Below are 72,089 nucleotides of genomic sequence, written 5' to 3' on the forward strand. Positions count from 1 at the left end.
AGGGACCAATCAGATTGCGACACGTGGCGCGATAATCACATGTAATTGGAAAAAAAAATTCAAAAAATTGTTTTTTTTCGAAAAAAAATTTCAAAAATTTTGTTTTCGAAATTTTTTTTTTCAATCACATGTGATTAAATTTGACATGCAGTAAATCACATGTGATTGGGCATGCCAATCACATGTGATTGTAAAACCCAATCACATGTGATTATTGCATGCCAAATCCAATCACATGTGATTGAAAAATAAAATTCAGTAAAATGACGAATAATGACGAATTTCACTAAATTTGTGCTATCAAACACCAAGTTTTGGATCAAAACTTGATCAAATCACCGAATTAACGTCTAAAATTTTGAAGATATGATCACGAAACGCTAACAAACTTGATCAAATCACCGAATTAAAGTATGTTTCCAGTTGAAAATTTTTTAAAAAAATTGTAATTTTTTTAATCACATTTGATTTTATTTGATATGCAGAATCACATGTGATTGAGTTCCACAATCACATGTGATTGGGTTTTACAATCACATGTGATTGGATTTGACATGCTAAATAAAAAAAAAAAATTCATAAAAAAAAAATTTCGAAAATATTTTTTTTTTAAATTTAAAAAAAAAATTTTAAAATTTTTTTAAAATTTTTTTCCAATCACATGTGATTGTCGCGCCACATGTCGCGCTCTGATTGGACCATTGAATTTCAAGCAAATTTTTGGTTTCAAATGAATACAACTCTATGCACATATGTATATATTTCTAAAAAGTAATCAATCAACTACAGTGACGTTCAATCACCAATTTTTATTCTTAACTCATTTTACGTTTATATGTATATTATATTATATATATATATATATATATATATATATATATATATATATATATATATATATATATATATATATATATATATATATATATATATATATATATATATATATAGCAGTGAAGAAAAATCACAATTCAAGTACAGTGAAATCCAACGAATTAATCAATTAGGCACAGTAATCACATAATTTAAATTGCAAAGAGATGATGAACAATGTCATCCCATGTTCCACTTTCAATTCAATTATGCATATGAACGTTTAATTTTATTTTTTAATATTGAGCTAGTGGGTTAGTTAATGTAGTGGAGAATCAAGTTGTCTTACAATATATATAGCAAAAGAATAATATAATACATTTAACTTTTAAGAAAGAAACGTGTGTAATGAATGAAGACAATAAGTAGCCTAAGAATTTATAAAAACTCATTTTCGAATCGTCGTTTATCTTAAAATTATATAAGTTTGAATTAAACTTCTCTAATATCAATCGGGACGTCAAACTAGTATTACAATCATTTAATATTTATTTTTAATTTTTAATATACTTATTTATAATAGAGATATATTTTAAATAATAATTATTATAATATCCTATTTTTATTTTATTAAATTTTTAATAATACAACATATAATACTTCAAATTATATTTCGAATTATTATTTATATATCTATATACACACATATCTATTTACAATTAATTGTTCGTGAATCATCGGGAACATTCGAAGGTCAATTGAATCCATGTAAACAGTTCAAAAATTTTAAGACTCAACTTTATAAACTTTGCTTATCGTGTCGAGATCATATAAAGATTAAGTTTAAATTTGATCGAAAATTTCCGGGTCGTCACACATAAGCAGGTTTATCGTCAATAAGAAACGTACCCGTAACAAGCTCCGGGTCTTCCTGCGCTTCTGCCGCGTTTATGTTGAAAACTCTCCCACGGTTTTACCCATTATTATTTTCCCAATTTGGGCACGTAGTTTTGTAGTGGCCCGTCTTCCCGCATCCGAAACAAGTAACGTGGGCATTATTTGTTTCTCTAATTCTGTTATTCATCAGTCCGTAGACCTCACACTTTTTCGCACTATGACCATTTCTTTTACACTTGGTACAAAATGTCGAACAGAATCCTGAGTGATTCTCTTCACATCTTAAACATTTATTGTTCTGATTGTTGTTGCCAATGTTGTTATTGAGGTTGTTGTTGGGATTGTTATTGTTGTTGAAACGGTTGTTGTTGGAACGATTGTTGTAGTTGTTGTTGTTGTTGTTGTTGTTGTTGGGATAGTTTTTGTTGCGGTTATTGCCGCGAAAAAAATTGCATTTTTTTTTGTGATTTTGGGGTTGGTTGTTGATATGATAGTTACTGTTGTTGTATTCGTGACCCTTATCACTGGTTTCCTCCCACTTTCTTTTGAGTTGTTTCGTGTTGACCTCATCGACCGCTTGCTTTTTCATTCTCCCTTCGATCTGGTTTACGAGCTTGTGAGCCATTCGACTTGCCTTTTGTATGGAGGCAGGTTCGTTTGAACTCACATCTTCCTGGATCCTTTCTGGTAACCCTTTTACAAACGCGTCAATCTTTTCTTCTTCATCTTCAAACGCTTTTGGACACAATAGGCACAATTCTGTGAATCTTCGTTCGTACGTAGTAACGTCGAAATATCGCGTTTGTAATCCTCTAAGCTCCGCCTTGAGCTTATTGACCTCATTCCTGGGACAGTACTTCTCATTTATCAAGTGCTTGAATGCTGACCACAGTAGTGCGTAAGCAACATCTTGTCCCACCTGCTCAAGATAGGTGTTCCACCATGTTAACGCAACACCAGTGAAGGTGTGCATAGCGTACTTCACCTTGTCTTCCTCAACACACTTACTTATAGCAAACACCGATTCGACCTTTTCAGTCCACCGTTTTAATCCGATTGGACCCTCGGTTCCATCGAATTCCAACGGTTTGCAGGCAGTGAATTCTTTGTAGGAACATCCGACACAATTTCTTGTGGCGTTTGTTCCATTACTAGTTACAGAGTTATTATTGTTATTATGCATCGCAGCCTGTACTGCGGCTATGTTTGCAGTAAGAAAGGTGCGGAACTCTTCTTCGTTCATACTCATGGTATGTCGAGTAGTTGGTGCCATTTCCTTCAAATATAGTCAAAAGAAACGAGTTAATCATATAGAATATCAAGAGTAGTTAATAGTATTTCGTAGCATAATATGAACTTATTTATAAAAGCTCTTTCTTCATATTAGCGTTTTATAATTTTTAATTCGGGTAGTACCTACCCGTTAAGTTCATACTTAGTAGCTAATATACCAATTCAACTACTACAATTCTATATGAAAAACTAATCATAAAAAAATATCATATTCAAACTTTTATACAATAACTTGAAAACTTACAATACCGCTATTTTACATATAACATGAAATATAGCACATAAAAACTTTGATACAAAGTAGTTGCGAAGATAATTCTAGTTAATACGCAAGGCGTTTGTAGTGACCAGAACTTTTCCGAACCTTTCTATGATTATATGTTTAATGAAAACTATATTTGCATGATTAAATGTTTCCAACATGTTAAGCAATCAAACTTGTTAAGACTTGGTTAATTGAAACGGAAATTAAGTAAATGTTTGATCACCCAGTTTGACCGATGATTCAAGAACGCTATAAGTTGTATATGACATGATGATACATATATGGATAAATATATATGTTTAACATGATATAATGATAATCAAGTATCTCATTAAATATAGTAACAATGAGTTATATACATAAAAATGAGACTATTGACGTAAGAAACTCGAAACGATATATATAACGGTTATCATTATAACCACGTCTTATTAAATACATGTGAATCACATTAAGATATTGTTACACTATAATTAACATGATAAAATGATAAATAAATATATCATTAAGGGTGTTAACAATGAACTACATAAGTAAAAACAAGACTACTAATTTAAAGATTTCGAAACGAGACATATACGTAACAATTATCGTTGTAACGAGATTTTAAAGTATATATATCATATTAAGATATATTCATATATCATGTTAACATGATAATATAACAATTTAACATCTCATATGATATAAGAAACAATGGATTAACAACATTAAATGAGATCGTTAACTTAAAGGTTTCAAAACAACACTTACATGTAACGACTATCAATGGCTAAACGAATTAATTAAAATGTATATACATGTAATATATTTAAATGTATTTGATCACTTTTTAAAGACTTCAAGACATATATCAAAGTACTTCCAGTTAAAAAAAATACTTACAATTACATTCTCATTCATTTTCATCAACAATTCTACTCGTATGCACCCGTATTCGTACTCGTAGAATACGTAGCTTCTAGATGTATGTACTATTGCTATATACACTCCAATGATCAGCTCTTAGCAGCCTTAATGAGTCACCTAAACATGTGGGAACCATCATTTGGCAACTAGTATGAAATATCTAACAAAAATACAAAGTAATGGAGGCTATATGACAAAGGGTTAATCACGTTTTCACTCACTCACCATAACACTTCCATTTTTCAATTTTTATGAATCAAATTACTCTCTCAAGTGTTCTTCATTTATTCTAAGTGTTCTTCATCTTTTTCTTCATAATCTAGCTCAATCTAGTTCATAAATCCTAAACTAGATCAACATACAAAACAACAACTCTAGAAAACACCAAGAACACTTTCAAGTTTGCTAGCTCACTTCCAATCTTGTAAGGTGATCATCCAACCTCAATAAATCTTTATTGTTTACAGCAGGATATCATTCTAATTCAAGGTAATACTCATATTCAAACTTTGGTTCAATTTCTATAACTATAACAATCTTATTTCAAGTGATGATCTTACTTGAACTTGTTTTCGTGTCATGATTCTGCTTCAAGAACTTTCAAGCCATCCAAGGATCCTTTGAAGCTAGATCCATTTTTCCCATTTCCAGTAGGTTTTTCCAGAAAACTTGAGGTAGTAATGATGTTCTTAACATCATTCGATTCATACATAAAAAGCTGTCTTAGTCGACGTTGTAAACTTGTAATCACTAGAACATAGTTTAGTTAATTCTAAACTTGTTCGCAAACAAAGTTAATCCTTCTAACTACACTTTTAAAATCAACTAAACACATGTTCTATATCTATATGATATGCTAACTTAATGATTTAAAACCCGAAACACGATAAACACCATAAAACCGGATTTACGCCGTCGTAGTACAACCGGGGGCTGTTTTTGTTTGGATAATTAAAAACTATGAAAAACTTTAATTTAAAAGCTATACTTCTGAGAAAATGATATTTCTTATGAACATGAAACCATATACAAAAATCATGGTTAAACTCAAAGTGAAAGTATGTTTTTCAAAACAGTCATCAAGATGTCGTTCTTTCAACGGAAATGACTATGTACTATGACGACTTGTAACTTGTATTTCTGACTATAATCTAATACTTTTTCTGTTTAGTTTCATAAGTTAAGTTCAATACGAAACCGTGTCCGCTTAAATCACTCAAAACGGATTAGAAACGAAGAAATGACGAGTAAAACAAAATTGGTAAAAACTACTCATTTTAGCTACGTGAAAATTGGTAACAAATCTATTCCAACCATAACTTAATCAACTTATATTGTATATTATGTAATCTTGAAATACCATAGACACGTATACAATGTTTCGACCTATCATGTCGACACATCTATATATATTGCGGAACAACCATAGACACTCTATATGTGAATGTTTGAGTTAGCTATACAGGGTTGAGGTTGATTCCAAAATATATATAGTTTGAGTTGTGATCAATACTGAGATATATATACACTGGGTCGTGGATTGATTCAAGATATATATTAAGTTATTCATGTACGATAAATTATGGAACTTCTAACGTTGGACTGCTAACTGGACAACTAAAAATCATCAACACGTAATAAAGAAAATATTGTGAATATATTTTGATCATATTTTGATATATGTATATAATGTTATAGGTTCGTGAATCAACCCGTGGCCAAGTCTAAATTCTCGACGAAGTGATAATTTGTGAAAGTGAGCTATAGTCCCACTTTTAAAATCTAATATTTTTGGGATGAGAATACATGCAGTTTTATAAATGCTTTACAAAATAGACACAAGTAATCGAAACTACGTTCTATGGTTGAATGTTCGAATTTAGATATGTCCCTTATAGTCTGGTAATCTAAGAATTAGTAAACCGATCTACTAATTGATGCGAATCCTAAAGATAGATCTATGGACTTGGACAAGTCCCATCCAAAGTACCGGATGTTTTAGTACTTCGATTTTAATCATGTCCGAGGTTGTCCCGGAATGATGGGGATATTCTATATGCATCTTGTTAATGTCGGTTACCAGGTGTTTACCATATGAATGATTTTATCTCTGCAGTTTGTGAATGCCTGATTTGAGATGGTTGTTATGAAAAATGAAATCTTGTGGTCTATTATTATTATGATTTGATAAATGTAGAAATTAAACCTATAACTCACCAACATTTTTGTTGATGTTTAAAGCATGTTTATTCTCAGGTGATTATTAAGAGCTTCCGCTGTCGCATACTTAAATAAGGACAAGATTTGGAGTCCATGCTTGTTTGATATTGTGTAAAAACTGCATTCAAGAAACTTATTTCAATGTAACATAGTTGTATTGTAAACCATTATGTAATGGTCGTGTGTAAACAGGATATTTTAGATTATCATTATTTGATAATCTACGTAAAGCTTTTTAAACCTTTATTGATGAAATAAAGGTTATGGTTTGTTTTAAAAATGAATGCAGTCTTTGAAAAACGTCTCATATAGAGGTCAAAACCTCGCAACGAAATCAAGTAATATGGAACGTTTTTAATCAATAAGAACAGGACATTTCAGTTGGTATCAGAGCGTTGGTCTTAGAGAACCAGAATTTTGCATTAGTGTGTCTTATCGAGTTTGTTAGGATGTATTAGTGAGTCTGGACTTCGACCATGTTTACTTGAAAAATGATTGCTTAACAAATTTTGTTGGAAACTATATATTTTTAACATGTGAATATTATGTGATATATTAATCTCTTAACGTGTTTGATATTATGTGATAGATGTCTACCTCAAGTACAAGTCCGATTGACTCACCTAATAATAATGAAGATTCAAATGTAATTTGGAATGATTCGTGGACTGATTCACAAGTTCCCAAAGAGGAACCGGAAGAAGAATCGGAACTGGAAGAAGAATCGGAACCGGAAGAGGAGGAACCGGAGGAGGAGGAACCGGAAGAAGAAATAGAACCGGTGGGGGAAATAATAAAACAGTTAAGTAAAAGAAAATCCTCAACCAACCGACCAAGGTTAATTATGGTCAATGGTGTTTCTGCCAAGGAAGCAAAATATTGGGAGGATTACCAATTCTCCGATGAATCGGATCTCGACGAGGATTCCGATGATGTTATAGAAATTACCCCAACTGAATTTAAAAAGGCAAAAGAAAATAATAAGGGAAAGGGCATAAAAATAGAGAAATCTAATTTCAACCCCGATGAACTTTATATGTATCGTCAACCCCCGAATTCCTTAAGTTGTAACAATGACCCGGGAACCTCTAAACCACCAGGTTTTTCTAAATCATTGTGGAAAACAACAGCTCGTATTAGGGGAACATCATATATCCCTAAAAACTTAGCATAAAGAACCAAGTTCGAAGAAGAAGAAACGAGTGAGTCGGAATAAGATAGTTGTACTCGTGCGGTGTAATATATGTAATATAGTGTACTTATGCTTTACGATATATGTAAAAATTGCTTGTATTAATAAGTATCTTTTATGAATCTAACTCTTGTCTATTTTACAGTATAAAAACACAAAATGGATAGACAACCCAATATTTTAGAAGACTTACCCGGAGACATGATTGATGAAATCTTGTCTAGAGTCGGTCAGAATTCCTCGGCACAGCTATTTATGGCAAAATCAGTTTGTAAGACATTCGAAGAACGTTCCAAGAATGCCTTGGTTTATAAAAGGCTTTCATTTAAAAGATGGGGGATATCACATTGGGAAATCCATAAGTTACGATGTGTTTACTTTGACGCATATATTGCGGGGAACCCAAATGCTATTTTACGCAACGGGTTAAGAAATTATTTTGACTCAATATATCCGAATATAGGACTTTGTGATTTATAAAAAGCTGCTAACATGCAACATAAAGAAGCATGTTATACTTACGGGTTATTAATGTTCGCTTCTCACCAAAGTGAGAAAAAGAACATCGGACTACAACTATTAAACAAAACGTTCCCACAAGTGACGGAGTCGGTAATTGGGGTAAGAAATGAGGTTTTTAGGTTATTACGAGACTGTTGGTCATTACGTAACCTTCATCCTTTTGACGAGATTACAACACGTTGTTTTACTATCGGTCACAATGGTTATGTTCCACAAGACCAAGGATGGGAAGTGGTATTAGTAAAACCAGAATGCATGACTTGTTTCTGGACGTATGAATTACGTGTCTTTATTGCCTTTACTGAACGCCTTGCGTATTAACTAGAATTATCTTAGCAACTACTTTGTATCAAAGTTTTTATGTGCTATATTTCATGCTATATGTAAAATAGCGGTATTGTAAGTTTGTAAGTTGTTGTATAAAAGTTTGAATATGAAATATATTTTTTTTAGTTTTTCATATAGAATTGTAGTAGTTGAAATGGTATATTAGCTACCAAGTATGAGCTTAACGGGTAGGTACTACCCGAATTAAAAATTATAAAATGCTAATATGAAGAAAGAGCTTTTATAAATAAGTTCATATTATGCTACGAAATACTATTACCTACTCTTGATATTCTATATGATTAGCTCGTTTCTTTTGGCTATTTTTGAAGGAAATGGCACCAACTACTCGACATACCGTGAGTATGAACGAAGAGGAGTTTCATACCTTTCTTGCTGCAAACATAGCCGCAGTACAGGCCGCGATGCATAATAACAACAATAACTCTGAAACTAGCAATGGAACAAACTCCACAAGAACTCGTGTCGGATGTTCCTACAAAGAATTCACTGCCTGCAAACCGCTGAAATTCGATGGAACCGAGGGTCCAATCGGAATAAAACGATGGATTGAAAAGGTCGAATCGGTATTTGCTATAAGTAAGTGTACTGAAGAAGACAAGGTGAAATACGCTACGCATACCTTCACAGGTGCTGCGTTAACATGGTGGAACACCTACGTCGAGCAGGTGGGACAAGATGCTGCTTACGCACTACCGTGGTCAGCATTCAAGCACTTAGTAAACGAGAAATACCGTCCCAGGAATGAGGTTAATAAACTCAAGGCGGAGCTTAGAGGGTTACAAACGCAAGGTTTCGACATTACCACATACGAACGAAGATTTACAGAATTGTGCTTATTGTGTCCAAGAGCATTCGAGGATGAGGAAGAAAAGATCGACGCGTTTGTAAAAGGGTTACTAGAAAGAATCCAGGAAGATGTGAGTTCAAACGAACCTGCCTCCATACAAAAGGCAAGTCGAATGACTCACAAGCTCGTAAACCAGATCGAAGGGAGAATGAAAAAGAAAGCGGCCGAAGAGGTCAACACGAAACAACTCAAGAGAAAGTGGGAAGAAACCAGTGACAAGGGTCACGAATACAATAACTATCGTATCAACAACTAACCCCAAAATTACAACAACAAGCGCACCTTTTTTCACAGTAACCGCAACAAAAACCATCCCAACAACAACTACAACAATCGTTCCAACAACAACCGTTTCAACAACAATAAAAATCCCAACAACAACCTCAATAACAATAATGGCAACAACAATCAGAACAATAAATGTCTAAGATGTGAAGAGAATCACTCAGGGTTCTGCATGACATTTTGCACCAAGTGTAAAAGAAATGGTCATGGCGCGGCAAAGTGTGAGGTCTACGGACTAAAGTTTCACAAGACTAATGGAACAAATAGTGTTGGAACAAATAATGCCAACGTTGTTTGTTATAAATGTGGAAAACCGGGCCACATGATTAGAAATTGCCAAAACCAAGGAAATACTAATGGGCAAAGCCGTGGAAGAGTCTTCAACATCAACGCAGCAGAAGCACAGGAAGACCCAGAGCTTGTTACGGGTACGTTTCTTATTGACGATAAACCTGCTTATGTTTTATTTGATTCGGGTGCGGATAAAAGCAATATGAGTAGAGATTTTTGTGCTAAACTAAGCGGTCCATTGATGCCTATGAATAATAAATTTTTACTCGAATTAGCAAACGGTAACTTAATGTCAGCAGATAAAATATGTCAGGATCGTGAAATTAAACTGGTTGGTGAAACGTTTAAGATAAATTTGATACCGGTAGTGTTAGGGAGTTTTGTTGTGATAATCGGCATGGATTGGATGAAAAAGGAGAGAGCAGAGGTCGTGTGTTACGAAAATGCGATTCGCATTGTACGAGAAGAAGGAAAACCTTTAATGGTGTACGGAGAAAAGAGCAACGCAAAGTTAAATCTTATTAGTAACCTGAAGGCGCAAAAACTAATAAGAAAAGGTTGCTATGCCATTCTAGCACATGTCGAGAACGTGCAAACCGAAGAAAAGAACATCAATGATGTTCCCGTCATAAAAGAATTTCCCGACGTATTTCCAAAAGAATTACCGGGAGTACGCCCCACATCGATCCATTGAATTTCAAATAGATCTTGTACCAGGAGCAGCACCCATAGCTCGTGCTCCATACAGACTCGCACACATCGAAATGAAGGAACTCCAAAGTCAATTACAAGAACTTTTGGAGCGTGGTTTCATTCAACCAAGCACATCACCATGGGGAGCACCGGTATTGTTTGTCAAAAAGAAGGATGGTTCGTTCAGATTGTGCATCGACTACAGAGAATTGAACAAACTTACCATCAAGAACCGTTACCCACTACCGAGAATCGACGACTTATTTGATCAACTACAAGGCTCGTCGGTTTATTCAAAGATTGATTTATGTTTTGGATATCATCAAATTGAGGTGAAGAAGGACGATATTCCGAAGACTACTTTCAGAACACGTAATGGTCATTACGAGTTTATGGTCATGCTGTTTGGTTTAACTAATGCACCAGCTGTGTTCATGGACCTCATGAACCGAGTGTGTGGACCATACCTTGACAAGTTTGTCATTGTTTTCATTTATGACATACTTATTTACTCAAAGAATGATCAAGAGAACGAAGAACATTTGAGAAAAGTGTTGGAGTTATTGAGGAAGGAAAAATTGTACGCTAAGTTTTCAAAGTGTGCATTTTGGTTGGAAGAAGTTCAATTCCTCGGTCACATAGTGAACAAAGAAGGTATTAAGGTGGATCCGGCAAAGATTGAAACTATTGAAAAGTGGGAAACCCCGAAAACTCCGAAGCATATACGCCAATTTTTAGGATTGGCCGGTTACTACAGAAGATTCATCCAAGATTTTTCCAGAATAGCAAAACCCTTAACTGCATTAACGCATAAAGGGAAGAAATTTGAATGGAAGGATGAACAAGAGAAAGCATTTCATTTGTTAAATAAAAAGCTAACTACGGCACATATATTGTTATTGCCGGAAGGGAATGATAATTTTGTGATATATTGTGACGCCTCAAAGCAAGGTCTTGGTTGTGTTTTAATGCAACGAACAAAGGTAATTGCTTATGCATCAAGACAATTGAAGATTCACGAGCAAAATTATACGACGCATGATTTGGAATTAGGCGCGGTTGTTTTTGCACTAAAGGCTTGGAGGCACTACTTATATGGGGTCAAAAGTATTATATATACCGATCACAAAAGTCTCCAACATATATTTAATCAGAAACAACTGAACATGAGACAACGTAGGTGGATTGAGCTATTGAATGATTACGATTTTGAGCTTCGATATCACCCGGGGAAGGCGAATGTGGTAGCCGACGCTCTGAGTAGAAAGGACAGAGAACCTATACGGGTAAAAGCTATGAATATAATTATTCGTACTAACCTTACTACTCAAATAAAGGAGGCGCAACAGGGGGTTATAAAAGAAGGGAATTTAAAGAATGAAATACCCAAAGGATCGGAGAAACACATTATTATTCGAGAAGACGGAACTCGGTATAGAGATGAAAGAATTTGGGTACCAAAGTTTGGAGATGTGAGAGAAATGGTACTTAAGGAGGCACATAAAACAAGATATTCAATACATCCCGGAGCGGGAAAGATGTACAAGGACCTCAAGAAACATTTCTGGTGGCCGGGTATGAAAGCCGATATTGCAAGATATGTAGGAGAATGTTTGACGTGTTCTAAGGTCAAAGCTGAACATCAGAAACCATCAGGTCTACTTCAACAACCCGAAATCTTGGAATGGAAATGGGAAAACATTACCATGGATTTCATTACTAAATTGCCAAGGACTGCAAGTGGTTATGATACAATTTGGGTAATAGTCGATCGTCTCACCAAATCAGTGCATTTTCTACCAATGAGAGAAGATGACAAAATGGAGAAGTTGGCGAGATTATACTTGAAAGAAGTCGTCTCCAGACATGGAATACCCGTCTCTATTATCTCTGATAGGGATGGCATATTTGTTTCAAGGTTCTGGCAAACGTTGCAACAAGCATTAGGGACTCGTCTAGACATGAGTACCGCTTATCATCCACAAACTGATGGGCAGAGTGAAAGAACGATACAAACGCTTGAAGACATGCTACGAGCATGTGTTATTGATTTTGGAAACAGTTGGGATCGACATCTACCATTAGCAGAGTTTTCCTACAACAACAGTTACCATTCGAGTATTGAGATGTCGCCGTTTGAAGCACTTTATGGTAGAAAGTGCAGGTCTCCGATTTGTTAGAATGAAGTGGGGGATAGACAAATTACGGGTCCAGAAATTATTCAAGAAACTACCGGGAAAATCATTCAAATTCAACAACGATTGAAAACCGCCCAAAGTCGACAAAAGAGTTACGCGGATCTTAAAAGAAAAGATATAGAATTTGAAATTGGAGAAATGGTTGCACCTTGGAAAGGCGTTGTTCGATTTGGTAAACAGGGGAAACTAAATCCAAGGTACATTGAGCCATTCAAGATTATTGATCGTGTCGGACCAGTAGCTTATCGACTTGAGTTACCTCAACAACTCTCGACTATACATAACACTTTCCACGTCTCGAATTGGAAGAAATGTTTTGCTAAAGAAGATCTCACTATTCTGTTGGACGAAATCAAAATCAACGAAAAACTTCAATTCAGTGAAGAACCCGTCGAAATAATGGATAGTGAGGTTAAAAGACTCAAGCAAAATAAAATAAAAATTGTTAAGGTTCGATGGAATGCTCATAGAGGACCCGAGTTCACCTAGGAACATGAAGATCAGATGAGAAAGAAATACTCGCACTTATTTCCAGAAGATGAGCCAACACCGTCAATCGCTTAAAATTTCGGGACGAAATTTATTTAACGGGTAGGTACTGTAGTGACCCAAACTTTTCCGAACCTTTCTATGATTATATGTTTAATGAAAACTATATTTGCATGATTAAATGTTTACAACATGTTAAGCAATCAAACTTGTTAAGACTTGGTTAACTGAAACGGAAATTAGGTAAATGTTTGATCACCCAGTTTGACCGATGATTCACGAACGCTATAAGTTGTATATGACATGATGATACATATATGGATAAATATATATGTTTAAGATGATATAATGATAATCAATTATCTCATTAAATATTAAATATAGTAACAATGAGTTATATACATAAAAATGAGACTATTGACGTAAGAAACTCGAAACGATATATATAACGATTATCATTATAACCACGTCTTATTAAATACATGTGAATCACATTAAGATATTGATACACTATAATTAACATGATAAAATGATAAATAAATATATCATTAAGGGTGTTAACAATGAACTACATAAGTAAAAACAAGACTACTAATTTAAAGATTTCGAAACGAGACATATACGTAACAATTATCGTTGTAACGAGATTTTAAAGTATATATATCATATTAAGATATATTCATATATCATGTTAACATGATAATATAACAATTTAACATCTCATTTGATATAAGAAACAATGGATTAACAACATTAAATGAGATCGTTAACTTAAAGGTTTCAAAACAACACTTACATGTAACGACTATCGATGGCTAAACGAATTAATTAAAATGTATATACATGTAATATATTTAAATGTATTTGATCACTTTTTAAAGACTTCAAGACATATATCAAAGTACTTCCAGTTAACAAAAATACTTACAATTACATTCTCATTCATTTTCATCAACAATTCTACTCGTATGCACCCGTATTCGTACTCGTAGAATACGTAGCTTCTAGATATATGTACTATTGGTATATACACTCCAATGATCAGCTCTTAGCAGCCTTAATGAGTCACCTAAACATGTGGAAACCATCATTTGGCAACTAGTATGAAATATCTAACAAAAATACAAAGTAATGGAGGCTATATGACAAAGGGTTAATCACATTTTCACTCACTCACTCACCATAACACTTCCATTTTTCAATTTTTATGAATCAAATTACTCTCTCTCAAGTGTTCTTCATTTGTTCTAAGTGTTCTTCATCTTTTTCTTCATAATCTAGCTCAATCTAGTTCATAAATCCTAAACTAGATCAACATACAAAACAACAACTCTAGAAAACACCAAGAACACTTTCAAGTTTGCTAGCTCACTTCCAATCTTGTAAGGTGATCATCCAACCTCAAGAAATCTTTGTTTTTTACAGTAGGATATCATTCTAATTCAAGGTAATACTCATATTCAAACTTTGATTCAATTTCTATAACTATAACAATCTTATTTCAAGTGATGATCTTACTTGAACTTGTTTTCGTGTCATGATTCTGCTTCAAGAACTTTCAAGCCATCCAAGGATCCTTTGAAGCTAGATCCATTTTTCTCATTTCCAGTAGGTTTATCCAGAAAACTTGAGGTAGTAATGATGTTCTTAACATCATTCGATTCATACATAAAAAGCTGTCTTATTCGACGTTGTAAACTTGTAATCACTAGAACATAGTTTAGTTAATTCTAAACTTGTTCGCAAATAAAGTTAATCCTTCTAACTACACTTTTAAAATCAACTAAACACATGTTCTATATCTATATGATATGCTAACTTAATGATTTATAATCCGGAAACACGATAAACACCATAAAACCGGATTTACGACGTCGTATTACAACCGGGGGCTGTTTTGGTTTGGATAATTAAAAACTATGAAAAACTTAAATTTAAAAGCTATACTTTTGGGAAAATGATCTTTCTTATGAACATGAAACCATATCCAAAAATCATGGTTAAACTCAAAGTGAAAGTATGTTTTTCAAAACAGTCATCAAGATGTCGTTCTTTCAACGGAAATGACTATCTCTTTCAAAATCAACTTTTAACTTGTATTTCCGACTATAATCTAATACTTTTTATGTTTAGTTTCATAAATTTAAGTTCAATACGAAACCGTGGCCGCTTAAATCACTCAAAACGGATTAGAAACGAAGAAATGGCGAGTAAAACAAAATTGGTAAAAACTACTCATTTTAGCTACGTGAAAATTGGTAACAAATCTATTCCAACCATAACTTAATCAACTTATATTTTATATTATGTAATCTTGAGATACCATAGACACGTATACAATGTTTCGACCTATCATGTCGACACATCTATATATATTGCGGACAACCATAGACACTCTATATGTGAATGTTGGAGTTAGCTATACATGGTTGAGGTTGATTCCAAAATATATATAGTTTGAGTTGTGATCAATACTGAGATATGTATACACTGGGTCGTAGATTGACTCAAGATATATATTAAGTTATTCATGTACGACAAATTATGGAACTTCTAACGTTGGACCGCTAACTGGATAACTAAAAATCATCAACACGTAATAAAGAAAATATTGTGAATATATTTCGATCATATTTTGATATATGTATATATTGTTATAGGTTCATGAATCAACCCGTGGCCAAGTCTAAATTCTCGACGAAGTGATAATTTGTGAAAGTGAGTTATAGTCCCACTTTTAATATCTAATATTTTTGGGATGAGAATACATGCAGTTTTATAAATGCTTTACAAAATAGACACACGTAATCGAAACTACGCTCTATGGTTGAATGTTCGAATTTGGATATGCCCCTTATAGTCTGATAATCTAAGAATTAGTAAACCGATCTACTAATTGACGCGAATCCTAAAGATAGATCTATGGACTTTGACAAGTCCCATCCAAAGTACCGGATGTTTTAGTACTTCGATTTTAATCATGTCCGAGGTAGTCCCGGAATGATGGGGATATTCTATATGCATCTTATTAATGTCGGTTACCAGGTGTTCACCATATGAATGATTTTATCTCTGCAGTTTGCGAATGCCTGATTTGAGATGGTTGTTATGAAAAATGAAATCTTGTGGTCTATTGTTATTATGATTTGATAAATGTAGAAATTAAACCTATAACTCACCAACATTTTTGTTGATGTTTAAAGCATGTTTATTCTCGGGTGATTATTAAGAGCTTCCGCTATCGCATACTTAAACAAGGACAAGATTTGGAGTCCATGCTTGTTTGATATTGTGTAAAAACTGTATTCAAGAAACTTATTTCAATGTAACATATTTGTATTGTAAACCATTATGTAATGGTCGTATGTAAACAGGATATTTTAGATTATCATTATTTAATAATCTACGTAAAGCTTTTTAAACCTTTATTGATGAAATAAAGGTTATGGTTTGTTTTAAAAATGAATGCAATCTTTGAAAAATGTCTCATATAGAGGTCAAAGCCTAGCAACGAAATCAATTAATATGGAACGTTTTTAATCAATAAGAAAAGGACATTTCAGCGTTCAGCAAAGGCATTAAAGACACGTAATTCATACGTCCAGAAACAAGTCATGCATTCTGGTTTAACTAAAACTACTTCCCATCCTTGGTCTTGTGGAACATATCCGTTGTGACCGATAGTAAGACAACGTGTTGTAACGTCGTCCAAAGGACGAAGGTTACGTAATGACCAACAGTCTCGTAATAACCTAAAAACCTCGTTTCTTACTCCAATTACCGAATCCGTCACTTGTGGGAATGTTTTGTTTAATAATTGTAACCCGATGTTCTTTTTCTCACCTTGGTGAGAAGCGAACATCACTAGCCCGTAAGCATAACATGCTTCTTTATGTTGTATGTTAGCCGCTTTTTCTAAATCACGAAGTCCTATGTTCGGATACGTTGAGTCAAAATATTTTCTTAACCCGTTGCGTAAAATAGCATTTGGGTTTCCCGCATTATATGCGTCAACATAAACACGGCTTAACTTATGGACTTCCCAATGTGATATCCCCCATCTTTCAAACGAAAGCCTTTTATAAACCAAGGCATTCTTGGAACGTTCTTCGAATGTTCTACAAACTGATTTTGTCATAAATAGTTGTGCCGAGGAATTCTGACCGACTCTAGACAAGATTTCATCAATCATGTCTCCGGGTAGGTCTTCTAAAATATTTGGTTGTCTATCCATTTTGTGTTTTTATACTGTAAAAATAGACGAGAGTTAGATTCATAAAAGATACTTATTAAACAATACAAGCAATTTTTACATATATCATAAGCACACTATATTACATATATTACACCGCGCGATTACAACTTTCTTACTCCGACTCACTCGTTTCTTCTTCTTCGAACTTGGTTCGTTTTGCTAAGTTTCAAGGGATATATGATGTTCCCCTAATACGAGCTGTCGTTTTCCACAATGGTTTAGAAAAACCTGGTGGTTTAGAGGTTCCCGGGTCATTGTTAAAACTTAAGGAATTCGGGGGTTGACGATACATATAAAGTTCATCGGGGTTGGGATTAGATTTCTATATTTTTATGCCCTTTCCCTTATTATTCTCTTTTGCCTTTTTAAATTCAGTTGGGGTAATTTCTATAACATCATCGGAATCCTCATCGGGATCCGATTCATCAGAAAATTGGTAATCTTCCCAATATTTTGCTTTCTTGGCGGAAACACCATTGACCATAATTAACCTTGGTCGGTTGGTTGAGGATTTTATTTTACTTAACTGTTTTATTATTTCCCCCACCGGTTCTATTTCTTCTTCCGGTTCCTCCTCCTCCGGTTCCTCCTCTTCCGGTTCTGATTCTTCTTCCGGTTCCGATTCTTCTTCTTCTTCTAGTTCCTCTTCGGGAACTTGTGAATCAGTCCATGAATCATTCCAAATTACATTTGACTCTTCATTATTATTAGGTGAGTCAATGGGACTTGTACTAGAGGTAGACATGTAGCGACCCGACAAAATCGTCATTGACGGCGCCGCTAACTTAGGTCCCGTTACGTGGTCGTAGTCCCTATATGAGACTCGTTTGACCAAAATTACGTCGCATTCATTTGAAAAGTACAAGACTTGCAAAGTTCAGTTTACCAAACGGATTGACAACAAGTTTAAGTTTACAAAAGTAGTAATGTAAAAATGAAATAACTTGCGACATAATTAGTTGAAAATCACAGTTGCTATAAATAGCGTAAGTATGTAAACAATATGTTTGAATCCAAAGGTGCTATCACTAGCGTATGTATGTATGTATCTTGACTCCAAGCAAGTATGAGTGAACGCAGAAGCATATATCAAATAGCCAAGTATGAACCTGAGAAACATATAGAAAACTGTCAACGAAAAACGTTGGTGAAATCATAGGTGTATTAATAAAAGTTATATTTTGAACCACAAGATTTAGTATTTCAATAAAATTGATCATCCAAAAGTTGCATTCCGAAAGTTTGTTCGCGAGCATCCAATTATCAAGACTTAACGTTTCCTTCCATAGAACCCCATCACAATAGTGTTAGAACATACACTGTTTCTCAAAAATATATTTCATCCGTAGACGGTAGCGAACCGTCCGTAATGAGGGTTTGTCAAACCCGTATGGCCACACAATATAAGTTCTCACTTACACCCTGCAAGTGTAACTAATGATAATCGAATTGAGGATTTTTGTTCTAACTCGCTGTGGAATGTTTGTTTCATCGTACTTGTGTTCAAAGTATAAAAGTAAGTGGTACAAAATGTAACAAAGTATATGTTTCTCATCCCACAATTTAAAAGCATAAAAAGTTGTTGAAAAGGTGGGACTATGATCTCACCTAGAGTGCACGAGTATAAATGTACTTCACAAAGTAAACGTGTGCATGAAAGTTGCTTAGCCTTGACCTAAACAAGTAAGTTATATCAATTGACCGGTTACGACACAAGGTCGGGCGAAATGTGTTCAATTAGTCCTATGGCTCGTTATGACTCGATTAAATATAGCATGTGAATCAATTTGTCAAGTTTCATGCAAGATACAAGTATAGAAACAAGTTAGGAAGATTGCACAATCATTTGGTTAAGTTTGACAAAAAGTCGAACTTCGGTCGGTCAAAGTCAACGAAAAGTCAACACGTTCGGGTCGGGTCCCGAACTATTTTTCTGAGGTTTTTAATCATATATGAGCATGTTGGTCAAGTTTCATGTTAATCGGAGGTGCGTAGCATAGTTAGAATTAAACGAAAAATGACAATTTTGGACAGCCCCTGATAGTTCATCTGGACGGCGTCCAAAATGGCTGGACGGCGTCCAGTATTGAAGGCCTGGACGGCGTCCAAAAGGCTGGACGGCGTCCAAGTATGAAGGGCTGGACAGCGTCCAAGAATCTGGACGGTCCAGATCTGTATCCAGGCCCTGTTTTGCTGCAACAAAGAAATGCACGAACCAAAACTCAAACAATCCCAATTTATGACCCGCAAACAATCAAAACATGTATCCCATATCATCGGGAAGGTATTTTGACAAAGGATACAACTAACCACATATCATCAATCGAGTTTATCATTTACAACAACAAAAACCTCATCAAGAGATCGTTAAATGTTCATAATCAAAGTCTCAAGTTCGCAAAATGCATTTCATGATTCGGGAATCCAATTTATACATATGATATGCCGTTTTGAAGGTAACGAAACATACAATACAACTAAACACTTACTAACAATGTTTCATGGCATTCAAATCATCAAAAGTCCATTTTAAGAGCTATCAAACCCTAGCCAAGAATCACAAAATCAATAATCATGTTAGTGATGTTTTTCCAAATCAACCTACACACCAAATTGAAGCTAGTGATACTAGTAACACAATTAAAACATGAACTTTAATAATTTAACAACATTAACTCGTCCAAAATCAAAGATTAAGCACACCCATTTCAATTGTTCATACTAGTTACTCAAAACAACAAATCGAGCAAGTAAATCATATATTCATGCTAGACACGAGCCATAGACACTAACTAACACCATTTCCAATCAAAAACACGAATTTAGAGAAATCTAGAGTTTTAGAAATGTTACCCAAACGAGATGAAGTTGGTATCAAATTGTAGAGGATGAAGAGAGGATTCCAAATACGTAATTTGTTTTGATGTTGGCCTCCTAGATCGAATTTAGATGATGAATGATTAAATTGGGTAAATGTGTGTGTGTTCTTGCTAGAGAGAAAGAGAGAGAGATGGAGAAGATTGAATGGTGGTGATTGGGGTGGACTAGTTGACCTAGTCAACTAGTTTGCCCCGTGTCAATTTTAGTCCCTCGAGTTTAGAAGCTGGTGCAGGATTTTACCGAACGAATATTTTGAAAACGTTCGAGTAAACGAGTGATGTTATAATTAAATAACGGAAATATTATGAATGTTAGTCAATGGAAACTACGAATTTAGATAAAGGAAGATATTATCTAAAAAAAAAGACGGTCGTTAAAATAATTTAACGGAAAAATGCGGGATGTTACATTACCTACACCTTAAAAGAAATTTCGTCCCGAAATTTAGTTGAAAGTAGTAGTCGTTGTTCCTTCATCGAGATCGTGCGTTGCCCATTCTACGGATAAGTGAAAGTACTTCATCGGGCATTTCAACGAACTTTGACAGTCGGGGTTTTACGTTGTATCAGAGTTTGGTTTCATGATTCAAAATTTCAACCGGTTCTCCTAGGAAGTGAAGTTTGTCATCGATAGGAAGTTCATCAAAAGGATAACAAGTTCTTGTTCCGCAAGACACGTCTTTAAGTTTGATACGTAGGATGTTGGACGAGCGAAGAATCAAATGAATCGAAAAATATAAACGGCTAGCAACGGGTCCAAAACGCCCCAAGATTTCAAAAGGATCAAAGTATCGCAAATTTAGCTTTCTACGTTTCCCGTAACGGATTACACGTTTTCAAGGTGCGACTTTTAACGTTACATGGTTACCCACTTGGAATTTGAAATGTTTACGTCTAACATCGGTGTAGCACTTTTGGCGACTACGGGACGTATTGAGCCTTTCTTGGATTTGAATAATTTTTCGGTTGTTTCATGAATGAGTTCGGGTCCGGTGGTTTGCCTGTCACCTACTTCGGTTCAACGATTAAGAAAATGACAATTGCGGCTATATGAGTTTTCGGAAGGTGTGGCGTTAATACTCGAATGAAGATTATTGTAGTACTAGAATTCGGCTAAAGGCAAATACTTTTCTCAAGTGAATTTGAAGTTGATAACGCAAATTCGTATTACGGTCTTCAAGGTTGAATTCTACATGTGCTTTGTTCGTCGGTTTGTGGATGATACGCGGTACTCATGTCTAAACGTGGCCCGAGACTTTTGTAAGGCACTCCTAAATCTAGAAGTGAAACGAGGATCTCGATCCGAAACGAGGTACATTTCCTTAAGATAAATTTGAACAAGTTTGTTAGGACTTGAAAACGTTAGTTAGAATAAGTTTCTGTTTCTCAAGAATTTCGTGCCGCGAAAGATTTATCGGTTTTCGAAAACGTTCGTTAGAGCATGTTTCTCATCGGGTTCTGAAAAACGTTCCTTAGGACTATTCACCCTCGTGGCGAATACTTGTATAATGTGAAGAGTCTCTCTCTCCATTGAGAATTTTGATAAAAGATTTCCTTATACGGAAGTACGAGTGTAATGCGAGAGAAGTTTTCGCCTCGATGTGAGCATATCAAGCATGTTGTAGTTCGTCGATAAAACTGTGCGAAAACAAAATAGTATACACGTGTAACATACGTCTGATGTTGAAAGAATTTGCCATTCATTCGGAAGCATAACTATGGTTCGACAATAATCGAAGACGTGTCCCGGGTATGGTTGTTATCAGTATTCTCGGGGTTTTCGGATATCCAATCAAGAAAGATGAAGTCATGTACATGGCACATGGTGGTGATTAGGTTGATCGAGTCCAACCACCATCACGTGTCATTAGAACTTTGGTATGACTTACCGTAATATAACCACGTTGATCGAGTGTCGTTATATTACGCTAACTCATACCTCCATTCCCACATCACTCCATAGATTCAAGTTCGTATAATCATAAAGTTTTAAAATGAACAAAGTGTAACGATGTCTCTAACGTGACTCGTATTGAATCGAAAGAATTAGTGCAACTCGGAAAGAGCGTTTCCCGAGGGAAGTGTATAAATGATTGTTCACGTCAATGCGGTTCAAGTCAAACAATAATGTCCTTAGGCACGAAAAGAGTAACGAATTATGATAACGAGTAGTACGTGTCACGACCCGGAAAATTTCGACTAATTTTGAATCAAACTCTCGATACGATTTAATATTTTGACACGATATGCAAAGTCTATTAGGATGAGTCTCAAAATTTATTTATTTATTATGTATATTCATTTATCTTTTGACTAATCCCGATGATTCACGAACCATTATTTGGAAATGTGTGTATATATAAATGTATGTATATGTGTATATATAACTTAAAACAATAATAACTATTATACGAATTATTATTATAACTAAATAATTAAAATAAAATACGTTGTAATAAAAACTATTATTATATGTATATATATATATATATATATATATATATATATATATATATATATATATATATATATATATATATATATATATATATATGAATATTACTTGTATATATATATATATATTAACATATTAAATTTAAATGTTTAATATATTTAACTAATATATTTACTTACGAAGTAAAATTTGTTATTTATGAATGTTCTTATATATTTAAAGTATACATTAAATAAAAATGATTTCGAGTCTAAACTGTAAACGTTTGGAACACCCGGTTGACGTTTCGTTGATTTTAATATAAACCTAATATGTATCTGTGAGGACTTAAATAAAACTTGGTCCGCATATTGATTAAAGAGATTATGGGCTCGATAAAAATATTTTTACCCCTTTTAGTTTAAGTTTTAGTACTCCGTACACGTTAATTGAAACAGAAAATAAATAATTAGTGAACCTTTTTAATCAGGTTTCAAACAATTAATGAGTGAAATAACTAAATATATTTAGTCTAAAAATTTGGGATTTTTAGGAACACTTTTATACGTTAACTGTTTAGCAATGGACACGATATAGCCATACGGGGAAAAACTGTCGGTAGAGAACTTACAAAAAGAGAAAGCTGGATTCAATTATTCGATCTTAACATGCATATTGTGAAATCAATTATGCATAAAGTTTCACTGTATTTGTTTTTCTCTTTACATTCTAACTAGTAGTAATATATATACATATACCCATGATGCATGACCATATCATTGATATATATATTTTCTTTCTTCTTTTCTTTCTCTACTCCAATTCTTTTGTACAATTGATAGTCTCAAGCCAAAAACCTGCTGCGGTGTATGTTTTCTGCCCATCGTAGACTAATCTTGCCGGGTTACTACCTCCCTGCTCGATCACCAACAAACCCACAAACAAATTCACCTTCGTTGATTACGTACAACAACCAACCACCATCATCGAACTAGTTTTTGTGCGTATTACTATTTCTGTTTCTGGTTCGTTTCAAAACACAACCAACTTCGTTAAACAATTTAACCCGATAACCACCCTTAATCACCCTAAACCATCACCACCGTTCAACCATCGTGAATATATTCAGCCATATTGTGCTTCGTTAAACTGCTACTGCACTAAAAACGTTTTTGTTTCTTTACAAACATCCCCATAAGACTGCTGCTATACGCTTAGTTGTTTTTCTGTTTTTTTTATGTCTCCTAGTCACAACGAACACAAAATCATCACCTTCATCGAGCTACTGCTCGATGTTTCTGTTGAATTTTCTTTTATATCTTAATTCAAAACCCACGAGCAAGATTACTCCAATATCTGTTACATTTTCTTAATAAACCAAACTCATCTGTTGTGTATTATTCGAAAATGGTTGTTGTCCCAACCTGGGTTGCACGAAAATCTTATTACTAAAACATCTGTTCGAATATAAATAAAGAAAAAAAATGATGATGATATTATTGTTCATTTGTTTTAATCGGTTAGAGTATTAGAAACACAATAAAGAAAAAGAAACCGAATCCTATGAATCAACTTCTGGGTCGATTACTTTTAAATTTGCTTGGGCCGTTTCTGTTATTGGACTTGAGAATTCAGTTGGGCCGAGAATCAATTAGATGATGAGGAGAAAGAAACGTAATTAGAAATGAGTTACATAAATTCGAATGGAAAGTAAATCAGAGAAATAGATCGTAGTAGAGTGGTGTGGGGAGTTTTGGCACAACCGGGAGGTCTTGGGTTCGATTCATGGCTGCCGCATATTTTTATTTTTTCTATTAACATGAAGAAGAAATATGCAGAGGAATAAGAAGTTATAAGGAATCGAGTATTCAGAAACATCATAGGTAGACAGATGGTTAAGCGTATGGGGAATTAATCTAGAGGTCGTGGGTTCGAGCCTAGGCAAGAGCATTTTTATATTTTGGAGTTTTCTCTTGAAGAGGTAGTTATTATTATTATTATTATTATTGTTGTTGTTGTTGTTGTTGTTATTATTATTATTATTAATATTATTGTTATTATTATTATTATTAAAAAGTAATTATTTTTGGTAAACTATTATTTTTACTTTATCATTATTAGTTAAAATATTATTTTTGTTAAAATTTCTATTATTACTATCATTATTATTATTATTATCCTTAATATAGTAATACCATAATTATCTATTTTACAAAACAACATATATATATATATATATATATATATATATATATATATATATATATATATATATATATATATATATATATATATATATATATATATATATATATATAAATATATTTTTACATAAGGTATACAAATATTACATAAATTTTGTTTTAACTAATATTATTAATTATTAATATAACAATAACTAAATATCAAGTAAGTATTATAATGTATTGTAAGTATTAATAAAATTTAATATAAGAACATTAATCTTGATACATAACAAAATATATAAACTTAATTGATTTATATTATAATGTGTTAATAAATATACATGATATAGGTTCGTGAATCCGAGGCCAAACTTACATTTGATAAATGACGTCATATGTATTTTTACTACAAAATACAGTATCTGAGTTTCATTTGCTCCCTTTTTAATTGCTTTTGCAATATATATTTTTGGGCTGAGAATACATGCGCTGCTTTTATAAATGTTTACGAAATAGACACAAGTACTTAAAAATATATTCTACGTTGAGTTGTACCACTGGCATACTTCCCTGTAGCTTGGTAACTACTATTTACATGTGGTATTGTAAACGCGAATCCTGTTGATAGATCTATCGGGCCTGACAACTCCAACCGGACTGGACGACCAGTATTCAACGGTTGCACAGTACTTCGTTTTGTAGGCTACACTTGGTACAGTGTAGTGAGATTTCATAATAAAGGGAATATGCGACGTTGATTAATAGTTAAGTATGGTTACCAAGTGCTCAACCACTTAGAATGCTTTACATACACTTGCGAGTGTATTATGTTTATGATTATGAAATCTTGTGGTCTATTAAAATATTGAAATGATTATTATGATAAACCTATGAACTCACCAACCTTTTGGTTGACACTTTTAAGCATGTTTATTCTCAGGTACGAATTAAGTCTTCCGCTGTGCATTTGCTCATTTTAAGGACATTACTTGGAGTCGATCATCGCAATGGGACCAAATGTTGATGACTTCGTCCAGGTGGGTAAGGACGGGTTCTCACAGGTGGTATCAGAGCGGTGGTTGTAGCGAACCAGGTCTTGCATTAGTGTGTCTAACTGATAGTTGTTTAGATGCATTAGTGGGTCTGGACTTCGACAGTGTCTGCATGACAAAAGTTTTGGTTATCATTTCTTGTCGGAAATTACCTACTTATCATTCTTAGTCTAGACACATCTTACTGCATTGACTGCATGATTAGTGTATAGATAAAACTTATATCTTAGAGTATCAGCTAAATCATATCTTAGCGTATCTATTACGATAGACTTTGCCTGATATCTTCCGTAAATTTCTCCGTAATTTAGGGGAATCTGGTACTATATATATCTATGCATTTGATGCATTGAGAATACCATCCAACTATCTATTGCTGTCACTAAACTCTTCATAACAAAAATATTTTCTGAGATCGCGTAAAATGGCTTCTACGAATCGACCAAGTTCCTCTGACTCCGAAGACAGCGTGACAGGAGCACACCAACCAATCAACTACCGTGATTACTGGAGAAAATGGGGGTAGGTTCGCGACATACTCACCCTATGGATAAGGGAAGAAGGTACTCCATATCATAAACCGAATCTACCACCTAACCTTGGAGTACTTGAACCGCTAACCGGCGAACCCGTTCGCAACACCGTTTATACCCTTTTTGCAAGAATTTTTCGTCTTGAGACTATCATTAACGGAACTAGGGGAGATATCCAACCTTTACCTCACACTGATAACCAACCAGGGTTAGTAGAAGAAGTTAGAGAACTTCGAGCTCGAGTATTAACTTTAGAGAGCACGGTACACATTTTGCAAGCACCAGCAGTATCACCAACACCAGAAACTTCACCAGCTTCAGCACCAACGGTACCAGTACCACCAATAATCCAAGTTTCAACAATCCATGCCTCACCATCTCATTCTGTACCTCGAGTATAATGATCGTTCTACATATCGTCCTATTTACTTTATCTTCGTTCTACATATCGTTCTACATCGATCATCTTCGCTCTACGTATCGTTCTACCTCATTAATCTTCGTTCGACATGGCAATTATGTAATTTCTAAAGTTTTAGAGATTATGTATTCTAGTTCTAACGGTAAATCAAATGAGTTTAATGTAGTGACCCGAACTTTTCCATGTTTATATATATTAATTGAGATTGATATTTACATGATTAAATGTTTCCAACATGTTAAGCAATCAAACTTGTTAAGACTTGATTAATTGAAATATGTTTCATATAGACAATTGACCACCCAAGTTGATCGGTGATTCACGAACGTTAAAACTTGTAAAAACTATATGATGACATATATATGGATATATATATATAGTTAACATGATACTATGATAAGAAAACATATCATAAAGTATATTAACAATGAACTACATATGTAAAAACAAGACTACTAACGTAATGATTTTTAAACGAGACATATATGTAACGATTATCGTTGTAAAGACATTTAATGTATATATATCATATTAAGAGATATTCATACATGATAATATCATGATAATATAATAATTTAAAGTCTCATTTGATATTATTAACATTGGGTTAACAACATTTAACAAGATCGTTAACCTAAAGGTTTCAAAACAACACTTACATGTAACGACTAACGATGACTTAACGACTCAGTTAAAATGTATATACATGTAGTGTTTTAATATGTATTTATACACTTTTGAAAGACTTCAATACACTTATCAAAATACTTCTACTTAACAAAAATGCTTACAATTACATCCTCGTTCAGTTTCATCAACAATTCTACTCGTATGCACCCGTATTCGTACTCGTACAATACACAGCTTTTAGATGTATGTACTATTGGTATATACACTCCAATGATCAGCTCTTAGCAGCCCATGTGAGTCACCTAACACATGTGGGAACCATCATTTGGCAACTAGTATGAAATATCTCATAAAATTACAAAAATATGAGTAATCATTCATGACTTATTTACATGAAAACAAAATTACATATCCTTTATATCTAATCCATACACCAACGACCAAAAACACCTACAAACACTTTCATTCTTCAATTTTCTTCATCTAATTGATCTCTCTCAAGTTCTATCTTCAAGTTCTAAGTGTTCTTCATAAATTCCAAAAGTTCTAGTTTCATAAAATCAAGAATACTTTCAAGTTTGCTAGCTCACTTCCAATCTTGTAAGGTGATCATCCAACCTCAAGAAATCTTTGTTTCTTACAGTAGGTTATCATTCTAATACAATGTAATAATCATATTCAAACTTTGGTTCAATTTCTATAACTATAACAATCTTATTTCAAGTGATGATCTTACTTGAACTTGTTTTCGTGTCATGATTCTGCTTCAAGAACTTCGAGCCATCCAAGGATCCATTGAAGCTAGATCCATTTTTCACTTTTCCAGTAGGTTTATCCAAGGAAATTAAGGTAGTAATGATGTTCATAACATCATTCGATTCATACATATAAAGCTATCTTATTCGAAGGTTTAAACTTGTAATCACTAGAACATAGTTTAGTTAATTCTAAACTTGTTCGCAAACAAAAGTTAATCCTTCTAACTTGACTTTTAAAATCAACTAAACACATGTTCTATATCTATATGATATGCTAACTTAATGATTTAAAACCTGGAAACACGAAAAACACCGTAAAACCGGATTTACGCCGTCGTAGTAACACCGCGGGCTGTTTTGGGTTAGTTAATTAAAAACTATGATAAACTTTGATTTAAAAGTTGTTATTCTGAGAAAATGATTTTTATTATGAACATGAAACTATATCCAAAAATTATGGTTAAACTCAAAGTGGAAGTATGTTTTCTAAAATGGTCATCTAGACGTCGTTCTTTCGACTGAAATGACTACCTTTACAAAAACGACTTGTAACTTATTTTTCCGATTAGAAACCTATACTTTTTTTGTTTAGATTCATAAAATAGAGTTCAATATGAAACCATAGCAATTTGATTCACTCAAAACGGATTTAAAATGAAGAAGTTATGGGTAAAACAAGATTGGATAATTTTTCTCATTTTAGCTACGTGAAAATTGGTAACAAATCTATTCCAACCATAACTTAATCAACTTGTATTATATATTATGTAATCTTGAGATACCATAGACACGTATACAATGTTTCGACCTATCATGTCGACACATCTATATATATTTCGGAACAACCATAGACACTCTATATGTGAATGTTGGAGTTAGCTATACAGGGTTGAGGTTGATTCCAAAATATATATAGTTTGAGTTGTGATCAATACTGAGATACGTATACACTGGGTCGTGGATTGATTCAAGATAATATTTATCGATTTATTTCTGTACATCTAACTGTGGACAACTAGTTGTAGGTTACTAACGAGGACAGCTGACTTAATAAACTTAAAACATCAAAATATATTAAAAGTGTTGTAAATATATTTTGAACATACTTTGATATATATGTATATATTGTTATAGGTTCGTGAATCAACCAGTGGCCAAGTCTTACTTCCCGGCGAAGTAAAAATCTGTGAAAGTGAGTTATAGTCCCACTTTTAAAATCTAATATTTTTGGGATGAGAATACATGCAGGTTTTATAAATGATTTACAAAATAGACACAAGTACGTGAAACTACATTCTATGGTTGAATTATCGAAATCGAATATGCCCCTTTTTATTAAGTCTGGTAATCTAAGAATTAGGGAACAGACACCCTAATTGACGCGAATCCTAAAGATAGATCTATTGGGCCTAACAAACCCCATCCAAAGTACCGGATGCTTTAGTACTTCGAAATTTATATCATATCCGAAGGGTGTCCCGGAATGATGGGGATATTCTTATATATGCATCTTGTTAATGTCGGTTACCAGGTGTTCACCATATGAATGATTTTTATCTCTATGTATGTGATGTGTATTGAAATATGAAATCTTGTGGTCTATTGTTACGATTTGATATATATAGGTTAAACCTATAACTCACCAACATTTTTGTTGACGTTTTAAGCATGTTTATTCTCAGGTGATTATTAAGAGCTTCCGCTGTCGCATACTTAAATAAGGAAAAGCTTTGGAGTCCATGCTTGTATGATATTGTGTAAAAACTGCATTCAAGAAACTTATTTTGTTGTAACATATTTGTATTGTAAACCATTATGTAATGGTCGTGTGTAAACAGGATATTTTAGATTATCATTATTTGATAATCTACGTAAAGCTTTTTAAACCTTTATTGATGAAATAAAGGTTATGGTTTGTTTAAAAATGAATACAGTCCTTGAAAAACGTCTCATATAGAGGTCAAAACCTCGCAACGAAATCAATTAATATGGAACGTTTTTAATCAATAAGAACGGGACATTTCAGTTGGTATCCGAGCGTTGGTCTTAGAGAACCAGAAAATTTGCATTAGTGTGTCTTATCGAGTTTGTTAGGATGCATTAGTGAGTCTGGACTTCGACCGTGTTTTCTTTAAAAATGATTGCTTAACATTTTTGTTGGAAACTATATATTTTTAACATATGAATATTATGTGATATATTAATCTCTTAACGTGTTTGATATTATGTGATAGATGTCTACCTCTAGAACAAGTCTCATTGACTCACCTAATAATAATGAAGAGTCAAATGTAAATTGGAATGATTTGTGGACAGATTCACAAATTCCCGAAGAGGAACCGGAAGAAGAGTCGGAACCGGAAGAAGAATCGGAACCGGAAGAAGAATCGGAACCGGATGAAGAAATAGAACCGGTGGGGGAAATAATAAAACGGTTAAGTAAAAGAAAATCCTCAACCAACCGACCAAAGTTAATTATGGTTAATGGTGTTTCCGCCAAGGAAGCAAAATATTGGGAGGATTACCAATTCTCCGATGAATCGGATTCCGACGAGAATTCCGATGATGTTATAGAAATTACCCCAACTGAATTTAAAAAGGCAAAAGAAAATAATAAGGGAAAGGGCATAAAAATAGAGAAATCTAATTCCAACCCCGATGAACTTTATATGTATCGTCAACCCCCGAAGTCCTTAAGTTGTAACAATGACCCGGGAACCTCTAAACCACCAGGTTTTTCTAAACCAATGTGGACAACGACGGCTCGTATTAGGGGAACATCATATATCCCTAGAAACTTGGCAAAACGAACCAAACCGAAGAAGAAGAAACGAACGAGTCGGAATAAGATAGTTGTATTCGTGTGGTGTAATATATGTAATATAGTGTTCTTATGCTTTATGATATATGTAAAAATTGCTTGTATTAATAAGTATTTTTTTATGAAACTAACTCTTGTCTATTTTACAGTTTAAAAACACAAAATGGATAGACAACCCAATATTTTAAGAGACCTACCCGGAGACATGATTGATGAAATCTTGTCTAGAGTCGGCCAGAATTCTTCGGCACAACTATTTAAGGCGAGATCAGTTTGTAAGACATTCGAAGAACGTTCCAAGAATGTCTTGGTTTATAAGAGACTTTCTTTTGAAAGATGGGGGATATCACATTGGGAAACCCATAAGTTACGATGTGTTTACTTTGACGCATATATTGCGGGGAACCCAAATGCTATTTTACGCAACGGGTTAAGAAATTATTTTGACTCAATATATCCGAATATTGGACTTCGTGATTTAGAAAAAGCGGCTAACATGCAACATAAAGAAGCATGTTATGCTTACGGATTAGTAATGTTCGCTTCTCACCAAAGTGAGAACAAGAACATCGGGCTACAACTATTAAACAAAACGTTTCCACAAGTGACGGAGTCGGTAATTGGGGTAAGAAATGAGGTTTTTAGATTATTACGGGACTGTTGGACATTACGTAACCCTCGTCCCTTTGACGAAGTTACAACACGCTGTCTTATAAACGGCCATAACGGTTATGTTGCACAAGACCAAGGATGGGAAGTAGTCCTAGTAAAACCAGAATGCATGACTTGTTTCTGGACGTATGAATTACGTGTCTTTATTGCCTTTGCTGAACGACTTGTGTACTAGCTAGAATTATCTTCACAACTATCTTGTATCAAAGTTATTGTGTGCTATATTTCAAGCTTTATGTAAAATAAGCGGTATTGTAAGTTTGTAAAATATTGTATAAAAGTTTGAACGCGAAATATTATTATAATCAGTTTTTCATATAGAATTGTAGTAGTTGAATTGTATATTAGCTACTAAGTATGAACTTAACGGGTAGGTACTACCCGAATTTAAACTTATAAAACGCTAATATGAAGAAAAAGCTTTTATAAATGAGTTCATATTATGCTACGAAATACTATTAACTACTCTTAATATTCTGTATGATTAACTTGTTCCATTTGACTATTTTGAAGGAAATGGCACCGACTACTCGACACACCGTGAATATGAATGAAGAGGAATTCCGTACTTTTCTAGCTTCAAACATAGCCGCAGTACAGGCTGCGCTACATACCAACAATAACCTTGGATCTAGCAGTACAGGAAATCGTGTAGGATGCACCTACAAAGAATTCACTACCTGCAAACCTTTGGAATTTGATGGAACCGAAGGACCGATCGGATTGAAACGGTGGACCGAGAAGGTCGAATCGGTGTTTGCCATAAGTAAGTGTACTGAAGAGGACAAAGTGAAGTACGCTACGCATACCTTCACAGGTTCTGCGTTAACATGGTGGAATACCTATCTAGAGCAAGTGGGACAAGACGATGCGTACGCACTACCGTGGTCAGCATTCAAGCACTTGATGAACGAGAAGTACCGTCCCAGAACCGAGGTCAATAAGCTCAAGACAGAACTTAGAGGGTTACGAACCCAAGGATTTGATATTACCACGTACGAAAGACGATTCACAGAATTGTGCCTATTGTGTCCGGGAGCATTCGAAGATGAGGAAGAGAAGATCGACGCGTTTGTGAAAGGATTACCGGAAAGAATCCAAGAAGATATAAGTTCACACGAGCCCGCCTCCATACAACAGGCATGTAGAATGGCTCACAAACTAGTGAACCAGATTGAAGAAAGAATTAAAGAACAGACTGCTGAAGAGGCCAATGTGAAGCAAGTCAAAAGAAAGTGGGAGGAAAACGGTGATAAGAATCACCAATACAACAACAACAGCAATTACAACAATAATCGCAACAATTATCCCAACAATCGCAACATCAATCGCAACTACAACAAACTGCCCAACAACAACAACAACAACAACAGCAACTACAACAATCATCCCAACAACAATAATAACCGCAACAACAACAACAATCAGAAGCAACTATGCCAAAGGTGTGAAAAGAATCACTCGGGGTTCTGCACCAAATTTTGAAACAAGTGTAAAAGAAATGGTCATAGCGCGGCGAAGTGTGAGGTCTACGGACCAGGGGTTAATAGAACGAAAGGAACAAATGGTGTCGGAACGAGTAATGGCGGAGCAAGTAGTGTCGGAGCAAGTTATGCCAATGTAGTTTGTTATAAATGTGGAAAACCAGGCCACATTATTAGAAATTGCCCGAACCAGGAGAACACGAATGGACAAGGCCGTGGAAGAGTTTTCAATATTAATGCGGTAGAGGCACAGGAAGACCCGGAGCTTGTCACGGGTACGTTTCTTATTGACAATAAATCTGCTTACGTTTTATTTGATTCGGGTGCGGATAGAAGCTATATGAGTAGAGATTTTTGTGCTAAATTAAGTTGTCCATTGACACCTTTCGATAGTAAATTTTTACTCGAATTAGCAAATGGTAAATTAATTTCAGCAGATAATATATGTCGGAATCGAGAAATTAAACTGGTTAGCGAAACATTTAAGATTGATTTGATACCAGTAGAGTTAGGGAGTTTTGATGTGATAATCGGTATGGACTGGTTGAAAGAAGTGAAAGCGGAGATCGTTTGTTACAAAAATGCAATTCGCATTATACGAGAAAAAGGAAAACCCTTAATGGTGTACGGAGAAAAGGGCAACACGAAGCTACATCTTATTAGTAATTTGAAGGCACAAAAACTAATAAGAAAAGGTTGCTATGCTGTTCTAGCACACGTCGAGAAAGTACAAACTGAAGAAAAGAGCATCAATGATGTTCCCATTGCAAAAGAATTTCCCGATGTATTTCCGAAAGAATTACCGGGATTACCCCCACATCGATCCGTTGAATTTCAAATAGATCTTGTACCAGGAGCTGCACCAATAGCTCGTGCTCCTTACAGACTCGCACCCAGCGAGATGAAAGAACTGCAAAGCCAGTTACAAGAACTTTTAGAGCGTGGTTTCATTCGACCAAGCACATCACCGTGGGGAGCTCCTGTTTTGTTTGTCAAGAAGAAAGATGGTACATTCAGGTTGTGTATCGACTACCGAGAGTTGAACAAACTTACCATCAAGAACCGCTACCCACTACCGAGAATCGACGACTTATTTGATCAACTACAAGGCTCGTCTGTTTATTCAAAGATTGACTTACGTTCCGGGTATCATCAAATGCGGGTGAAAGAAGATGATATTCCAAAGACTGCTTTCAGAACACGTTACGGTCATTACGAGTTTATGGTCATGCCGTTTGGTTTAACTAATGCACCAGCTGTGTTCATGGACCTTATGAACCGAGTGTGTGGACCATACCTTGACAAGTTTGTCATTGTTTTCATTGATGACATACTTATTTACTCAAAGAATGACCAAGAACACGGTGAACATTTGAGAAAGGTGTTAGAAGTATTGAGGAAGGAAGAATTGTACGCTAAGTTTTCAAAGTGTGCATTTTGGTTGGAAGAAGTTCAATTCCTCGGTCACATAGTGAACAAAGAAGGTATTAAGGTGGATCCGGCAAAGATAGAAACTGTTGAAAAGTGGGAAACCCCGAAAACTCCGAAACACATACGCCAGTTTTTAGGACTAGCTGGTTACTACAGAAGGTTCATCCAAGACTTTTCCAGAATAGCAAAACCCTTGACTGCATTAACGCATAAAGGGAAGAAATTTGAATGGAATGATGAACAAGAGAAAGCGTTTCAGTTATTGAAGAAAAAGCTAACTACGGCACCTATATTGTCATTGCCTGAAGGGAATGATGATTTTGTGATTTATTGTGACGCATCAAAGCAAGGTCTCGGTTGTGTATTAATGCAACGAACGAAGGTGATTGCTTATGCGTCTAGACAATTGAAGATTCACGAACAAAATTATACGACGCATGATTTGGAATTAGGCGCGGTTGTTTTTGCATTAAAGACTTGGAGGCACTACTTATATGGGGTCAAAAGTATTATATATACCGACCACAAAAGTCTTCAACACATATTTAATCAGAAACAACTGAATATGAGGCAGCGTAGGTGGATTGAATTATTGAATGATTACGACTTTGAGATTCGTTACCACCCGGGGAAGGCAAATGTGGTAGCCGATGCCTTGAGCAGGAAGGACAGAGAACCCATTCGAGTAAAATCTATGAATATAATGATTCATAATAACATTACTACTCAAATAAAGGAGGCGCAACAAGGAGTTTTAAAAGAGGGAAATTTAAAGGATGAAATACCCAAAGGATCGGAGAAGCATCTTAATATTCGGGAAGACGGAACCCGGTATAGGGCTGAAAGGATTTGGGTACCAAAATTTGGAGATATGAGAGAAATGGTACTTAGAGAAGCTCATAAAACCAGATACTCAATACATCCTGGAACGGGGAAGATGTACAAGGATCTCAAGAAACATTTTTGGTGGCCGGGTATGAAAGCCGATGTTGCTAAATACGTAGGAGAATGTTTGACGTGTTCTAAGGTCAAAGCTGAGCATCAGAAACCATCAGGTCTACTTCAACAACCCGAAATCCCGGAATGGAAATGGGAAAACATTACCATGGATTTCATCACTAAATTGCCAAGGACTGCAAGTGTTTTTGATACTATTTGGGTAATAGTTGACCGTCTCACCAAATCAGCACACTTCCTACCAATAAGAGAAGATGACAAGATGGAGAAGTTAGCACGACTGTATTTGAAGGAAGTCGTCTCCAGACATGGAATACCAATCTCTATTATCTCTGATAGGGATGGCAGATTTATTTCAAGATTCTGGCAGACATTACAGCAAGCATTAGGAACTCGTCTAGACATGAGTACTGCCTATCATCCACAAACTGATGGGCAGAGCGAAAGGACGATACAAACGCTTGAAGACATGCTACGAGCATGTGTTATTGATTTCGGAAACAGTTGGGATCGACATCTACCGTTAGCAGAATTTTCCTACAACAACAGCTACCATTCAAGCATTGAGATGGCGCCGTTTGAAGCACTTTATGGTAGAAAGTGCAGGTCTCCAATTTGTTGGAGTGAAGTGGGGGATAGACAGATTACAGGTCCGGAGATTATACAAGAAACTACCGAGAAGATCATCCAAATTCAACAACGGTTGAAAACCGCCCAAAGTCGACAAAAGAGCTACGCTGACATTAAAAGAAAAGATATAGAATTTGAAATTGGAGAGATGGTCATGCTTAAAGTTGCACCTTGGAAAGGCGTTGTTCGATTTGGTAAACGAGGGAAATTAAATCCAAGGTATATTGGACCATTCAAGATTATTGATCGTGTCGGACCAGTAGCTTACCGACTAGAGTTACCTCAACAACTCGCGGCTGTACATAACACTTTCCACGTCTCGAATTTAAAGAAATGTTTTGCTAAAGAAGATCTCACTATTCCGTTAGATGAAATCCAAATCAACGAAAAACTTCAATTCATCGAAGAACCCGTCGAAATAATGGATCGTGAGGTTAAAAGACTTAAGCAAAACAAGATACCAATTGTTAAGGTTCGATGGAATGCTCGTAGAGGACCCGAGTTCACTTGGGAGCGTGAAGATCAGATGAAGAAGAAATACCCGCATCTATTTCCAGAAGATTCGTCAACACCTTCAACAGCTTAAAATTTCGGGACGAAATTTATTTAACGGGTAGGTACTGTAGTGACCCGAACTTTTCCATGTTTATATATATTAATTGAGATTGATATTTACATGATTAAATGTTTCCAACATGTTAAGCAATCAAACTTGTTAAGACTTGATTAATTGAAATATGTTTCATATAGACAATTGACCACCCAAGTTGATCGGTGATTCACGAACGTTAAAACTTGTAAAAACTATATGATGACATATATATGGATATATATATATAGTTAACATGATACTATGATAAGAAAACATATCATAAAGTATATTAACAATGAACTACATATGTAAAAACAAGACTACTAACGTAATGATTTTTAAACGAGACATATATGTAACGATTATCGTTGTAAAGACATTTAATGTATATATATCATATTAAGAGATATTCATACATGATAATATCATGATAATATAATAATTTAAAGTCTCATTTGATATTATTAACATTGGGTTAACAACATTTAACAAGATCGTTAACCTAAAGGTTTCAAAACAACACTTACATGTAACGACTAACGATGACTTAACGACTCAGTTAAAATGTATATACATGTAGTGTTTTAATATGTATTTATACACTTTTGAAAGACTTCAATACACTTATCAAAATACTTCTACTTAACAAAAATGCTTACAATTACATCCTCGTTCAGTTTCATCAACAATTCTACTCGTATGCACCCGTATTCGTACTCGTACAATACACAGCTTTTAGATGTATGTACTATTGGTATATACACTCCAATGATCAGCTCTTAGCAGCCCATGTGAGTCACCTAACACATGTGGGAACCATCATTTGGCAACTAGCATGAAATATCTCATAAAATTACAAAAATATGAGTAATCATTCATGACTTATTTACATGAAAACAAAATTACATATCCTTTATATCTAATCCATACACCAACGACCAAAAACACCTACAAACACTTTCATTCTTCAATTTTCTTCATCTAATTGATCTCTCTCAAGTTCTATCTTCAAGTTCTAAGTGTTCTTCATAAATTCCAAAAGTTCTAGTTTCATAAAATCAAGAATACTTTCAAGTTTGCTAGCTCACTTCCAATCTTGTAAGGTGATCATCCAACCTCAAGAAATCTTTGTTTCTTACAGTAGGTTATCATTCTAATACAAGGTAATAATCATATTCAAACTTTGGTTCAATTTCTATAACTATAACAATCTTATTTCAAGTGATGATCTTACTTGAACTTGTTTTCGTGTCATGATTCTGCTTCAAGAACTTCGAGCCATCCAAGGATCCATTGAAGCTAGATCCATTTTTCACTTTTCCAGTAGGTTTATCCAAGGAAATTAAGGTAGTAATGATGTTCATAACATCATTCGATTCATACATATAAAGCTATCTTATTCGAAGGTTTAAACTTGTAATCACTAGAACATAGTTTAGTTAATTCTAAACTTGTTCGCAAACAAAAGTTAATCCTTCTAACTTGACTTTTAAAATCAACTAAACACATGTTCTATATCTATATGATATGCTAACTTAATGATTTAAAACCTGGAAACACGAAAAACACCGTAAAACCGGATTTACGCCGTCGTAGTAACACCGCGGGCTGTTTTGGGTTAGTTAATTAAAAACTATGATAAACTTTGATTTAAAAGTTGTTATTCTGAGAAAATGATTTTTATTATGAACATGAAACTATATCCAAAAATTATGGTTAAACTCAAAGTGGAAGTATGTTTTCTAAAATGGTCATCTAGACGTCGTTCTTTCGACTGAAATGACTACCTTTACAAAAAAGACTTGTAACTTATTTTTCCGATTAGAAACCTATACTTTTTTTGTTTAGATTCATAAAATAGAGTTCAATATGAAACCATAGCAATTTGATTCACTCAAAACGGATTTAAAATGAAGAAGTTATGGGTAAAACAAGATTGGATAATTTTTCTCATTTTAGCTACGTGAAAATTGGTAACAAATCTATTCCAACCATAACTTAATCAACTTGTATTATATATTATGTAATCTTGAGATACCATAGACACGTATACAATGTTTCGACCTATCATGTCGACACATCTATATATATTTCGGAACAACCATAGACACTCTATATGTGAATGTTGGAGTTAGCTATACAGGGTTGAGGTTGATTCCAAAATATATATAGTTTGAGTTGTGATCAATACTGAGATACGTATACACTGGGTCGTGGATTGATTCAAGATAATATTTATCGATTTATTTCTGTACATCTAACTGTGGACAACTAGTTGTAGGTTACTAACGAGGACAGCTGACTTAATAAACTTAAAACATCAAAATATATTAAAAGTGTTGTAAATATATTTTGAACATACTTTGATATATATGTATATATTGTTATAGGTTCGTGAATCAACCAGTGGCCAAGTCTTACTTCCCGGCGAAGTAAAAATCTGTGAAAGTGAGTTATAGTCCCACTTTTAAAATCTAATATTTTTGGGATGAGAATACATGCAGGTTTTATAAATGATTTACAAAATAGACACAAGTACGTGAAACTACATTCTATGGTTGAATTATCGAAATCGAATATGCCCCTTTTTATTAAGTCTGGTAATCTAAGAATTAGGGAACAGACACCCTAATTGACGCGAATCCTAAAGATAGATCTATTGGGCCTAACAAACCCCATCCAAAGTACCGGATGCTTTAGTACTTCGAAATTTATATCATATCCGAAGGGTGTCCCGGAATGATGGGGATATTCTTATATATGCATCTTGTTAATGTCGGTTACCAGGTGTTCACCATATGAATGATTTTTATCTCTATGTATGGGATGTGTATTGAAATATGAAATCTTGTGGTCTATTGTTACGATTTGATATATATAGGTTAAACCTATAACTCACCAACATTTTTGTTGACGTTTTAAGCATGTTTATTCTCAGGTGATTATTAAGAGCTTCCGCTGTCGCATACTTAAATAAGGACAAGATTTGGAGTCCATGCTTGTATGATATTGTGTAAAAACTGCATTCAAGAAACTTATTTTGTTGTAACATATTTGTATTGTAAACCATTATGTAATGGTCGTGTGTAAACAGGATATTTTAGATTATCATTATTTGATAATCTACGTAAAGCTTTTTAAACCTTTATTGATGAAATAAAGGTTATGGTTTGTTTAAAAATGAATACAGTCCTTGAAAAACGTCTCATATAGAGGTCAAAACCTCGCAACGAAATCAATTAATATGGAACGTTTTTAATCAATAAGAACGGGACATTTCATTTAATATCTGATTGACTCATTAAATCCATGATTACATCTGAAGAAAATATAAATGTAAGTATATTTTCATAAAGATTGTAATTGAAAATTCTTTCGTACAAACTGTTAATGGTGAAAATATTTTAACGGGTAGGTAATACCCGGGGAAATATTTAATTTTCATAATAACATGTTATACTGTACATTCTTCAAATCTGATTCAACAGTCATTTACTATCCTACTCACATCCACAGAGATACGAATCTCTTCACCACAAAAGAACCATTTTCATTCAATTTCATATTTGGATTTTGATCTATCAGAATCCAACAAGTGGCATAATGAAGAAAACATTGGACAAAATAAAATTTGTTAGAAACAAACGAATTAACTAATTGAAATTTTGTTAAGAATCCACGCTAACTGTTCCTAGCTAACTGTTCCTAGCTAACTGGTTACATTTTATTTCTCGCAATTTACATTCTCGCAATTTTATTTATCGTCATTTAATTTCTGTTATTTACTTTTACGCACTTTAAGTCGGGACACATGTACACAATACGTCAGATTAATTCTGAGACAATACGTTGTACACGGGTCATGATATATATTTATTTATTTTACGCACTTAAAATAACGGGACACGTATACAAGGTTTCGACCTATCATATCGACCCATCTATATATATATTTCGGAACAACCATAAACACTCTATATGTGAATGTTGGAGTTAGCTATACAGGGTTGAGGTTGATTCCAAAATATATATATGGTTTGAGTTGTGATCAATACTGAGACCGGTACACGGGTCACAATACGTATTAATTAATTCGAATATTATATATTAAATTATATATGAATATATTGGACTATTGGACAATTGGACTATTGGACTGCAAACTTTGGACAATTAAAATGAATTAAAATATTGATTATAACATATGAAACTAAATAATTCTTCAAGTTTGCAACTTGATTTTCATCTTAAACCTCATTCGTATCTTGACAATTACAATTTGCGTTCAAATCTTTCATGATTCTTGAAAACACCTCGATCGAGAGGATGAACCAACCACACTTCATCTACGGAACAAAAGATTTATGCATATAGTTATGCACCTGAAAAACTCTTGGAACCTGAGTAAAGGTTTAACACGTATCTGCGCTAGCTCCTTTGGCGATGTTATTACCGAAAATCACTTTGCAATCCCTTTCCAAAGTAGCCAATTTTGTCACAGCTCCAGCAAGTCAACTTCGACTTTTCGTTCGAATCAACCTTATTATAACTTTGATATATACGTTTGCCACTGTTATTGTTACTAAGAAACCTTTAAATGAATATCATGTTCCTTACTTATTCTAAATCCTTGCGGAAACATTTTCTTCATCATCTTTCGAACTTAGAAATTTCAAAATATCGTCATAAATATCTTCAATATTTCTGAAGATATCTTCATAAATACCTCTATCCGAAATTATCTATCTTCTCGTGCTATCTATGTTACCTCATAAAAGAAACTGTTTCAGTTTCTATCCTTCTATAAAATTTGAGTTTAAATTATGGATAATTTTTGGAGAAGTGTAAGGAATTGAAGCATGAGTTAGTATAATATAATGATGCCGGGCCAACGTGATTATATTACAGTAAGTCATGCTGAGTTTCTAATGAAACATGATGATTCACAGTACCATTATTATGTGCCGTGTTACACGACTCTTTCATTCTACTTAATCTCTAAGTATATCACGGAAATATTTTCCTTGATATTTATGTTCTTCCGTAATTCCAACAGTTGCCAATAATTCATGCTAATACATTTTCCTTCTGATTAGAAGATTTCCTTAAACCCCTTGAATTCCGAAATTCAACAATGACTACGTCAAAAGTTAAAACAAACCTCTATTTACTTCATTTCACTCTTTTGTGACAGCTTCACTCGTACACTTCACATAATCGAATTGTTTTACCACTATTACAAAATGGTGATAAAACTCTAGTTATCAATTCATATTCATCATAAAAACATTCTTATTGTTAGTCATGACGACCTCGATCAAATTTCGGGACGAAATTTCTTTAACGGGTAGGTACTGTCACGACCCGGAAAATTTCGACTAATTTTGAATCAAACTCTCGATACGATTTAATATTTTGACACGATATGCAAAGTCTATTAGGATGAGTCTCAAAATTTATTTATTTATTATGTATATTCATTTATCTTTTGACTAATCCCGATGATTCACGAACCATTATTTGGAAATGTGTGTATATATAAATGTATGTATATGTGTATATATAACTTAAAACAATAATAACTATTATACGAATTATTATTATAACTAAATAATTAAAATAAAATACGTTGTAATAAAAACTATTATTATATGTATATATATATATATATATATATATATATATATATATATATATATATATATATATATATATATATATATATATATATATATATATGAATATTACTTGTATATATATATATTAACATATTAAATTTAAATGTTTAATATATTTAACTAATATATTTACTTACGAAGTAAAATTTGTTATTTATGAATGTTCTTATATATTTAAAGTATACATTAAATAAAAATGATTTCGAGTCTAAACTGTAATCGTTTGGAACACCCGGTTGACGTTTCGTTGATTTTAATATAAACCTAATATGTATCTGTGAGGACTTAAATAAAACTTGGTCCGCATATTGATTAAAGAGATTATGGGCTCGATAAAAATATTTTTACCCCTTTTAGTTTAAGTTTTAGTACTCCGTACACGTTAATTGAAACAGAAAATAAATAATTAGTGAACCTTTTTAATCAGGTTTCAAACAATTAATGAGTGAAATAACTAAATATATTTAGTCTAAAAATTTGGGATTTTTAGGAACACTTTTATACGTTAACTGTTTAGCAATGGACACGATATAGCCATACGGGGAAAAATTGTCGGTAGAGAACTTACAAAAAGAGAAAGCTGGATTCAATTATTCGATCTTATCATGCATATTGTGAAATCAATTATGCATAAAGTTTCACTGTATTTGTTTTTCTCTTTACATTCTAACTAGTAGTAATATATATACATATACCCATGATGCATGACCATATGATTGATATATATATTTTCTTTCTTCTTTTCTTTCTCTACTCCAATTCTTTTGTATAATTGATAGTCTCAAGCCAAAAACCTGCTGCGGTGTATGTTTTCTGCCCATCGTAGACTAATCTTGCCGGGTTACTACCTCCCTGCTCGATCACCAACAAACCCACAAACAAATTCACCTTCGTTGATTACGTACAACAACCAACCACCATCATCGAACTAGTTTTTGTGCGTATTACTATTTCTGTTTCTGGTTCGTTTCAAAACACAACCATCTTCGTTAAACAATTTAACCCGATAACCACGCTTAATCACCCTAAACCATCACCACCGTTCAACCATCGTGAATATATTCAGCCATATTATGCTTCGTTAAACTGCTACTGCACTAAAAACGTTTTTGTTTCTTTACAAACATCCCCATAAGACTGCTGCTATACGCTTAGTTGTGTTTCTGTTTTTTTTTTATGTCTCCTAGTCACAACGAACACAAAATCATCACCTTCATCGAGCTACTGCTCGATGTTTCTGTTGAATTTTCTTTTATATCTTAATTCAAAACCCTCGAGCAAGATTACTCCAATATCTGTTACATTTTCTTAATAAACCAAACTCATCTGTTGTGTATTATTCGAAAATGGTTGTTGTCCCAACCTGGGTTGCACGAAAATCTTATTACTAAAACATCTGTTCGAATATAAATAAAGAAAAAAAATGATGATGATATTATTGTTCATTTGTTTTAATCGGTTAGAGTATTAGAAACACAATAAAGAAAAAGAAACCGAATCCTATGAATCAACTTCTGGGTCGATTACTTTTAAATTTGCTTGGGCCGTTTCTGTTATTGGACTTGAGAATTCAGTTGGGCCGAGAATCAATTAGATGATGAGGAGAAAGAAACGTAATTAGAAATGAGTTACATAAATTCGAATGGAAAGTAAATCAGAGAAATAGATCGTAGTAGAGTGGTGTGGGGAGTTTTGGCACAACCGGGAGGTCTTGGGTTCGATTCATGGCTGCCACATATTTTTATTTTTTCTATTAACATGAAGAAGAAATATGCAGAGGAATAAGAAGTTATAAGGAATCGAGTATTCAGAAACATCATAGGTAGACAGATGGTTAAGCGTATGGGGAATTAATCTAGAGGTCGTGGGTTCGAGCCTAGGCAAGAGCATTTTTATATTTTGGAGTTTTCTCTTGAAGAGGTAGTTATTATTATTATTATTATTATTGTTGTTGTTGTTGTTGTTATTATTATTATTATTAATATTATTGTTATTATTATTATTATTAAAAAGTAATTATTTTTGGTAAACTATTATTTTTACTTTATCATTATTAGTTAAAATATTATTTTTGTTAAAATTTCTATTATTACTATCATTATTATTATTATTATCCTTAATATAGTAATACCATAATTATCTATTTTACAAAACAACATATATATATATATATATATATATATATATATATATATATATATATATATATATATATATATATATATATATATATATAAATATATTTTTACATAAGGTATACAAATATTACATAAATATTGTTTTAACTAATATTATTAATTATTAATATCACAATAACTAAATATCAAGTAAGTATTATAATGTATTGTAAGTATTAATAAAATTTTATATAAGAACATTAATCTTGATACATAACAAAATATATAAACTTAATTGATTTATATTATAATGTGTTAATAAATATACATGATATAGGTTCGTGAATCCGAGGCCAAACTTACATTTGATAAATGACGTCGTATGTATTTTTACTACAAAATACAGTATCTGAGTTTCATTTGCTCCCTTTTTAATTGCTTTTGCAATATATATTTTTGGGCTGAGAATACATGCGCTGCTTTTATAAATTTTTACGAAATAGACACAAGTACTTAAAAATATATTCTACGTTGAGTTGTACCACTGGCATACTTCCCTGTAGCTTGGTAACTACTATTTACATGTAGTATTGTAAACGCGAATCCTGTTGATAGATCTATCGGGCCTGACAACCCCAACCGGACTGGACGACCAGTATTCAACGGTTGCACAGTACTTCGTTTTGTAGGCTACACTTGGTACAGTGTAGTGAGATTTCATAATAAAGGGAATATGCGACGTTGATTAATAGTTAAGTATGGTTACCAAGTGCTCAACCACTTAGAATGCTTTACATACACTTGCGAGTGTATTATGTTTATGATTATGAAATCTTGTGGTCTATTAAAATATTGAAATGATTATTATGATAAACCTATGAACTCACCAACCTTTTGGTTGACACTTTTAAGCATGTTTATTCTCAGGTACGAATTAAGTCTTCCGCTGTGCATTTGCTCATTTTAAGGACATTACTTGGAGTCGATCATCGCAATGGGACCAAATGTTGATGACTTCGTCCAGGTGGGTAAGGACGGGTTCTCACAGTACACAACCGTAGTGATAAGTAGTGACGACGATACTCACCTAGAGTAGTGATGGTAGTAACAAGAAGTGGTAGATAGTGAAGAACACTGGTGTGTCACCGATAGTAAGTTGAGACGGTGGCGAATAACAATCTGGGAGACAGAGTTCCCGAACAAGTGTGACTAATGAAGTCGTTGTCATCCTTTCGTGTATGAATCTTGAAATTAACGTGGTTTACCAGAAAGTGGCAGAATACCGATTCGTATGATGAAAGTTTGGTATCATTAAGAAGTTTGCCTAAGAATGATTCAAGTATAATGCACAAGTAGTCAAGTAAGTGCTATCTATAGCAAATGTATGTCAGAATGCAATGGCTAACTATCCGGTTGTAGTCTAGATTCACTAATGCGTCCTAACGACTCTGTCAGACACACTAATGCACATCCTAGTTCCCTACAACCACCGCTCTGATACCATCTGTAGCGACCCGACAAAATCGTCATTGACGGCGCCGCTAACTTAGGTCCCGTTACGTGGTCGTAGTCCCTATATGAGACTCGTTTGACCAAAATTACGTCGCATTCATTTGAAAAGTACAAGACTTGCAAAGTTCAGTTTACCAAACGGATTGACAACAAGTTTAAGTTTACAAAAGTAGTAATGTAAAAATGAAATAACTTGCGACATAATTAGTTGAAAATCACAGTTGCTATAAATAGCGTAAGTATGTAAACAATATGTTTGAATCCAAAGGTGCTATCACTAGCGTATGTATGTATGTATCTTGACTCCAAGCAAGTATGAGTGAACGCGGAAGCATATATCAAATAGCCAAGTATGAACCTGAGAAACATATAGAAAACTGTCAACGAAAAACGTTGGTGAAATCATAGGTGTATTAATAAAAGTTATATTTTGAACCACAAGATTTAGTATTTCCATAAAATTGATCATCCAAAAGTTGCATTCCAAAAGTTTGTTCGCGAGCACCCAATTATCAAGACTTAACGTTTCCTTCCATAGAACCCCATCACAATAGTGTTAGAACATACACTGTTTCTCAAAAATATATTTCATCCGTAGACGGTAGCGAACCGTCCGTAATCAGGGTTTGTCAAACCCGTATGGCCACACAATATAAGTTCTCGCTTACACCCTGCAAGTGTAACTAATGATAATCGAATTGAGGATTTTTGTTCTAACTCGCTGTGGAATGTTTGTTTCATCGTACTTGTGTTCAAAGTATAAAAGTAAGTAGTACAAAATGTAACAAAGTATATGTTTCACAGCCCACAATTTAAAAGCATAAAAAGTTGTTGAAAAGGTGGGACTATGATCTCACCTCGAGTGCACGAGTATAAATGTACTTCACAAAGTAAACGTGTGCATGAAAGTTTCTTAGCCTTGACCTAAACAAGTAAGTTATATCAATTGACCGGTTACGACACAAGGTCGGGCGAAATGTGTTCAATTAGTCCTATGGCTCGTTATGACTCGATTAAATATAGCATGTGAATCAATTTGTCAAGTTTCATGCAAGATACAAGTATAGAAACAAGTTAGGAAGATTGTACAATCATTTGGTTAAGTTTGACAAAAAGTCGAACTTCGGTCGGTCAAAGTCAACGAAAAGTCAACACATTCGGGTCGGGTCCCGAACTATTTTTCTGAGGTTTTTAATCATATATGAGCATGTTGGTCAAGTTTCATGTTAATCGGAGGTGCATAGCATAGTTAGAATTAAACGAAAAACGACAATTTTGGACAGCCCCTGATAGTTCATCTGGACGGCGTCCAAAATGGCTGGACGGCGTCCAGTATTGAAGGCCTGGACGGCGTCCAAAAGGCTGGACGGCATCCAAGTCTGAAGGGCTGGACGGCATCCAAGAATCTGGACGGCGTCCAGATCTGTATCCAGGCCCTGTTTTGCTGCAACAAAGAAATGCACGAACCAAAACTCAAACAATCCCAATTTATGACCCGCAAACAATCAAAACATGTATCCCATATCATCGGGAAGGTATTTTGACAAAGGATACAACTAACCACATATCATCAATCGAGTTTATCATTTACAATAACAAAAACCTCGTCAAGAGATCGTTAAATGTTCATAATCAAAGTCTCAAGTTCGCAAAATGCATTTCATGATTCGGGAATCCAATTTATACATATTGTAGTGACCCGAACTTTTCCATGTTTATATATATTAATTGAGATTGATATTTACATTATTAAATGTTTCCAACATGTTAAGCAATCAAACTTGTTAAGACTTGATTAATTGAAATATGTTTCATATAGACAATTGACCACCCAAGTTGACCGGTGATTCACGAACGTTAAAACTTGTAAAAACTATATTATGGAATATATATGGATATATATATAGTTAAAATGATTCTATGATAAGTAAACATATCATTAAGTATATTAACAATAAACTACATATGTAAAAACAAGACTACTAACTTAATGATTTTTAAACGAGACATATATGTAACGATTATCGTTGTAAAGACATTTAATGTATATATATCATATTAAGAGATATTCATACATGATAATATAATGATAATATAATAATTTAAAATCTCATTTGATATTATAAACATTGGGTTAACAACATTTAACAAGATCGTTAACCTAAAGGTTTCAAAACAACACTTACATGTAACGACTAACGATGACTTAACGACTCAGTTAAAATATATATACATGTAGTGTTTTAATATGTATTTATACACTTTTAAAAGACTTCAATACACTTATCAAAATACTTCTACTTAACAAAAATGCTTACAATTACATCCTCGTTCAGTTTCATCAACAATTCTACTCGTATGCACCCGTATTCGTACTCGTACATTACACAGCTTTTAGATGTATGTACTATTGGTATATACACTCCAATTATCAGCTCTTAGCAGCCCATGTGAGTCACCTAACACATGTGGGAACCATCATTTGGCAACTAGCATGAAATATCTCATAAAATTACAAAAATATGAGTAATCATTCATGACTTATTTACATGAAAATAAAATTACATATCCTTTATATCTAATCCATACACCAATGACCAAAAACACCTACAAACACCTTCATTCTTCAATTTTCTTCATCTAATTGATCTCTCTCAAGTTCTATCTTCAAGTTCTAAGTGTTCTTCATAAATTCTACAAGTTCTAGTTACATAAAATCAAGAATACTTTCAAGTTTGCTAGCTCACTTCTAATCTTGTAAGGTGATCATCCAACCTCAAGAAATCTTTGTTTCTTACAGTAGGTTATCATTCTAATACAAGGTAATAATCATATTCAAACTTTGGTTCAATTTCTATAACTATAACAATCTTATTTCAAGTGATGATCTTACTTGAACTTGTTTTCGTGTCATGATTCTGCTTCAAGAACTTCGAGCCATCCAAGGATTCGTTGAAGCTAGATCCATTTTTCTCTTTTCCAGTAGGTTTATCCAAGGAACTTAAGGTAGTAATGATGTTCATAACATCATTCGATTCATACATATAAAGCTATCGTATTCGAAGGTTTAAACTTGTAATCACTAGAACATAGTTTAGTTAATTCTAAACTTGTTCGCAAACAAAAGTTAATCCTTCTAACTTGACTTTTAAAATCAACTAAACACATGTTCTATATCTATATGATATGCTAACTTAATGATTTAAAACCTGGAAACACGAAAAACACCGTAAAACCGGATTTACGCCGTCGTAGTAACACCGCGGGCTGTTTTGGGTTAGTTAATTAAAAACTATGATAAAATTTGATTTAAAAGATGTTATTCCGAGAAAATGATTTTTATTATGAACATGAAACTATATCCAAAAATTATGGTTAAACTCAAAGTGAAAGTATGTTTTCTAAAATGGTCATCTAGACGTCGTTCTTTCGACTGAAATGACTACCTTTACAAAAACGACTTGTAACTTATTTTTACGACTATAAACCTATACTTTTTCTGTTTAGATTCATAAAATAGAGTTCAATATGAAACCATAGCAATTTGATTCACTCAAAACGGATTTAAAATGAAGATGTTATGGGTAAAACAAGATTGGATAATTTTTCTCATTTTAGCTACGTGAAAATTGGTAACAAATCTATTCCAATCATAACTTAATCAACTTGTATTGTATATTATGTAATCTTGAGATACCATAGACACGTATACAATGTTTCGACCTATCATGTCGACACATCTATATATATTTCGGAACAACCATAGACACTCTATATGTGAATGTTGGAGTTAGCTATACAGGGTTGAGGTTGATTCCAAAATATATATAGTTTGAGTTGTGATCAATACTGAGATACGTATACACTGGGTCGTGGATTGATTCAAGATAATATTTATCGATTTATTTCTGTACATCTAACTGTGGACAACTAGTTGTAGGTTACTAACGAGGACAGCTGACTTAATAAACTTAAAACATCAAAATATATTAAAAGTGTTGTAAATATATTTTGAACATACTTTGATATATATGTATATATTGTTATAGGTTCGTGAATCAACCAGTGGCCAAGTCTTACTTCCCGACGAAGTAAAAATCTGTGAAAGTGAGTTATAGTCCCACTTTTAAAATCTAATATTTTTGGGATGAGAATACATGCAGGTTTTATAAATGATTTACAAAATAGACACAAGTACGTGAAATTACATTCTATGGTTGAATTATCAAAATCGAATATGACCTTTTTATTAAGTCTGGTAATCTAAGAATTAGGGAACAGACACCCTAATTGACGCGAATCCTAAAGATAGATCTATTGGGCCTAACAAACCCCATCCAAACTATCGGATGCTTTAGTACTTCGAAATTTATATCATATCCGAAGGGTGTCCCGGAATGATGGGGATATTCTTATATATGCATCTTGTTAATGTCGGTTACCAGGTGTTCACCATATGAATGATTTTTATCTCTATGTATGGGATGTGTATTGAAATATGAAATCTTGTGGTCTATTGTTACGATTTGATATATATAGGTTAAACCTATAACTCACCAACATTTTTGTTGACGTTTAAAGCATGTTTATTCTCAGGTGAATACTAAGAGCTTCCGCTGTTGCATACTAAAATAAGGACAAGATTTGGAGTCCATGTTTGTATGATATTGTGTAAAAACTGCATTCAAGAAACTGATTTCGATGTAACATATTTGTATTGTAAACCATTATGTAATGGTCGTGTGTAAACAGGATATTTTAGATTATCATTATTTGATAATCTACGTAAAGCTTTTTAAACCTTTATTTATGAAATAAAGGTTATGGTTTGTTTTAAAAATGAATGCAGTCTTTGAAAAACGTCTCATATAGAGGTCAAAACCTCGCAACGAAATCAATTAATATGGAACGTTTTTAATCAATAAGAACGGGACATTTCAGTTGGTATCCGAGCGTTGGTCTTAGAGAACCAGGAAATTTGCATTAGTGTGTCTTATCGAGTTTGTTAGGATGCATTAGTGAGTCTGGACTTCGACCGTGTTTTCTTTAAAAATGATTGCTTAACATTTTTGTTGGAAACTATATATTATTAACATGTATATATTATGTGATATATTAATCTCTTAACATGTTTGATATTGTGTGATAGATGTCTACCTCTAGCACAAATCCCATTGACTCACCTAATAATAACGAAGAGCCGAATATATATTGGACTGATTCACAAGTTCCCGAAGAAGAATCGGAAGAAGAATCAGAACCGGAAGAAGAATCAGAACCGGAAGAGGAGGAACCGGAGGAGGAAATAGAACCGGAGGAGGAAATAGAACCGGTGGGGGAAATAATAAAACGGTTAAGTAAAAGAAAATCCTCAACCAACCGACTAAGGTTAATTATGGTCAATGGTGTTTCCGCCAAGGAAGCAAAATATTGGGAGGATTACCAATTCTCCGATGAATCGGATTCCGACTAGAATTCCGATGATGTTATAGAAATTACCCCAACTGAATTTAAAAAGGCAAAAGAAAATAATAAGAGAAAGGGCATAAAAATAGAGAAATCTAATTCCAACCCCGATGAACTTTATATGTATCGTCAATCCCAGAAGTCCTTAAGTTGTAACATTGACCCGGGAACCTCTAAACCACCAGGTTTTTCTAAACCGTTGTGGAAAACGACAGCTAGTATTAGGGGAACATCATATATCCCTAGAAACTTGGCAAAACGAACCAAAACCGAAGAAGAAGAAACGAGCGAGTCAGAATAAGATAGTTGTATTCGTGTGGTGTAATATATGTAATATAGTGTGCTTATGCTTTATGATATATGTAAAAATTGCTTGTATTAATAAGTATTTTTGTTATGAATCTAACTCTTGTCTATTTTACAGTATAAAAACACAAAATGGATAGACAACCCAATATTTTAAGAGACCTACCCGGAGACATGATTGATGAAATCTTGTCTAGAGTCAGTCATAATTCTTCGGCACAACTATTTACGGCGAAATCAGTTTGTAAGACATTCGAAGAACGTTCCAAGAATTCCTTGGTTTATAAAAGGATTTCGTTCGAAAGATGGGGGATATCACATTGGGAAACCCATAAGTTACGATGTGTTTACTTTGACGCGTATATTGCGGGGAACCCATATGCTATTTTACGTAACGGGTTAAGAAATTATTTTGACTCAATGTATCTGAATATAGGACTTCGTGATTTAGAAAAAGCGGCTAACATGTAACATAAAGAAGCATGTTATGCTTACGGCTTAGTAATGTTCGCTTCTCACCAAAGTGAGAACAAGAACATCGGGCTACAACTATTAAACAAAATGTTCCCACAAGTGACGGAGTCGGTAATTGGGGTAAGAAATGAGGTTTTTAGATTGTTAAGGGACTGTTGGATATTACGTAACCCTCGTCCCTTTGACGACGTTACAACACGCTGTCTTATCAACGGCCATAACGGTTATGTTCCACAAGACCAAGGATGGGAAGTAGTCCTAGTAAAACCAGAATGCATGACTTGTTTCTGGACGTATGAATTACGTGTCTTTATTGCCTTTGCTGAACGACTTGTGTACTAGCTAGAATTATCTTCACAACCATCTTGTATCAAATTTATTGTGTGCTATATTTCATGCTATATGTAAAATAAGCGGTATTGTAAGTTTGTAAAATATTGTGTAAAAGTTTGAACGCGAAATATTATTATAATCAGTTTTTCATATAGAATTGTAGTAGTTGAATTGTATATTAGCTACTAAGTATGAACTTAACGGGTAGGTACTACCCGAATTTAAACTTATAAAACGCTAATATGAAGAAAAAGCTTTTATAAATGAGTTCATATTATGCTACGAAATACTATCAACTACTCTTAATATTCTGTATGATTAACTTGTTCCATTTGATTATTTTGAAGGAAATGGCACCGACTACTCGACACACCGTGAATATGAATGAAGAGGAATTCCGTACTTTTCTAGCTTCAAACATAGCCGCAGTACAGGCTGCGCTACATACCAACAATAACCTTGGATCTAGTAGTACAGGAAATCGTGTAGGATGCACCTACAAAGAATTCACTGCCTGCAAACCTTTGGAATTTGATGGAACCGAAGGACCGATCGGATTGAAACGGTGGACCGAGAAGGTCGAATCGGTGTTTGCCATAAGTAAGTGTACTGAAGAGGACAAAGTGAAGTACGCTACGCATACCTTCACAGGTTCTGCGTTAACATGGTGGAATACCTATCTAGAGCAAGTGGGACAAGACGATGCGTACGCACTACCGTGGTCAGCATTCAAGCACTTGATGAACGAGAAGTACCGTCCCAGAACCGAGGTCAATAAGCTCAAGACAAAACTTAGAGGGTTACGAACCCAAGGATTTGATATTACCACGTACGAAAGACGATTCACAGAGTTGTGCCTATTGTGTCCGGGAGCATTCGAAGATGAGGAAGAGAAGATCGACGCATTTGTGAAAGGATTACCGGAAAGAATCCAAGAAGATATAAGTTCACACGAGCCCGCCTCCATACAACAGGCATGTAGAATGGCTCACAAACTAGTGAACCAGATTGAAGAAAGAATTAAAGAACAGACTTCTGAAGAGGCCAATGTGAAGCAAGTCAAAAGAAAGTGGGAGGAAAACGGTGATAAGAATCACCAATACAACAACAACAACAACAATTACAATAATAATCGCAACAATTACCCCAACAATCGCAACATCAATCGCAACTACAATAAACGGCCCAACAACAACAACAACAACAACAACAACAACAACAACAACAACAATAACAGCAACTACAACAATCATCCCAACAACAATAATAACCGCAACAACAACAACAATCAGAAGCAGCTATGCCAAAGGTGTGAAAAGTATCACTCGGGGTTCTGCACCAAATTTTGCAACAAGTGTAAAAGAAATGGTCATAGTGCGGCGAAGTGTGAGGTCTACGGACCAGGGGTTAATAGAACGAAAGGAACAAATGGTGTCGGAACGAGTAATGGCGGAGCAAGTAGTGTCGGAGCAAGTTATGCCAATGTAGTTTGTTATAAATGTGGAAAACCAGGCCACATTATTAGAAATTGCCCGAACCAGGAGAACACGAATGGACAAGGCCGCGGAAGAGTTTTCAATATTAATGCGGCAGAGGCACAGGAAGACCCGGAGCTTGTTACGGGTACGTTTCTTATTGACAATAAATCTGCTTACGTTTTATTTGATTCGGGTGCGGATAGAAGCTATATGAGTAGAGATTTTTGTGCTAAATTAAGTTGTCCATTGACGCCTTTGGATAGTAAATTTTTACTCGAATTAGCAAATGGTAAATTAATTTCAGCAGATAATATATGTTGGAATCGAGAAATTAAACTGGTTAGCGAAACATTTAAGATTGATTTGATACCAGTAGAGTTAGGGAGTTTTGATGTGATAATCGGTATGGACTGGTTGAAAGAAGTGAAAGCAGATATCGTTTTTTACAAAAATGCAATTCGCATTATACGAGAAAAAGGAAAACCCTTAATGGTGTACGGAGAAAAGGGCAACACGAAGCTACATCTTATTAGTAATTTGAAGGCATAAAAACTAATAAGAAAAGGTTGCTATGCTGTTCTAGCACACGTCGAGAAAGTATAAACTGAAGAAAAGAGCATCAATGATGTTCCCGTCGCAAAAGAATTTCCCGATGTATTTCCGAAAGAATTACCAGGATTACCCCCACATCGATCCGTTGAATTTCAAATAGATCTTGTACCAGGAGCTGCACCAATAGCTCGTGCTCCTTACAGACTCGCACCCAGCGAGATGAAAGAACTGCAAAGCCAATTACAAGAACTTTTAGAGCGTGGTTTCATTCGACCAAGCACATCACCGTGGGGAGCTCCTGTTTTGTTTGTCAAGAAGAAAGATGGTACATTCAGGTTGTGTATCGACAACCGAGAGTTGAACAAACTTACCATCAAGAACCGCTACCCACTACCGAGAATCGATGACTTATTTGATCAACTACAAGGCTCGTCTGTTTATTCAAAGATTGACTTACGTTCCGGGTATCATCAAATGCGGGTGAAAGAAGATGATATTCCAAAAACTGCTTTCAGAACACGTTACGGTCATTACGAGTTTATGGTCATGCCGTTTGGTTTAACTAATGCACCAGCTGTGTTCATGGACCTTATGAACCGAGTGTGTGGACCATACCTTGACAAGTTTGTCATTGTTTTCATTGATGACATACTTATTTACTCAAAGAATGACCAAGAACACGGTGAACATTTGAGAAAGGTGTTAGAAGTATTGAGGAAGGAAGAATTGTACGCTAAGTTTTCAAAGTGTGCATTTTGGTTGGAAGAAGTTCAATTCCTCGGTCACATAGTGAACAAAGAAGGTATAAAGGTGGATCCTGCAAAGATAGAAACTGTTGAAAAGTGGGAAACCCCGAAAACTCCGAAACACATACGCCAGTTTTTAGGACTAGCTGGTTACTACAGAAGGTTCATCCAAGACTTTTCCAGAATAGCAAAACCCTTGACTGCATTAACGCATCTAGGGAAGAAATTTGAATGGAAGGATGAACAAGAGAAAGCGTTCCAGTTATTGAAGAAAAAGCTAACTACGGCACCTATATTGTCATTGCCTGAAGGGAATGATGATTTTGTGATTTATTGTGACGCATCAAAGCAAGGTCTCGGTTGTGTATTAATGCAACGAACGAAGGTGATTGCTTATGCGTCTAGACAATTGAAGATTCACGAACAAAATTATACGACGCATGATTTGGAATTAGGCGCAGTTGTTTTTGCATTAAAGACTTGGAGGCACTACTTATATGGGGTCAAAAGTATTATATATACCGACCACAAAAGTCTTCAACACATATTTAATCAGAAACAACTGAATATGAGGCAGCGTAGGTGGATTGAATTATTGAATGATTACGACTTTAAGATTCGTTACCACCCGGGGAAGGCAAATGTGGTAGCCGATGCCTTGAGCAGGAAGGACAGAGAACCCATTCGAGTAAAATCTATGAATATAATGATTCATAATAACCTTACTACTCAAATAAAGGAGGCGCAACAAAGAGTTTTAAAAGAGGGAAATTTAAAGGATGAAATACCCAAAGGATCGGAGAAGCATCTTAATATTCGGAAAGACGGAACCCGGTATAGGGCTGAAAGGATTTGGGTACCAAAATTTGGAGATATGAGAGAAATGGTACTTAGAGAAGCTCATAAAACCAGATACTCAATACATCCTGGAACGGGGAAGATGTACAAGGATCTCAAGAAACATTTTTGGTGGCCGGGTACGAAAGCCGATGTTGCTAAATACGTAGGAGAATGTTTGACGTGTTCTAAGGTCAAAGCTGAGCATCAGAAACCATCAGGTCTACTTCAACAACCCGAAATCCTGGAATGGAAATGGGAAAACATTACCATGGATTTCATCACTAAATTGCCAAGGACTGCAAGTGGTTTTGATACTATTTGGGTAATAGTTAATCGTCTCACCAAATCAGCACACTTCCTGCCAATAAGAGAAGATGACAAGATGGAGAAGTTAGCACGACTGTATTTGAAGGAAGTCGTCTCCAGACATGGAATACCAATCTCTATTATCTCTGATAGGGATGGTAGATTTATTTCAAGATTCTGGCAGACATTACAGCAAGCATTAGGAACTCATCTAGACATGAGTACTGCCTATCATCCACAAACTGATGGGCAGAGCGAAAGGACGATACAAACGCTTGAAGACATGCTACGAGCATGTGTTATTGATTTCGGAAACAGTTGGGATCGACATCTACCGTTAGCAGAATTTTCCTACAACAACAGCTACCATTCAAGCATTGAGATGGCGCCGTTTGAAGCACTTTATGGTAGAAAGTGCAGGTCTCCGATTTGTTGGAGTGAAGTGGGGGATAGACAAATTACGGGTCCGGAGATTATACAAGAAACTACCGAGAAGATCATCCAAATTCAACAACGTTTGAAAACCGCCCAAAGTCGACAAAAGAGCTACGCTGACATTAAAAGAAAAGATATAGAATTTGAAATTGGAGAGATGGTCATGCTTAAAGTTGCACCTTGGAAAGGCGTTGTTCGATTCGGTAAACGAGGGAAATTAAATCCAAGGTATATTGGACCATTCAAGATTATTGATCGTGTCGGACCAGTAGCTTACCGACTTGAGTTACCTCAACAACTCGCGGCTGTACATAACACTTTCCACATCTCGAATTTAAAGAAATGTTTTGCTAAAGAAGATCTCACTATTCTTTTAGATGAAATCCAAATCAACGAAAAACTTCAATTCATCGAAGAACCCGTCGAAATAATGGATCGTGAGGTTAAAAGACTTAAGCAAAACAAGATACCAATTGTTAAGGTTCGATGGAATGCTCGTAGAGGACCCGAGTTCACCTGGGAGCGTGAAGATCAGATGAAGAAGAAATACCCACATCTATTTCCAGAAGATTCGTCAACACCTTCAACAGCTTAAAATTTCGGGACGAAATTTATTTAACGGGTAGGTACTGTAGTGACCCGAACTTTTCCATGTTTATATATATTAATTGAGATTGATATTTACATTATTAAATGTTTCCAACATGTTAAGCAATCAAACTTGTTAAGACTTGATTAATTGAAATATGTTTCATATAGACAATTGACCACCCAAGTTGACCGGTGATTCACGAACGTTAAAACTTGTAAAAACTATATGATGACATATATATGGATATATATATAGTTAACATGATACTATGATAAGTAAACATATCATTAAGTATATTAACAATAAACTACATATGTAAAAACAAGACTACTAACTTAATGATTTTTAAACGAGACATATATGTAACGATTATCGTTGTAAAGACATTTAATATATATATATATATATATATATATATATATATATATATATATATATATATATATATATATATCATATTAAGAGATATTCATACATGATAATATCATGATAATATAATAATTTAAAATCTCATTTGATATTATAAACATTGGGTTAACAACATTTAACAAGATCGTTAACCTAAAGGTTTCAAAACAAGACTTACATGTAACGACTAACGATGACTTAACGACTCAGTTAAAATGTATATACATGTAGTGTTTTAATATGTATTTATACACTTTTGAAAGACTTCAATACACTTATCAAAATATTTCTACTTAACAAAAATGCTTACAATTACATCCTCGTTCAGTTTCATCAACAATTCTACTCGTATGCACCCGTATTCGTACTCGTACAATACACAGCTTTTAGATGTATGTACTATTGGTATATAAACTCCAATTATCAGCTCTTAGCAGCCCATGTGAGTCACCTAACACATGTGGGAACCATCATTTGGCAACTAGCATGAAATATCTCATAAAATTACAAAAATATGAGTAATCATTCATGACTTATTTACATGAAAATAAAATTACATATCCTTTATATCTAATCCATACACCAATGACCAAAAACACCTACAAACACCTTCATTCTTCAATTTTCTTCATCTAATTGATCTCTCTCAAGTTCTATCTTCAAGTTCTAAGTGTTCTTCATAAATTCTACAAGTTCTAGTTACATAAAATCAAGAATACTTTCAAGTTTGCTAGCTCACTTCTAATCTTGTAAGGTGATCATCCAACCTCAATAAATCTTTGTTTCTTACAGTAGGTTATCATTCTAATACAAGGTAATAATCATATTCACACTTTGGTTCAATTTCTATAACTATAACAATCTTATTTCAAGTGATGATCTTACTTGAACTTGTTTTCGTGTCATGATTCTGCTTCAAGAACTTCGAGCCATCCAAGGATCCGTTGAAGCTAGATCCATTTTTCTCTTTTCCAGTAGGTTTATCCAAGGAACTTAAGGTAGTAATGATGTTCATAACATCATTCGATTCATACATATAAAGCTATCGTATTCGAAGGTTTAAACTTGTAATCACTAGAACATAGTTTAGTTAATTCTAAACTTGTTCGCAAACAAAAGTTAATCCTTCTAACTTGACTTTTAAAATCAACTAAACACATGTTCTATATCTATATTATATGCTAACTTAATGATTTAAAACCTGGAAACACGAAAAACACCGTAAAACCGGATTTACGCCGTCGTAGTAACACCGCGGGCTGTTTTGGGTTAGTTAATTAAAAACTATGATAAAATTTGATTTAAAAGATGTTATTCTGAGAAAATGATTTTTATTATGAACATGAAACTATATCCAAAAATTATGGTTAAACTCAAAGTGGAAGTATGTTTTCTAAAATGGTCATCTAGACGTCGTTCTTTCGACTGAAATGACTACCTTTACAAAAACAACTTGTAACTTATTTTTACGACTATAAACCTATACTTTTTCTGTATAGATTCATAAAATAGAGTTCAATATGAAACCATAGCAATTTGATTCACTCAAAACGGATTTAAAATGAAGAAGTTATGGGTAAAACAAGATTGGATAATTTTTCTCATTTTAGCTACGTGAAAATTGGTAACAAATCTATTCCAACCATAACTTAATCAACTTGTATTGTATATTATGTAATCTTGAGATACCATAGACACGTATACAATGTTTCGACCTATCATGTCGACACATCTATATATATTTCGGAACAACCATAGACACTCTATATGTGAATGTTGGAGTTAGCTATACAGGGTTGAGGTTGATTCCAAAATATATATAGTTTGAGTTGTGATCAATACTGAGATATGTATACACTGGGTCGTGGATTGATTCAAGATAATATTTATCGATTTATTTCTGTACATCTAACTGTGGACAACTAGTTGTAGGTTACTAACGAGGACAGCTGACTTAATAAACTTAAAACATCAAAATATATTAAAAGTGTTGTAAATATATTTTGAACATACTTTGATATATATGTATATATTGTTATAGGTTCGTGAATCAACCAGTGGCCAAGTCTTACTTCCCGACGAAGTAAAAATCTGTGAAAGTGAGTTATAGTCCCACTTTTAAAATCTAATATTTTTGGGATGAGAATACATGCAGGTTTTATAAATGATTTACAAAATAGACACAAGTACGTGAAACTACATTCTATGGTTGAATTATCAAAATCGAATATGCCCTTTTTATTAAGTCTGGTAATCTAAGAATTAGGGAACAGACACCCTAATTGACGCGAATCCTAAACATAGATCTATTGGGCCTAACAAACCCCATCCAAAGTATCGGATGCTTTAGTACTTCGAAATTTATATCATATCCGAAGGGTGTCCCGGAATGATGGGGATATTCTTATATATGCATCTTGTTAATGTCGGTTACCAGGTGTTCACCATATGAATGATTTTTATCTCTATGTATGGGATGTGTATTGAAATATGAAATCTTGTGGTCTATTGTTACGATTTGATATATATAGGTTAAACCTATAACTCACCAACAATTTTGTTGACGTTTAAAGCATGTTTATTCTCAGGTGAATACTAAGAGTTTCCGCTGTTGCATACTAAAATAAGGACAAGATTTCGAGTCCATGTTTGTATGATATTGTGTAAAAACTGCATTCAAGAAACTGATTTCGATGTAACATATTTGTATTGTAAACCATTATGTAATGGTCGTGTGTAAACAGGATATTTTAGATTATCATTATTTGATAATCTACGTAAAGCTTTTTAAACCTTTATTTATGAAATAAAGGTTATGGTTTGTTTTAAAAATGAATGCAGTCTTTGAAAAACGTCTCATATAGAGGTCAAAACCTCGCAACGAAATCAATTAATATGGAACGTTTTTAATCAATAAGAACGGGACATTTCACATATGATATGCCGTTTTGAAGGTAACGAAACATACAATACAACTAAACACTTACTAACAATATTTCATGGCATTCAAATCATCAAAAGTCCATTTTAAGAGCTATCAAACCCTAGCCAAGAATCACAAAATCAATAATCATGTTAGTGATGTTTTTTCAAATCAACCTATACACCAAATTGAAGCTAGTGATACTAGTAACACAATTAAAACATGAACTTTAACAATTTAACAACATTAACTCATCCAAAATTAAAGATTAAGCACACCCATTTCAATTGTCCATACTAGTTACTCAAAACAACAAATCGAGCAAGTAAATCATATATTCATGCTAGACACGAGCCATAGACACTAACTAACACCATTTCCAATCAAAAACACGAATTTAGAGAAATTTAGAGTTTTAGAAATGTTACCCAAACGAGATGAAGTTGGTATCAAATTGTAGAGGATGAAGAGAGGATTCCAAATACGTAATTTGTTTTGATGTTGGCCTCCTAGATCGAATTTAGATGATGAATGATTGAATTGGGTAAATGTGTGTGTGTTCTTGCTAGAGAGAAAGAGAGAGAGATGGAGAAGATTGAATGGTGGTGATTGGGGTGGACTAGTTGACCTAGTCAACTAGTTTGCCCCGTGTCAATTTTAGTCCCTCGAGTTTAGAAGCGGGTGCGGGATTTTACCGAACGAATATTTTGAAAACGCTCGAGTAAACGAGTGATGTTATAATTAAATAACGGAAATATTATGAACGTTAGTCAATGGAAACTACGAATTTAGATAAAGGAAGATATTATCTAAAAAAAAAGACGGTCGTTAAAATAATTTAACGGAAAAATGCGGGATGTTACAAGACATCTATCACATAATATCAAACACGTTAAGAGATTAATATATCACATAATATTCACATGTTAAAAATATATAGTTTCCAACAAAATTTATTAAGCAATCATTTTTAAAGAGAAACACGGTCGAAGTCCAGACTCAATAATGCATCCTAACTAACTCGGTTAGACACACACTAATGCAAATTCTGGTTCTCTAAGACCAACGCTCGTATACCAACTGAAATGTCCTGTTCTTATTGATTAAAAACGTTCCATATGAATTGATTTCGTTGCGAGGGTTTGACCTCTATATGAGACGTTTTTCAAAGACTGCATTCATTTTTAAAACGAACCATAACCTTTATTTCATCAATAAAGGTTTAAAAAGCTTTACGTAGATTATCAAATAATGATAATCTAAAATATCCTATTTACACACGACCATTACATAATGGTTTACAATACAAATATGTTACATCAAAATAAGTTTCTTGAATGCAGTTTTTACACATTATCATACAAACATGGACTCCAAATCTTGTCCTTATTTAAGTATCCGACAGCGGAAGCTCTTAATAATCACCTGAGAATAAACATGCTTTAAACGTCAACAAAAATGTTGGTGAGTTATAGGTTTAATTTCAACATTTATCAAATCATAATAATAATAGACCACAAGATTTCATTTTTCATAACAACCATCTCAAATTAGGCATTCGCAAACTGCAGAGATAAAAATCATTCATATGGTGAACACCTGGTAACCGACATTAACAAGATGCATATAGAATATCCCCATCATTCCGGGACTCTCATCGGACATGATATAAATTTCGATGTACTAAAGCATCCGGCAGTTCGGATAAGGCTTGTTGGGCCAAATAGATCTATCTTTAGGATTCGCGTCAATTAGGGGATGTTCCCTAATTCTTAGGCTACCAAGTTAAAAGGGGCATATTCGATTTCGATCATTCAACCATAGAAAGTAGTTTCACATACTTGTGTCTATTTTGTAAAGTATTTATAAAACTGCATGTATTCTCATCCCAAAAATATTAGATTTTAAAAGTGGGACTATAACTCACTTTCACCGATTATCAATTCGTCGGGAATTAGACTTGGCCACGGGTTGATTCACGAACCTATAACAATATATACATATATCAAAATATGATCGAAATATATTCACAATATTTTCTTTATTACGTGTTGATGATTTTTAGTTGTCCAGTTAGCGGTCCATCGTTTGTAGTCCACAGTTTGTCGTACATGAATAATTTACTATATATCTTGAATCAATCCACGACCCAGTGTATACATATCTCTGTATTGATCACAACTCAAACTATATATATATTTTGGAATCAACCTCAACCCTGTATAGCAAACTCCAACATTCACATATAGAGTGTCTATGGTTGTTCCGCAATATATATAGATGTGTCGACATGATAGGGCAAAACATTATATACGTGTCTATGGTATCTCAAGATTACATAATATACAATATAAGTTGATTAAGTTATAGTTGGAATAGATTTGTTACCAATTTTCACGTAGCTAAAATGAGTAGTTTTTACCAATTTTGTTTTCCTAGCCATTTCTTCGTTTCTAATCCGTTTTGAGTGATTTAAGCGGCTACGGTTTCGTATTGAACTTAACTTTATGAAAATAAACAGAAAAAGTATAAGTTTATAGTTAGAAATACAAGTTACAAGTCGTTTTTGAAAGAGGTAGTCATTTCCGTCGAAAGAACGACATCTTGATGACTGTTTTGAAACACATACTTTCACTTTGAGTTAAACCATGATTTTTGGATATGGTTTCATGTTCATAAGAAAAATCATTTTCCCAGAAGTATAGCTTTTAAATCAAAGTTTTTCATAGTTTTTAATTATCCAAACCAAAACAGCCCCCGGTTATACTATGACGGCGTATGTCCAGTTTTACGGTGTTTATCGTGTTTCCAGGTTTTAAATCATTAAGTTAGCATATCATATAGATATAGAACATGTGTTTAGTTGATTTTAAAAGTGTAGTTATAAGGATTAACTTTATTTGCGAACAAGTTTAGAATTAACTAAACTATGTTCTAGTGATTACAAGTTTACAACTTCGAATAAGATAGCTTTTTATGTATGAATCGAATGATGTTAAGAACATCATTACTACCTCAAGTTTTATGGATAAACCTATTGGAAATGAGAAAAATGGATCTAGCTTCAAAGGATCCTTGGATGGCTTGAAAGTTCTTGAAGCAGAATCATGACACGAAAACAAGTTCAAGTAAGATCATCGCTTGAAATAAGATTGTTATAGTTATAGAAATTGAACCAAAGTTTGAATATGAGTATTACCTTGAATTAGAAAGATAAACTACTGTAAGAAACAAAGGTTTCTTGATCTTGGATGATTACTTGGAATGGATTTGCAAGATTGGAAGTAAGCTAGCAAACTTGAAAGTGTTGTTGGTGTGTTCTTGAGTTGTTGTTTTGTATGTTGATCTAGTTTAGGATTTATGAACTAGATTGAGCTAGATTATGAAGAAAAAGATGAAGAACACTTAGAACAAATGAAGAACACTTGAGAGAGAGTAATTTGATTCATAAAAATTGAAAAGTGAGAGTGTTTGTAGTACACTATGAATTCGTGATTTTGGAGTCTTCATAAAGGCTTCATTAGTTTGTTATTTTGTGAGATATTTCATGCTAGTTGCCAATTGATGGTTCCCACATGTGTTAGGTGACTCACAAGGGCTGCTAAGAGCTGATTATTAGAGTGTATATACCAATAGTAAATACATCTAGAAGCTATGTATTCTACAAGTACGAATACGGGTGCATACGAGTAGAATTGTTGATGAAAATGAATGAGAATGTAATTGCAAGTATTTTTGTTAACTGGAAGTACTTTGATATATGTCTTGAAGTCTTTCAAAAGTGTTCAAATACATTTATATATATTACATGTATATGCATTTTAATGAATTCGTTTAGCCATCGATAGTCGTTACATGTAAGTGTTGTTTTGAAACCTTTAAGTTAACGATCTCATTTAATGTTGTTAATCCATTGTTTATCATATCAAATGAGATGTTAAATTATTGTATTATCATGTTAACATGATATATGAATATATCTTAATATGATATATATACATTAAAATATCGTTACAAAAATAATCGTTACGTATATGTCTTGTTTCGAAATCCTTAATTTAGTAGTCTTGTTTTTACTTATGTAGTTCATTGTTAACACACTTAATGATATATTTACTTATCATTTTATCATGTTAAATATAATGTAACAATACCTTAATATGATTCATATATATTTAGTAAGGCGTTGTTATAACGATAATCGTTACATATATTATTTCGAGTTTCTTACGTCAATAGTCTCATTTTTAAGTATATAACTCATTGTTATTATATTTAATGAGATACTTCATTATCATGTTAAACATATATATTTATTCATATATGTATCATCATGTCATATACCACTTATAGCGTTCGTGAATCATCGGTCAAACTGGGTGATCAAACATTTCACAAAATTTCCGTTTCAATTAACCAAGTCTTAACAAGTTTGATTGCTTAACATATTGGAAGCATTTAATCATACAAATATAGTTTTCATTTAATATATAATCATAGAAAAGTTCGGAAAAGTTCGGGTCACTACATCGTGCGATTTTCTTTCGGAAATGTAGTATAAAATACTTTAAGAATCTATGAATCTTGTTATCCTCTTAGAAGGGTCTGCTTAAAACGTCTATAACACGGATATGGTTACTCTACACATTCCTTCCTTCGTTGGTTGCAACTGCATGTTGTTCTAGTTAATGTTAACCCTAACCTCAACATGCAACTTAAAGGATAAAGTTACATTATAGAACTGTGCTTTCATTCCATCTGAGGATAAATTCACAAACAGTATGGTAAACTAAGGTTTCATCCTTCATTGTTCATTCAGACCGTCCTAAAGACACTATAGATAATTATGGCTTGCATTGCAAATAAGTCCGATTACTCACTTTCAGCTAAAATTTCAATTCATTTAGTCAAAATGAAACGTTCTTAAATATTGGGTTCTTTATGCCTATGGTCTCCCTCCGAAATCTAGGGGTTAGTAAAATCCGTGGCAAACACTATCTAGACATCAAATCGCATAGTTGTGATCACCTTGTTTTCCATTCTACCTGTTAGCCTTGTATTGCGACATAAGCGTTCAATGTTTTAGATGAGTTTAGTAACATTCATGATGTATTTCATACATCCAGCTTACTAAAGATGCCTGTAGGGCTAAAAACATCATCTTTCCTTTTGTGGGTATATATTCGGATGACATATTCGTGTTAGCAAGAAACGAAATAAATTTGTTGATCCCTTAGGACAAGAGACTTAATTAATGGCATATACCTATTCTTACGCCCAAGTACCTTTCAAGGTAAATAGCTCACTTCTGAGACCACGAGTCTCTCAGAACTTTGATACACTCCTTCTTATTCAAATACTGTACCATTATTGGTCACTCCTCAAAATTTCGGGACGAAATTTTCTTTAACAGGTGGGTAATGTAACGACCCGGCTTTTTCGACTTGCTTTTCTGCTTTGTGCTTTCACAAAACTGCGTATATGTGCGTACTGAGCTAGTTTATGCTTTGGAATTTTATTTAATGATTAATTACTTTCATTAATATCTTACAACGTGCTATTAAGTGTGTAATCACTTAACTTGATCCTCAAATGTTTTTGCGACCGTTAGTGTCACTTAACGTTTAAAACGAGCTATGTTTGTCAGTACAAGTTTAACTTTGGTCATAATCGAAATATTATGACTACGAAATACTAATTGTTATTTTATAATAATAATTACTTGGGTTTTTGGATGCTTAATTACGTTTAGTAACTTACTAGAGCACACTAGTTAGTCTTGTTGGACTTTCTACCTTGTTGGACCTTAGCCCACCATACTCTAGCTAGTGGACTATTTAATTAGCACAATTATAAGTGACTAGTGACCCAATAATATGTAAGACAAATGCCCATTTATTAGAGGGAACAAACTAGCATTTTTGTTAAGCATTATCCTTAATGTTCCATGGGATCCTAACATAATCACCAACTTTAGACCACCACTAACCAAAAAGCAAAAAGGTGTCCCCCTTGTCCCCCCTTGATGCCCACGGTCACCACCACCCAACCTCACCCTCACCTCCTATAAATACTAAGCCATTTCCTCACCATTCACACTTGATTCCATTCACAATTTACACACACTTGTTCATTTATTTTCTCTCTAGTCTAAAACTTGTAAGTATTTTGAATTTCTTTTCTTCTTCTTCTTCTCATCATCACGAAATCATCATCATCATTAGAAGATCAAGCTCTTTAGCTTTTTGATCCTGTTATATCTTGTAGATTCAATCATGGATTTGAATCCTTCAAGAATAAGGAAGATTCAAGCTTTCTAGCTTTGAATCTTCACCTATTTTGTAGATCTAAGTCTTTTTAGCTTTTAAACTTTGTATTTTGTTGTAAAGATTCAAACTTGTGTTTGTTGTAACGACCCGGCTTTTTCGACTTGCTTTTGTGCCTTGTGCTTTCACGAAACTGCGTACTTGTACGTACTGTGCTACTTTATACTCTGGAAATCTTTATATACATGGTTTACTTTCATTTATATATTAAAACGTGCCTTAGAGTACGTAGGATACTTAACTTGATCACCGGAAGCCTTTATGACCGTCAGTGTCACTTAACGTTTCGAATAAACCGCGAACTGCGCACACGTTTAACTTTTGTCGTAACTGAAATATTTTGACTATGAAATATTAATTATTATTTTATAATAATAATTACTTGGGTTTTTGGATGCTTAATTTCGTTTAATTATTTACTAGATCACACTAGTTAGTCTTGTTGGACTTTCAACCTTGTTGGACTTAAGCCCACCCTACTCTAGCTAGTGGCCCATTTATTTAGCCCACTTATTTATTACTAGTGACCCAATAATAAATAAGACAATTACCCATGTATTAGAGGGAACATGCAAGCATTTGTGTCAAGTATTATCTTTAATGTTGCATGGGATCCTAGCATAAGCACCTACTTTAGACAATCATTAACCAAAAAGCAAAAGTTTGTCCCCCATGTCTCCCCACCAAAACCAACGGCCTAAGGGCCTCTCCATGCCTATTTTCACTATAAATACAAGTCTTAGCTCACCCATTTTACACTTGATCTCATTCACAATTTACACACACACTTACTCTCTTATTTTCTCTCTAGACTTTCTCACTTAGAAATTGTAAGTTTCAAGCTTTATTCTTGTGACGACCCAGAAATTTCCGACCAAATTTAAACTTTAATCTTTATATTATTCCGACACGATAAGCAAAGTTTGTTAAGTTAAATCTCAAGAATTTTAAACTGTGTTCATACATTCATTATAACCTCGACCAAATTCTGACGATTCACGAACCGTTATATATAAATAGATATGTATATGTATATATATATATTATAACTTGAGAATATTAATAAAGTATTAAACATATAATACTTTACACGAACGTATTTGTTTCAATATGATTTTCGACGAAATTAAAAAATATATATATATTAAATGATTGAATTATCAGAAACATTGAATTATGATTACAAGTCTCTGTTGAGAGGTCCACTATGATTTCAGAAAATCTATTCCTCTTAACGATATTTAGAATAATTTGTAAAGTTATTTATAAATAAAAACATAAAGTGTCATTTACGAAAGTTAGATAAAAGTTAGTGGAGAATTGGTTTCCATAATATTCTATTAATCTATTTTCAAGCGTACAATGACGTTTTCAGTTTAAAAAGAACTTTATTATTAAAACGTATATAACTTTTATAAATATCTAGAATCACTTTTGACAACTCATTACTTAACCAGTATAATAAATATAACGATATTTATATTTTATTTCATTAAATATATATAACGATTTAAATTAATATTATATATATTTATACGCGCATTATACATACATAGTTTTTATACTTTTACTATACTTTAACTTTACCTTTACTTTACTTTTACTTTACTTTAACTTTAATAATTCACTTTAATAATTTATACTTTAATAATTCATACTTTAATAATTCACTTTAATAATTCATACTTTAATAATTCACTTTAATAATTCATACTTTAATAATTCACTTTAATAATTCAAAAATCTATTATAAATAGAATTCAATAGGTTTCATTATTTCATAGAAACTTGAAAATATATTTCTCTAAACTCTCTCAATCGATTTATATATATATTTGCTCTGCATTATTTCAAGATATTATTAGTATACATAAAATATTACGACGGAGTGCTGTCCGAGTGATTTCAAAATAGTTTTTTTGAATGAGTCGAAGCTAAGGAAATTATGGGTTATAGCTATGGAGGTGATGGGTATGGTTCATGGGTATGCTCCTGAGGTCAATCTAGTGTTTATCATCTCCGTTGCGTCTACGTACTTTCCTGCAATATTGAATCTCAATATTGATACGTTCGTGAAGCTGAGGCCAACCTTGCACTTGTTAAATGACGTTATATGTATTTTTACTACGAAATACAGTATGGTGAGTTTCATTTGCTCCCTTATATATATATTTTTGGGACTGAGAATACATGCGCTGTTTTTATAAATGTTTTACGAAATAGGCACAAGTACTAAAACTAATTCTACGTGGGTTTAAACCAGAAATATACCCTTAGCTTGGTAACATTAAACTACTTGTCTATGTACGGTAGGCGCGAATCCTAAAGATAGATCTATTGGGCTTGACAAACCCCATCCTGACTATGGGATGCTTTAGTACTTCGAGGTTATTTTAAACACACCTGATCTGGTGTACTTCAGAGGGTAAAAACTGAACGTTAAGGCTTGTTACCGGGTACCTACAACTTATAGAATACTTTTATACACTTGTGAGTGTACATATATTTATAAACGGAAATCTTGTGGTCTATTAATATATTGAAATGATTGTTATGATAAACCTATGAACTCACCAACCTTTTGGTTGACACTTTAAAGCATATTTATTCTCAGGTATTAAAGAAATCTTCCGCTGTGCATTAGCTCATTTTAAGGATATTACTTGGAGTCATTCATGGCATATTTTAAAAGACGTTGCATTCGAGTCATTGAGTTCATCAAGATTATTATTAAGCCAATTATAGTTGGATGTATTATGAAATGGTGTGCATGCCGTCAACTTTCATTGTAAAGAAAGTTTGTCTTTTAAAAACGAATGCAATGTTTGTAAAATGTATCATATAGAGGTCAAATACCTCGCGATGTAATCAACTATTGTGAATCGTTTATAATGTATATGAACGGGTCCTTTCAGTTGGTATCAGAGCTGGTTTAATGCCGTTTATTAGCGGGTTAATCGTAGAGGGGGTTCTCACAGTGTTACCTGTAACGTAGCATTGGCTCTTACTCCTCGCGGTCCCTATTAGGGTTGGATGTACTGCCGAGAGGCGGGCCGCAAAATCAGTGTCTGAGGTACGCTCAGTGGTCACAGGCGGTTAGCTGAGAAGGCACTGAGTGGGATGCGTCCCCAACTTTCAGTTGGTATCAGAGCGGTGGTCTTAGCGAACCAGGTCTGCATTAGTGTGTCTAACTGATAGTTATTAGGATGCATTAGTGAGTCTGGACTTCGACCGTGTCTGCATTTCAAAAGTTTTGCTCATCATTCTTGTCGGAAATTACCTGCTTATCATTCTTAGTCTAGACACATCTTATTGCATTGATTGCATGAATAGCGTATAGAAAAAATTCATATCTTAGCGTATCTGCTAATTCATATCTTAGCGTATCTGTTACTGTAAACTTTGCCTGACATATTCCGTAAATTCCTCCGTAATCTACGAAACCTTTTGCTCTATATAATTAGAATACCACCCGATAGCCGGAAAATCATTTCATATCGAAAAATTCTTTATTCAATCGTACGAAATGGAATTCGTCATTAGTTCAAGTCCCTCGGATTCCGAAATCGAATCTCACTCAAGTTCCGAAAGCAGTGTGACCGGAATGGATCAACCAATTAGTCATCATCTATTTTGGATGAATTGGGGATGGGTTCGTAGCCTCCTTAATCATTGGAGACAAGAAGAAGGTGATCCCTTCCATCCACCACATTGCCCTCTTGGCGAAGAACCTGAAGCACTTACCGGTGAACCTATCCGAAACACCATTTTCTCTCTTATTTCTAGAGTATCTCGTCACGATTACATACTACACCAAATTCTATATTTTATTTATCCGCTCGTCCGAACCGACAATCACCCCGGTGTAATAGAAGTCAACGAGCTTCGTGCTCGGGTAGTGGCTTTGGAGAATATGGTGCAAAGGTTACAAACACCAGCAGCAGCAGCATCAGCAGCATAAACAGTACCACCATCAGCAACACCAACAGTACCATCACCACCACCAACAACAACATCCACATCCCACACCGCAACATCACAATATGTATCTCAAACATCAACGTCATACGCCCTGTAAATATCCAGGAATATCAACAACAACAAACGATGAAGTATTAATTCATAAACTTCATTGAAGAGATATCTCTGCGGCAGTTATGTAATCTCCAAAATCTTAGAGATTATTTAATTCTGACCGTAAATCGGATAAGTGAACGGAGATGGTAGAGTAGAAACTTTGATCGAAAATGGTGTACGATTTACAAGCTAGAATTGTTTTACGAACAACATCAACAGGACCGTAGCATCATCAACACAGTCAGTGCCGTCAGTATCGTCAGAATCAACAGCACCTGTAACATCACAAACTCTGTCAGTTCAAGAATCATTGTGGACATCATTACGAATCAACAACAAATATATTGTATCAACGAGTTATGAAGTATTAACTCATTTCCAATCGAAAGATTTATATGTATATTTTATATGTATAAATTTTTAAACCATAATAAATCTTCCCGTACTAAGCTATTATGTGTGAATCTTAACTACTCAGTTAATTCATATTACAAATATGCAATGATGTACGTCCTTCATC

This window comes from Rutidosis leptorrhynchoides, chromosome 11 (assembly GCF_046630445.1).
Source record: "Rutidosis leptorrhynchoides isolate AG116_Rl617_1_P2 chromosome 11, CSIRO_AGI_Rlap_v1, whole genome shotgun sequence".
NCBI lineage: Eukaryota > Viridiplantae > Streptophyta > Magnoliopsida > Asterales > Asteraceae > Rutidosis > Rutidosis leptorrhynchoides.